This window comes from Excalfactoria chinensis, chromosome 8 (genome assembly GCF_039878825.1).
Source record: "Excalfactoria chinensis isolate bCotChi1 chromosome 8, bCotChi1.hap2, whole genome shotgun sequence".
In the NCBI taxonomy this organism is placed as follows: Eukaryota; Metazoa; Chordata; class Aves; order Galliformes; family Phasianidae; genus Excalfactoria; species Excalfactoria chinensis.
Window position 1 is genome coordinate 3,574,596 of NC_092832.1, and position 53,913 is coordinate 3,628,508.

The following is a 53,913-nucleotide window of genomic DNA, read 5'->3' on the forward strand; positions in this document are numbered from 1 at the left end:
CTGCCTGGGTGGGGAACCTGCTTGTAAAAGCACATCACAGAAGTGTCCGCATACCCACGAGTTACTCCACCGAAGGATATCAAAACAACTAGGGTTGAAATAGCTCAGGTTTATCAGCATTGGCAATGTAAGGGTGAATTATCTATGCCTTGGAAGGCACACGACACCTCATGCCTTCAGGGATGAGATACAACATAGATGGACCTGGGATAGAGGGGCAGACTTGACCACGGATGTTATTGCACAGGTTTTCCACGCGTGTGAAATGTGCTGCCTTCAGGCAAGACAAATGATTACAGCCTCTTTGGTATGGAGGACGATGGCTGACATGTAAATCCAGGGAGGCCTGGCAGGTGGATGATATTGCACCACGTCAAGCTCCACGTGCTTAAAATGGTGGAAGCAACCACTGGATGGCTGGAAACACGTCCTATGCCTTGTAACAGCCCTGAGAAGCAAGTCTTGTGGTGACACCCCTGAAAGCACTGAGCCACACAGAGGGTCTCGTTCCCCAAATCACCTCAAAGCAGCTGGGCCAAAGAGCGCGGCATTGAGTGGGTACGGCAGGCACAGCCGCTGGGAAAATGGAACGAGACAACGGTGCCTCAAGGGGATTTGATGCTGGGTGAGAACAAGCCAGCGCTTGGAATCAAGTGATGTTATCCACTAAAACGCTCCCCACGTCACCACGGCCAGCGCCGCCGTAGCACTGCTATTACAGATCCAGCTCCAGGCCCGAGGGGGCCGCACGGCGGGGCGGAGCCGCGGCTCGGGGCGGTTGTGGGCCGGGCCGGAAGGGGCTGTTCGGGCGGCGGTGGTTCGCGGGGCTGTCCGCTTCCTGCCGCGGAGGAGGGCCGGTGGCGGGCCGGGCTCGGAGCGACGGTGCGTCCCGCGGCAGTGAGTGAGCGCGGTGCGGGTGTCGGTGCCGGCCGTGCGGTGAGCCCCGCGCCGCTCGGCCCGAGCCATCCTTCGGTTCGCTTGTTATTCACGGGGTTTAATGCGAGGCCTAAGGATAGCTCGGCCGCGGTGGGCCGTGCCCCGGCAGCGTGCTGTGAGGCGGGGGAAGGCGGCGGGTCGGAGCGCGGAGCGCCCGGAGCTCGGCTTGGCGGGGAGGGGGTTGACTCACGTAGGCAGAAGCAGCTGGAGCCATTTTGCAACTTCAGCCCAAAGTTCTGCTCCAAACGTGTTGGATGCGTCGGTGCCTTTCTATGGTTTCACCGCTCCCCGCCGGGTGCCTGAATGCAGGAAGCCTGGGAACATCGCTTTGAACGCGGAATGCTCTCCTGTGACAGCATGCCGTAGAACCCGTAGAGTTGGGAGGGAGCCTTAAAGGCCATCTAGTCCAACTCCCCTGCAGTGCACAGGGACACCACGGCTCCATCGGGTTGCCCAGGGCCTGATCCATCCTGGCCTTGAAAGTCTCCAGGGATGGGGCACCAACCACATCTCTGGGCAGCCAGTGCCTCTCCACCTTCCCTGTAAAACACTTTTTCCTTATATCCAACCTAAATGTACCCTCTTTAAGCTTGCTGTGCTGTGCCTTAGTTGCCAGCCTGCCTTCAGTCTCTGCTACACAGCGATGGAGATCCCCACTCCTGTCACTTGAGGCATTTCATCCTTTGGTAGAACAATCCTAAGGGTTCTGATAGGCAGGCGAGCAGTTTCCTTTGATCCGTGTGTTCCGTTTGCTTAACGAGTCATTACACAGCTGTGCTGAAATGACTTTTAATGATGTGTACATTTCCATCTGCTTTAGCCTCTGCAGTCGAGACATGGTTAATCCAGGCTGCAAATTTTATAGCTGGATTAGAGCTTGAAGGCATATTAGGATGTGGATTTGATCAGCTCCGCTGTTGCAGAGTCAGGCTGAAGAGAGGAAGGCAGGCTCCTGTTTCACAGCATCACCGCTTTTCTTCTTTTTCTTCCTTTGGATCAGGTCTTGAAGCGTAAGGTAAAGGTTTCTCCTCGCGGTGCATGGACGGAAAGCCAATGCGCAGGTAAGATGAAAAACTATTGTCTCCTTTTAACTCCACGTAAGTAAATCCTGCTCTCAGTTGGTGTCAGAAGTGCTGAGGCCATAAAACCTCTTTTTCTTTAAAAGGAAAAGCCAAAGCTCTGGATAGGAGAGTTAGAGTGTAAGAGTTCATCTTGCTTCTGTGTGTTCAGTTCTCAGTATATACACGACCAGATGTCTGGCAGTGGATGTGCTGTTAGCAGAGGAGTTTGGAAGGCAATTTATCATAATACTACGTTCTCTTCTGCCCCTCCTTGCTTACTTTATCCTAAAACCTGGTATTTAATTCCTTCTGTGTTCTAATAATGTGAAATAAACAGTCTGGGAATAAAATAGAACTTGATTTCTGAGAGGCATTACTGTTTTCTTAACTAAAGGAGTTTAGCTCCTCCGATGGGGTAAAGTCTTGGATGAAAAGGAGATTTCCTCTTCTAATTATGGATGCCAGCTGCCTCAGTTCTAATGAGCTGAAGATGCAGCTGAAGTTTTAATTCAGAGAGTGCTTGATGTGCCTGTATCAGAAATGTTCTGTTACCGTCCCAGTAAATCAGCATGACGGCAGGTAGGCAAACGGGATTGCTTGCTCTGGTTGCTGTTCACTATTAAATGTGCCATAGCAAATCTTAGCAGCAGCTGTATTTCTGCATACAAGCTGTGTGGAAGCAGGGTTGCCTGAAGTTGTTGTTTTTCCCTTCAAACAAAGTAGAGAGAACGTGTGCAAATTGCCCGGTCTGTACTTTGGGGTGTTAAAAGGTGGGAAGCTTTGCTAGGGGTAGTTCTGTAAGCATCAGCATGATGCTTCGGTTAAGCTACTGAGTAAACCTTGGTCCATGATATGGACATCTCTGGGGTCATGTTATGTTAATCAGGTGTTTGTTGCTGTGACAAGAAATGTGGTTTTGGGACAAAAAAGGAGTTAACCTGTGGTGTTTACAGCATGTTCCTTTTTTCTGAGTGACATGTGAAGGAGCAGTCAGCTCCCTTCCATCTCAGAGGTAGAGAATGGAAGCAGGGGGATCGTTAGGTGTTCGATGGCTTTGTGGCCTTGGGTTTGCCATGGCAGGTGTTCTGTCTGTTACTGGGTCTGGGTTAGATCTAGCAGTGAGCAGCAGCACCAGGCTGAAGCAGCAGAGGTTTTCTGTTGTGGTGCTGACCCTGGATCTTCAGGCTTCTTTAACAACATTCAGAGACCAGACCTTCCAGTACCTTGTGTTTTCCTTCCCTCTGTGGCAAGCCAGTGCAGAGCATGGCTGGCTTACTTGAGATGCTAACTTGGTCATTACTTCTAAGCTAACCCAGATGCATTAGTAGACATGGTAGTTGATATGAAATATATGCAGCATTCAGAGAATGGGGAAGGTGATTTGAATGGGGAAACAACCTGCAGCTATTCTTGTCAAGACTGAACATCAGAGCATTCTCCCCGTCACAAGCAGGATTTGTCTTGCTTTAGCAATGAAGTGATAGTTGGGGCAGGCTGTTCTTGCTGTCAGGGAGCAGCAAGAGGAAACTGTTCTGCTGAAGGCATCAGTGAGGCAGAGGAGTCCTTACTGATGAAGGGTGTACTTCTGCAGCACCAGAGTAAGGAGGGCAGAGTGGACATGGTGGCTGGGATCAGCCAAGAGTCCTGTAGTCATCAGGCAAGTCTGTAGCTATGCAGAAGGGCTGGGGTCAAGCCAGAAAGCCAACGCAGCAAGTCGGTGGTCAGGCAGTGATGTGCTTGTACGTAGCCCAAGCAATGCATGAGGGCTGGAGCAGCTCTCAAGCATGGGCACAGCTCTTGCACGAGATAAACTACAAAAAGGTTGGGAGGAAGACTCCAGCAATGAGCTCCCTGTGCTTTGACATCCTCTTTCCTGGTGAAACTGAGAGTTCTCTGGGTTTGCTGAGTGAAAGCGTAACTAAGCAATGTAAACAGGGACTCGAGTACCAGATCACTGCTGCTCTCAATTTAAGCAATATAAAATAATAACGCGGTCAGGTTTGTGTGGTGGTTTGCAAAACTCTACGTCACTGGGAGTGTTTTGCTAAGCTTTGTAACCTCTGTAAGAAAAGGAGTCAGTGGCATTTTTTACTAATCATTAGATCTTTAATTCCTGGAGTTTTGGTTGCCGCAAGTAAGCATTTCTATCTACTTGGTTGGTGCTGTTGTGGTAGACCAAATGAAAGGGCTTTGTCCTACTAGTTCTGTATGGCTTTATGCATAAAATTCCAAGCTAGGCATTGACAGAAATCGCTGCTGGTTTGGTTCATCATCCCCATTTACTACTAAAATCCTTTGCTCCTGAAATCCATTAAAGCAACGAGTGATTTCAACTGATGCTTTCAGCCCATTTTGTGTTCTGTGATGGGCCGTAGGTCCCATCGGTTATTTTCTTCCGCATTACATTAAGGCTTTCTTGCGATCTCATCCTAAAACACACATAATCTGAAACCAAAAGACACAGGCCACCCTGACCTTAAAGTTAAGGAGCTCAGTGATGTTATCTGGAAGCGTTTTTGTTAGATATCTATTCTTGGCTGTATTTTGAACCTTTTCGCTTTGACTGTGTTGCTGTAAGGCTGGAAGTCTCATAGGTGCCCATGTTAACAGCTGAAGTTTTGGGAAGCGGCGTAGGTAAATAAAATGGAGGTAGTGCTGCCTGTTTATTTCGCTGACCTAGTGTGGCAGGCTGCCTGTGTTTCCATTTGTGCTTCTCAGCAGCGTGCTACGGAAACCCATCTTTTGTCAGCCCTTAATCGCATTGTGTTTGCTGCTTTCCTCGGCCCTGCGTTTTAATGGAGGCTAATCCCAGCATATCTGCGTAGCTGAGCACCCGTCTTTTATCCTCGCGCCCATATTTCCTCCTCAATCCTCACCTCTCCTTAATCACCCTGTGTATGTGGGAGCAGCTCTTAGCTGTGGATGCGCTGGGAGATGGCAGCTAGCCTAGCATGTGAGAATCAAATGCTGCTTTCTGTCTTTTGCACCTCTAAGCTACTGAGTCATCGTTTCATTCTCTATGCATATATATGCATAATGCACACATAATGCAGTGAAGTTATTATCCTTGTGGAGACACAGGCTGTCGGTGTCCTTTTAATTCACACTTCTGTGCCTGTGCACAGCAGCAGCCCACAGTGCTTAACGTCAAGCACCTGTCTTGATCCAGTATGGATATTCCCAAACCCATCAATCACTTGCTTCTGCATTACCTAGAGGTAAGTTATGGATGAATCAGGAATGGTAATTTGCTTATTATTCTTTCTTTTTTCCAGCCATTCAGTTCTCTTTAATCATTAACCACCCCCTTTTTTTTTTTCTTGGAGAAAGGAGACTGGATACAATAGGCACGCTCAGATAAATGGGGATGGGAACAGTGCAGGAACGCCCGAGGTTCTTAATAACCAGCTTCCTTTTCAGCTAAAGATCTGTTCAGCAGTCAGATTTGGGGAGAAAAGCCTATTCTAGCCTGGCAAGGAATGGGGAACTGCTGCCCAAATCTGGCCTTAGCGCAGTGAAATCCATGTGGCATGCTTAGTGTGAGCTGGCCTCTATACTGGGGGGCTTTGTTGCTGCCTTCCTCCGTCCCTTGATAGAGGGGTTAAGTTACTTACTGTCTGCCCTTAGCTGCTGGGGACTACCAGAGAAAGCCAATTAGGTAAATGAATCTTTAGCTAAGGTTTCTTGAGGTTTTGTGAGGGTACCATTGAACTCAGCTCACTCGATGCTGCGAGGAGTGTTTGCCTGCATTTTTTTGGGAGGAACTTTGCAGAGCTTTGGAATGCTGCAAAGTGAATTTGGGTTGCGAGGGACATGAGTGGGTGGAGGGGAGTGAGAGGCAGTGTAACAGCAGAAGGGTTTGTCAGAGGTGTCAAGAAAGGAGAACAGCAATGGATGTATTATATATATTTTATATATGTGTAACAAGTAAACAAGCGAGGCATTTCAAGTGCAGAGGCTGAACAGGAATAAAGCACAGAGGGAGACCCAGCAGGATCTGTGCAACAAAGATAGGAGGGAGAGGTAATGGTCTGAAGCAGCTGAATGCCGTGATCAAGGAGAGAGTGTGGGGGGAATGGGAAAACAGCCTGGGATGCCGGTAATTGGAACTGCTGCAAAGAGGCTGGTTTGCTTGTTGTTAGAAAGTGCACTTGACATAATAATGAGAGGAATGGATGCATGCTGCAAAACGCACTGAGCAATAGCGGAGCTGTCTCTTCTTTCACTCTTAGTATGAGCAAAGTGAGGTGGTGATAACTCCCAAATGCCAATGTACCAGAGCAGCTGGAAATGGATGTGTTGGCTCTCCAAGTCTCCTTCCAACAGCCAGTGTGCTCACTTGATTATTCGTAGCTGTCAGCTGATTCTTCACTTGGTGCGTTTCATTTGCTCCCAGTGAAGCTGTTTTTCTTTTCTTCTAAGTGGAAGAGGCGATAGTTTCCTCTGCTTGCTTTATTTGCAGAGCAGTTGGTAAGTCAGTGGTGCTGCCGCATCCTTTTCACTAATTGCACATATGGCACAGGGCAAAGATTCAGATAACGGGGATATCATTTTGTGTATTCAGACTGTTATTTTCTTCCCTTTTTGACAGGTCGGTGGTTGTGAATGCTTCGTTTTGATTTCCTTTCTGATTGGTCTCTTAATCCTGGTAGCCTGCAGGCCATCTAAAGCTACTGAAGTCCTCAGGATAGCTGTGTGTGTTCAGGTGTCAGTGTTGGACACCCCTATCCAATATGTAGGCAGAAGAATGGAGAAGTTTGGCTAAATTGTGTGAGTGCAGCAGCAATCTGTCTCCAGCGCTGACAAAACTCAAGTGACAGTGGACAAATTGAATAACTTTCTTTGCTTTGAGCCTGGGAAATGAGGATAACATTTCTCTACCGTGCAAGGCAGTCATGAGGTTCAGTTAATAAATATGTATATGTGGTTGGACGTCACTGAAAAGCATAGAAAAATAGGTATAAGCCTGTTGCAAGCTGGCGTTTCTTTATTTCTAATCAGACTTTGGTTTGAGACTGATTCTTTTTGCTCGTGGTCACGTTTACGTTCACACTCTCAGGTGGAGCTCTGGGCAGCATTGGTTTTGCCTGTGTGATTGGTGTGAAGCACTGAGCACTGACAGCTGGTGATGGATGAGCTGATGACCATCTTCTATTTGTCTTCTCCTGCTGCAGGTGTACCAGTACTCGACCAGGGGAGACCGGAATGGATGTGACCAGCCGATGCACACTGGGAGATCCTAACAAGCTGCCGGAAGGGGTGCCGCAGCCTGCTCGTATGCCTTACATCTCCGACAAGCACCCTCGACAGACTCTGGAAGTCATCAATCTTCTCCGGAAGCACCGGGAGTTGTGTGATGTGGTGCTGGTGGTAGGTGCGAAGAAGATCTACGCCCATAGGGTGATCCTGTCCGCCTGCAGCCCGTACTTTCGAGCCATGTTCACTGGGGAGCTGGCAGAGAGTCGGCAGACGGAAGTGGTGATCAGAGATATCGACGAAAGGGCCATGGAGCTGCTCATTGACTTTGCCTACACCTCTCAGATCACTGTGGAAGAGGGAAATGTCCAGACCTTGTTGCCAGCTGCTTGCCTTCTCCAGCTGGCTGAGATCCAGGAGGCCTGCTGCGAGTTCCTTAAGAGACAGTTGGACCCTTCCAATTGCCTGGGCATCCGAGCTTTTGCTGACACTCACTCGTGCCGCGAACTGCTGAGGATTGCTGACAAGTTCACCCAGCATAACTTCCAGGAGGTAAGAGGCCCCTCTGCTGAGGAGTTTAGAGAGCTGTGGTCAACTCCTACTTTGTGATTCTTCCCAAACCCTGCCCTCAGTTCTGCTGTGTTCTTCACTGTTGTTCTGTAGATCATAAATATGATCTGTGGCATTTCTTCTCTTGGAGTTCTGTGTTGAATACTGCATGGAAGGCAGGGCCACAGACACAGGTGACGGTTGACGCTGCTACTGATGCAGCTGCACTGTGGTGTACTGCAATATAGTGTTCGGGATTTACATGATCGGAGGGGAGAAAAGTCTTAAAGTGAGGGTTATATGTGAGAAATAAAAACGTGCTGAGTGTAGGGATTGGGAGTACGAGGGAACTGGGAGAGCATATGGCTGCATCAAGTGAATTCTTCAATTCCCTTGCTATACAGCAGCACGAGGGTTTTGCATTTGTTATTCAGCAGAAGCTGGACAGCTCGATGTGAAAGGAATTCACGTGGTATTTTGTGGCTGACCTTCATAAACTCAAGTCTCTTTTTGCTTTTCAAAGTCTCCATAGGAAAATGTTTTGGGGTGCCAGCTACCAGTTCAGGGAAGGATCAGCATAATAAAGGATTACCTAAGCAATACCCAGAGAAGAGTGAGTCTTTACTTCACTCTTACACCCAGATGCAGAAGAGAGCCCAACATTTTTAAGTGGTATCTTTCCTGAGTTCTGGTTGGAAGGGTAAGAATGTACGTGTGTTGGAAGCAGCTGCTCTCTAGGGGTGCTCTCAGCATGAAGATGTGTTCCCCTGGCAGGGGGATTTCTCTTGCCCTTTCCAGAAACTGCTCTTCTATCCACTGGGACAGGTAGCTTGGTGCAGAGAGACCTTTTCTTCCCACCTGAGAAGTCCTTTCCGAAGGCAGTGGTAACTCCAGGATGGAGTACTGATGCTAATTCAGTTTCCCCAGAGAAGTGGTGGTGTGTGATTGATTGCAGCTTGCAAGCTTGCACGCTCTTGTTTTCCCTGCAGGAAGCAGATTGGAATTGTATTAATTTCAGTCAGGTAGTGCTTAAGAAAATTATGAGGAGAAGCAAACACAATTGAACTTGACTGTTGGACACCGTGAAGACAATACTTGATATCTGATTGTAGACACACAACACCAGCTTACTCCAGAAGTTGCAATTAAATATGACTTTCCCTAGCCATGAAGGCAGAATTTGCTACTTAAAAGCTTGTGGTTTTCTTTTTTTCTCTAGAACTCGGTGGTTTCCCAAAAGCTCCACAATCAGAGCCCTACGTTTAGCTGTCCACGTGATGTGCTGTGTGCTTGCTCTGTATTTCTTTTCCTCTGCAGTTTTTCCTTGGGAGCAGAATGGTAACCAGATGGTTGTTTATTTTCAGTACTTGGTGGTTTTAAAGGTTAGAGCCGCATTCTTCTTATTATTACATGAGTAGGGCATGCTTACAAGCCTCTAAATAACTTCTTGACAGCGTAACACTTTGGTGTCTGAATGCTTTAGTGTTAATACTTGCAGCTGGCTGTCAAGAGCTGCCTGCTGAGGGGTTCTTTTCTTGCACAGTCCCTTAGAGATGGCTTTGTGTGTTAGTTCTCCCTGTGAAAACACACACAGGCAGGAGTTTTGGTCTCTGGAAAGCACTCTCCTCTTTAAAGATGATGCAAATTATAATTGAGTTAATGAAACCACTTAGATTAGGTCACTATTTGTTTGGCCTGGACAGGTTTTGCTGTCCTGCTGAGTATCCAAGAGTTCAGCTGTTCTTCATCCCTAATGATCTTTCCTTTCTGCTGTTTCTCTGCAGCCAGTGTTAATGGTGCTCATTGCTGGGCTCGTGTTCTGCACTGCCATTACTTTCCATCCAGAAGGTGGTGATCCCTTACCAAGGGGAGGGAGATAACTGATAGAAAACATGTACTCCTATGTACGGTCACCGTTCCTCCGAACTGACAAGGAGAAACATGAGATGGGAATTTCCTGAATGGCAGTGTCAAGTATTAAGCAGTAGGCATCAGGCCAGCCCATGCAGTTACTTCAAATGCAGGCTGAATTGCTTCATATCCTCTGCTGTGCTAACCTCCACTTCTACTGATTGTTTCATATATGTATATAAGTATGAATATATATATATATGAAGGGGAAAAAATCCACATAGGGATGAACAAGCTGTACTTTGTAGCAGTAGACTCAGGTGCTTTCTCTATTTGCAAATATAATCATTGTTAACATAGTAGAATTATTATGAGCGCAGAATCTTATTTATGCTGCAGACCACAGCATAAGTCATGAAGTTCTAATGTAAATTATACAGACAAGCTGATATTCAGTTGTTTCATGTCAGTGAACCACTCAGATGACTGGCTATGGGCTGTGAGTGCTTGTGGGGAAGCTGAACTGATGGGTTAAGCTAGCAAAACTCTTTGCTAGCAGCCTGCAGCCCCAGCGAGTGTTGTTCTCAGGGCTGTGTGCTGGGAGCGTAGCAGCAGCTGAGGCCTCCTGTGGAGCTGGTCACTATCTTGGGTGCTGAAGGAATTAATGTGCTGGCAGATTGGCAGCAGCTTGAGTTTCACAAGGGATGAGTCCTGAGGGCCTTCAGAAGCTCTGATTCCCTCTTAAGCGCCTTTGGACCCACACATGCTCTATGCACGTACTTAAAACAAGTCAGAGATGGTCAAATGAATCCTTGTCCAGAAATATTTTCTCTTCAGCCAGAAACAGGCATTCAGCTTTTGGTAGCTTGTCTCTGAGACTTCTTATTTGTTTTCTGCTTTGGATTGCTTGAGTACAGATCCTCTCTATTCTGATGCTGCTTTATAGGTTACACAGGACAAGCAGGAAGGCTGACTGTAAAGGCATGCCTTATTCTTCTTGAGTTTTGAAACCTGACCAGTGTGTTCTGTGACTTAACCCTTTAAAACTATCCTACGGAAACCTTTTTATGCATCTTTGGTGTGTTTTTAGGGTCTGTATTTCACAGCCAGCCTGTCATGTGTTGATGGCAAGGTAGTGATGGGTAGTTGACACTTTGCTGGATCAGCCCATTGGACTCTGCTTCAAGTGGGCCATTTTAGAAGTGCACTGAGAAACAGAAGTGGGAATGGTTCCGGTGCTTTGGCCACTGTCCTCATTTGTGTTTTCTATTTAACCAGGTAATGGAGAGTGAGGAGTTCATGCTGCTTCCTGCCAATCAGCTCATAGACATTATATCCAGCGATGAGTTAAATGTTCGCAGTGAAGAGCAGGTGTTCAACGCAGTGATGGCCTGGGTGAAGTACAGCATTCAGGAAAGAAGACCCCAGCTGCCACAGGTAATAATGAGCACGGTGACATTTAAGACCCCTTTTATCCAGAAGAAGAGTAATGAGGGCTGACAGGGCAACGCAACAGCAGTGTGATGGTTTTGAGCGCATGCAGCTCCATGATAGTTTTGTCTTCCTCCTGTGTTGAAGGTTGGCATTTTCCCTTCATCTAGGCTGAGAGATGCAGCCACTAGACCTTCTGATAGGGGCTTTATTGAATTGTTTCCAGGTAGGGCTTTCCAAACTCGATTGTTCCAGTGGTCTGTCCAGGCGTGGTGGCCTGGATTGCTTTGAGTGTCGTACAAAAAACAGTGGGTAAGGAAAAGCTCGTCTTCATTTGAGGTGCATCTTTAAGCTCTGCTGTTTGATTTATGCCTCAACCCTCAGGATCTTATACTGGAGCTTGTCAGAATGGTTTTGTTGAAATGCAGTGTTTCATCTAAGCCAAGTCATTTCACAGAGAAGCACCCATTCTGACAGAGCTGTCAGCTGCAAAGCCTCTGAAGTCTCAGGCTTTTTGATCAAAAGAAGCGAGTGCCTATCCTGGTGTTTCTTCTTTGGAAATACAGATATTAAATGCAACTATATTTAGTGGAAAGCTTCTGAAAATTGTTTAAAAGCAAACAAAAAAATGCTGCTGTTCTCAAGCAAGCTCTTTTTAATGGCTTTAAAACTGTATGTCTTTTCAGGTCCTTCTGTCTGTACCTGCTTGTGCCTATTATCATTATTAGCCAGTCTTTATATCTTTTTTTTTTCCTCCAATTTCTTTCTGTTTGGGGATTTACAGCTTATCTCCAGTGTTGTTCTGTTCTGTGTTACAGGTCCTCCAGCACGTTCGCCTGCCGCTGCTGAGTCCCAAGTTTCTTGTGGGTACAGTGGGCTCTGATCCTCTTATTAAGAGCGATGAGGAATGCCGGTAAATCTCTTTGCTGAACTACAGAATGGGATTTCATTCTATTAGGGAGCCTTACTGACATCTATTCGCAGAAACTGCTTGTTTGTTAGTAGTGAATGGGTAATCTCTCTCCCAACTTGTTCTTTTGCATTTCTTCTCCTCTACGTTATTTCTTTGCATAATATCGGTAGCATGCCCTAGAGGAATTCCATTCTTTTAACGGTGTTATTTTTCTGTGGAATAGCAGAACTGGAGTACACAGGTTGACTTTTGGTTTAAAAAAACACCATGCATTGTTTTCCATTTCACTTTGTTCTGTAGTCAGGGCCTTTCCTTCCAGCTTACCACTTATATGGCATTGATTCGTAATCTCAATATGACTTAAAGTAATGCAAAACATCTTGACTTTGATAGCTGGACAGATTCCAGATGTAGTCTTTTTCCTGCGTTGCTAGTGGAAGGAAGCTGCCACTTCCTTCCCTTGTGGTACAAGTCACACCTTTCTAATTCTTGTGGAGCTGTGCATTATCTGCAAAGCACACGTTTTTCCATGTTGTGCTTAGTGTTGGAAAGTTCAGGGGATAAGCTAAACAGTTTTTCTCCTGAGTAAGCAATCATAGTGACCGAGTTCCATGCTTGTAGAGGGGAGGGGGCCTTTTTTTCTGTTTTGTTTTATTCAAGGGTTTGGTATATTGGGATTAGACCAGATGATAAGTCGTTAATGGATGGACAGTGTGAGCTGGCCAGAGCTCAAGGAGAAAACATTCATCAGAAAGATACTATCTCCATCTGTTGGTCATGCGTGTATTAGATATTCGTGTGCTTTTCAGTTCCTGTTTTGTTCCAAGGCAAAACCGTTGATGCTTAAGTTTTAGCTTGAGGCAAACTGGGTTTTCTTTTTTAATACAATAAGCCCAAGAAATCTCGTCACCATTTATCAGTCATTACAGCTAGTAATATCTAATACTAACTGCAGACAAAAATCGATGCTGAGCTACCACTGTCTTGATTCATGCTTTTTTCTTTGACCAGTTTCAAGTGAACATTGGGAATTCATATTTTCCTGTCTCGTGCAGGGATTTAGTGGATGAAGCCAAAAACTATCTCCTGTTACCCCAAGAGCGACCGCTGATGCAAGGACCACGAACTAGACCACGCAAACCTATCCGCTGTGGAGAGGTGCTCTTTGCAGGTGTGTACAGCTCCTGCTGCCTTCAATCACGAGATTCAGATCTGTTTTGCTAGTGATAGCTGTTCTTTAAACGTAATCTTTTCAGCATCTTCCCGAATGATTTGTGTGTTGGTATTTGGAGATTTGAGTCAGCTTGCGCTTCCTCACTTGTGTGATCTCTTTGGTGGTATCAGGACTTCCAAGTGTAGGTTAATCCTCTTGAAAATCAAATTCTGCCTTTTAATTGTAATCCTCAGAACGATGAACTCTGAGAGATGAAGCGACTGGAACAAGGCTGCTGAAGCGCAGGGGGGTTATTATTTGTGCAGGCGCATGTGCAGTATGTGTGCTTGGTGTGTTATTGTGATGCTATTTCTTGCCCTTGGTCCCAACAGTGGGGGGCTGGTGCAGCGGGGATGCGATCTCCAGCGTGGAACGATATGACCCTCAAACCAATGAGTGGAGGATGGTGGCTTCCATGAGCAAAAGGCGCTGTGGTGTTGGTGTCAGTGTTCTGGATGACCTTCTGTATGCAGTGGGAGGCCATGATGGTTCCTCTTACCTGAACAGTGTAGAAAGGTAGGTCTTCATAAGACCAACATGCAGAATACTAACCCTGAATTCTTAAACTTGGGTGCCAGCTTTGTTTTGCCAGCTATTTGGGTTTTGTTTTCCTCCTGCTGAAGGCCTGAGATTTATATTACTTGTTATCTATTTCAATATATACTGGTTTACTGCTGAACTGGGTCTTCACACGTGCAGATTATGTCATTTACTCTTGGTTTAATGAAACGAGACATACTCTTTGGCGTAAGAGTTATGAAGAGGTAGGTCTGGTTGTAATCGGTAGGAGGAGTGTGATCCCGATTAACACTCTTTGTAGTTGCTGGTTTGTTTCTGGTGTTGTTAAGAAAAGTCTAGTTGCAGTATGTGTTACTTCAGCAGCGAGGGAAAGCATCCTGGAATTTCATTGCAGCTTGGTAACTACAAGATTAAGGAACCTTGTAAACACACAGAAGGAAGATAGGGTACTTCTAGGCCTGTGAAAGACAGAAGTCAAACAAGCTGTGTCAAACTTCATGTTTCTGGAAGCAGCATACTGCAGTCTGCCTGCCTACAAGCCACATGACTCATGCACTCCAAGTCTCTTCCCTCTAACCCAGTGAGCTATACAGATGTTCCTCCCCTTCTTTGCACTGTCTCTTTGCATACTGCCAGCTTCTCACGTCATAATCTCAAGTCTCCCACATCTTGCTGCACACTATTGTTCCTTGCCTCTGGGTTCTCACGTTGGTCTGGTTCCTTTGTATTTATTAATAGGAGCAGGTCCTGTGCTGGCTTGTGTGAACTGCAGAGTATATCCAGCAGAGTAACTCCAGCTGCTGCTCTTTGCACAGACACAAGTTAGCGCATGTCAGCCAGTCCCTGGTAATGTGCTTTCTTACAAACCTCAACCTTTGATCTTCAGTTTGAATCACCTGCGCTGCAGTTTGAACATCCCTGCAATTACATGTGCTGCATGCATTGCATGATTTTGGAATTATTTATTCAACCTATAAATAGCTGCGTTGCAGTTCAAACTCAAGATGGTTGAATTTTTCTGCTTCACTAGTTTCCAATCTTGGAAAAGTCTGAAGCATAGATAAGCAACTTATGTTGTTTTCCTAGGTACGATCCAAAGACCAATCAGTGGAGCAGTGATGTGGCCCCCACCAGCACCTGCAGGACCAGTGTTGGAGTAGCAGTTCTTGGGGGCTACCTTTATGCAGTGGGTGGCCAGGATGGTGTCTCTTGCCTCAACATTGTGGAAAGGTACCTAGGTTTTTAAGAACAAAATTAAAAGAGAAAGAAAAGGGAGCATGGGAGGAAGTAAATGTACAGATCCTATGGGGATCTTTCTTTGGGGAGAAGAAGATCAGCCTTTTTACCCCTTTTGTGAAGATATTGACATTTCAGTGAGCTTTGATGTTTATTCTTCTGTCAGGTACGATCCCAAAGAAAACAAATGGACTCGAGTGGCTTCCATGAGCACCAGACGTCTGGGAGTTGCAGTGGCTGTTTTAGGGGGCTTTCTCTATGCAGTGGGAGGCTCTGATGGAACTTCTCCTCTCAATACAGGTAAACCTTTTGCTGTCCCTCGTTGCTGTCAACATTTGTCATGATCCTGTTTGTTGTCTTCAATGTCTCCAGATGGTAGCTGAGTATCTTGATGACCAGTTAGCTGCATGTTTTCTCCTTCAGGTGGGATTTTACTATATGGTAATTCATATATGGCAAACATATGGGCCTGTGAACCACTGTTACCTGTGTCTGTGTGTGTTCGTGTATGGTTTTTCCCCTTTGGTGCTGCATTTGGCACAGTAATAGTGATCGTCTTGTAGCGCTGCCAACTCATTCTTGAGTGAAGATGCTTTATCTGATTGATTGACTCCGTAGGATTAGAGACAAGAAAAGCAAGCTCTCTATGGAAGGAAAGCATTAGAATGATAGAACAAATCAGTACATCCTGTTTTTGCTCTGTGGGCACTGCAGTGTCTTTACAGACTGAGCAATATTTCGGGTGCTGATACAAAAGTGCTGATCTCCACTGCTTGCCAACCTTGTCCCCAACAGTATATCATTTCCTCTGCAGTGGAACGATACAATCCTCAGGAGAACCGCTGGCATACGATTGCACCCATGGGGACGAGGAGGAAGCATCTGGGCTGTGCAGTGTACCAAGACATGATATATGCTGTGGGAGGCAGAGATGATACGACAGAGCTTAGTAGCGCTGAGAGATACAACCCTCGAACCAACCAGTGGTCTCCTGTTGTGGCCATGACATCCCGACGGAGCGGAGTGAGTTTGGCTTGTTTTGCTTGCTTACACTATCTGTCATCGCATGGGAACAGCAGGGGATAGAGCATTATCGTATGAGATTTCCCTCTTGCTTCATCTGTATCTTTCAGAATAGCAGCAGAGAGGTAGATGTTTCCAAAGGGGTTGTGCTCTATAGTAAGACTCAAGAATGGGGTGGTAGTTGTGTCATGGCATGGACATCCAGTTGTTTGAACTTTCCTTTAAAATAGTTTTGGTCCCTTATACTGAGGATTGGGGATGTCTTCGGCTTCTTCTGAAGTAGTCATACTTGGTATGTGATAGTATCAGGGAACAGCATTAAAATCAGCACTTTGTGTGAGTTAGGAGGTGAACAATCCTACCTGCACAGAAAAAAGAGCTGGAAAACGGAGTAATTGTATGTAGATACAAACTTGTAGCTAAGCCTTTTCACTGCCTTGATGTGTGTGGGAATGGGGGTTTTTGGGCTTTTCAATGGAACGTTGTCTCTCTTCCACAAATCCAATGGGTACGGAGAGTGACAGCATGTTTTCATCACCACCTGATCTTCATGCTTTCTGTAGACACGTGAAAAAAAGGTTAACGTAGCGTTTTAAGTAGTCATCGTGTTTAGGCAGATGCAAATGTTATGAATATTTATCATTGGATACTGAATCACATAGTAAAGCAAAGCATGGATTCATTCTGTCTGCATGTTAGTATTTCAGTGTCTGGTGAGGCAAGTGTGAATCATAACAAGTACTGGTTTGGGGAGCAGAAAAATATGTGTTTCCTTCCTCAAAGCATTTAGTACGCTGTTCAACACTGTCCTTTCCAGTTACCAATTAAGCATTGAGGAATTACGAGTTCCTCCTATGTAGAAATTCCTCAACAGATGCAGCTGCATGTGCGGCCCTCCTGAGTTTGTTCTAAGTACTTCAGAACCCAAATGAGGGCTGTATTGCCTTGTGTTCTTATCTTTGCTGCTGTACTGCTATGTTTTCACCGGAAGTGATCTGCCTAAACCGCACAAACGTTTGAGGTTTTTCTGATTCTTGTGCTTCTGCAGGAAGATAAAGGAGAAAGGCTGAAGGCCAAGCTATTCACAGATGTTCCAAGCCACAGCCTGGGAGGAGCAGGCTGTGTAGGCTTTATGTATGGTTCTCCTCCAGTTTAAGCAGTCATTGCAGGCTATAGGTTGGTAGATGTTCTGGAGTATGTGTTGTAATCTGTCAGGATGTCTCAACTAGGGTGTGATATGCATTGGCTGACAAAGACTTATGTTCTGATGTATCTATAACCACTGAAGCAGTTCCAGCTCTTGTAGTCACTAATAAGGGGAACCTTCTACTTTTACTGTCATACCTCTGCTTTCAGATATGTATTTAGCTTTTCATATCTTGTTATTTGAAACCCAGTACTGGGATTGTGTGGCATCTTGTACCAGTGTGTCCTAGTTAAATGCATTTTAGGCTGTTTTGTACCTTTTTCCGCCCCAGAAACCTCTACTGCAGCTTGCCTTTCTCCAAACGTGGTCCATGATTATTAATACTTATTTCACTCGTTATTTTCAGGGATTGCATTCATGTCTTTTCAGCAGGTAGCTAAGCAGCTGCTGTGATGGTTGTTTTACAGGTTGGCCTTGCGGTGGTGAATGGACAGCTAATGGCAGTGGGAGGGTTTGATGGCACGACGTACTTGAAGACCATTGAGGTGTTTGATCCAGATGCTAACACATGGAGGTAACAGATAAGTGTGTGAAGCTGTCAAATAGCAATCTCCAGATGTAGCTGCTGCCACCCAGCTGGAGCTGGCCCAGCAAATTAGAACTGTGTCATACAGCTTGGTGCAGCAGCCAGCATAAATTTCATGCTGTAAATTCCTGGTTAGCATGAAGCTGTACAAGGAGCATATTGTGAAAAATTGGGAAGGCACAGGAACTCTGTATGGCTGTCCTGCCTGTTGTACCTGAAACATAGTCCAGTACTGAGAAATAACTATACAAAGGGGTCACTTGCTGCTCACTAACCTTTGTGGCAGGCTTGTCTTGCCACAACGCTGCTGCCTGACTGCAAAAGCCTTCCATGACAAGATGACTTCTCTGTTTAAATATGAATGGAAGTTGAATGCTGGTAATATCCCATTGTTACTTACCTACTGCGTTCCCATGCCCACGACTAGTTGAGAAACATTTTCATGTAAGTTTCTGCTTGGAAAACAAAGCCTAGGTAGGATTTTGAGACCTAGAGAAAATAGGCAACGTAGCAAGCTTGCCAGATAGCAAGGAAAATGTTCTTCCATTTTAAGTGCCACTTTTGAATTTGGAGGTGTGAGCCATGCTGAAAGAGGTCTGTCCCTTGTGTTTATTTTGGGCCGAGTCTCTTCTGCTTCCTGATAAAGCAAGCTGGCCTGTAGAAAGAGTTCACAGTCACAGTGTAGAAACCATCCTACTCATTTTTGGCTTTCAAGCTGAGGCTCTGAGCTCCACATTTTTCTGGAGAGGCTGAAGCAGAACACTGAGCATATGATGTTCTTTCCCCTTTAAAATCTGTACGGCAGCAATCAGAAGATTTTCATCTAATTCACGAGATAAGAGAAGTCACCAAATTGATTGAAAATGTGTGCCGAGAAGTTGTATTTCTCACTTCTTTTCTAGTCTTAACTACACTTAAAAGCAATTATCTGTATATTTCTTCCCAAATCTAATTAACGTTTCAGTCTTGCTGCTTTAGTAATCTGGAGGGAGTAGAGGGGAATAGAGAGCAATTAATGTCCTTATTCCTTCTGGCTTAGTAATACCAGTAGATTACCACTGAATTCAGAATAGCTGATCATCATCTGGTCTTCCTTTTCTTTGCTGAACTTCTTGTTCTATTAAGGGCTTATTTTTGTGTAGCTCGACCTAAGAAATTCTTCTGATCTCATTTGTTAATCCCAGATTGCATTGGTGAGAGTTGTTTGAAGAACTTGCTTCTCTGTTTTCTGCCAGCAGACTTCAGTGGCACAGAAGAGAGTTATGCAGCTGAAGGGAGTAGGATCCTGGAGTCTGTAGGGATCAGATTTCCATATGAAACACAGGCACCGTTTCAGTAACATATCTTGGGGAAGCAGATGGTGCTTGGGATGTGTTACATCTTGGTGGATCAGCTGAATGTATAGGGTATTAGAAACGTAAGAGAAATCAGTTGGCTTGGAAATAGCAAATCTGTACTCGATCCGGCGCTATCCAAAATGTAGCCCAAGGTCAGCTACAGCCTGTGAAATGGTTTTTCATTTCTTATCTTGCCCACAGCCAGGCAGGGAGAAAGCAAGTGATTACTGAAACAACAGGAAGCAAGCAGCTTTGTTTAGAGGGAGAAAGGCATGAGCAAATATGAGTGTTTACCCTGGAAGTCCATAAAAAGGCGGCTGCTCTGACTTGTCACAGCCCACTTTAACCGGGTGTTAACAGCGGTGTAACTATGCTTACAGAGGCTGGTTTGATCATTCCCGTGGTGGTTTAATGAAAGAGCTGGAGCCGTGTCCCTACTGAAGTCCTTGTCTTTGCAGGTTGTACGGAGGGATGAACTACCGGCGGCTGGGAGGAGGAGTAGGTGTTATCAAAATGACACACTGTGAATCCCATATATGGTAAGCAGCAAGAGAGAGGGAGACCCCCTGGTTGTCATTCCTACAACAACTGAAGAGACTTGTTGACACTGGACTCTTTGCAGCTCTAGTATGAACGGTCTAGACCTGATGTAACTCTTTGCCAGTGACTCTTTCTATGGAACTATAAATAGGACTTCTGTGAGAGTGTGCCCAATGGGAGACCACATTGCCAGACTCCAGGGAACCACCGGACAAAAGTAGAAGTGTCGCTTACGTCCATTATTTTTTTCTAACTAGTCTACAATTCTGAATAAACCAAACTGTACAATTCACTGCAGCGTAAGTAATGCCAATGCACAGACTACAAGCTACACAATGGGAGTCTGGCAAGGAGAGTTTCCTGCCTTTCCCTCCCGCTGTGAGCATTGGATGTGGCAGCTGTGTTGGTGGGTGAAAGAGGAAGGTGATACAGAAACCATTGCTTTTGCCTTATTTACAGAGAGCTTCGACAAAAAACAAAAGTACTTGACCTGCAAGGTGCCACCTTTGCACAGAAGCTTTCCTGTGCACAGAGTATATTTATTTTTACATTTAATTTGTATCACGTCTTTTCTTTGTATCGCTCACGGCGATGATTCCAGCTTTTTATATACATATATATGTGTGCATCTATATGTATTTCATATATATGTATATGTGCGTGTGCAATTTGAGTTTTAATGAGTTGATGGTTAGGGCAGGGCTATGTCCTGCAAGCTATTGTGGTTCCAACCCTGGTGGTATGTAGTTGGGTCTCCGAGTACAGGAGAGCTGTGGGTACCCTGAGTATCTTTTCAGTCTTGCTGAAGGCAAGAGGTAGAACTGGAACTCTCATCTATCGACTGAATCAGTGAAAGGCCACAAAAGAAGGTGAGAGTGAAAAGGATTTCATATGATGCCTTTTTACTGTACAGTGTATGGTACAAAAGTCCAGCTTTTGTCTCTCACCTCCTCTGTATATGAACCTAGAAACAACTAGCTGTTGCTTATTTAAGAAGTCTTTCTCATACATTCAGCAGGCAAGCGCTTCTCTGAAGCTGGCAGGCAGGTATCATCTGTTAGTTCTGGCTAGCCTAGATCAACACTCACTTCTCAGGTTCTTGATAGAATGGCAGACCTGCAATCGAGTCAGCTCCTGCTGTGAAAAAATGCTTAGAGCAGCATCACCTTAGCTGCCCTCAGGCCTCTCAGCTGTGTCTCTAGAATTCCTGTTGTAAAACACTGACCATGATGAGATGGTGTGCTCTCTTTCAATGGCTGGTTTAAAATGCACTTCCTCTGTGCTTGCCTAGAACAGGGAAAGGTCTGAAATCACAGAAGAGTTTGGAAGGGAGGCACTGTTTGCTGGCACTGTGAATTACTGTCATGTTTTGGTGAGGGCAGAGGTACCCAGGGTAGGGAGAGAGAGAGGAAGGAGGAACTGTAGACTCAAAGGTTCTGATCTGTTTGTCTGTACTGTAAGTACTGTCTGTACTGAAAAGACCTGTTGCACCTGATGTAACTTTGGATCTTATTAAATCTGATTTTAAAAGGACTGTGAATTCTTGAGATGAAGGCAGTGCTGACATCTTGAGTTCTCATCTTCGTCGTCTGATTCATGTAACAGCATTTTAATGTGCTTGAATATAGTAGAAGTTACACTACCATAATAAATGGGTCATTAAAACTTTATAACAAAAGCTCCTTTTCCCCTAAAGGTTGGTATTCTTATGTTTACATACGAAGATCATTTGCACCTTTCCAAGGAAAACAAGTATTCTGTAAACAAATGTTTACATTTATCATTGATGCTTTTTTCTAGCATGAGTAACTTGTATAAATAGTGCTATCTTAATAAATTTCTTCTATGCTAGTCTTTGTTTGTTCCTTCGGTTGAGAGCAGTGGATTATGCTTTTGTACAGTTTGTATAGATAATAGTGGATAGGAATGCTACCTTTTTCAGGTAATGGTCAAAGTAAAAGGGGCTTACAAGCTACTGGCATTTGATGCTATACCTTCACTTAGCTAGAAGTATGTGCTTCAGAACCAGTGGGTTTTTTCCACCTGGAAGGAAGTAGCTGCATGATCTTGTCAAATCTAGCATGTAATAAGGAAGGGGTAGTTCTTCATTCCAGCACTACTCTACAGGCAGCCCATGGTAGAACATGGTTAGCAAAGCACTTAGCACACAGCTAAGCACTAATCTTAAAAGCAGAGCATGCTGCTGGGGCATTCTCACATGGGTTTTAGGTTCTGTTCTTAAGGCTATGTTGAATTTAGCAGCTACTTACACAGACTGTCAGAGCAGAACTTTTAATCTTGAAAATGACTAATGGGTTAATCTTAAATCAAATACAGGTCTGCTTACCAAGCCATTCCTCTCAGTCAACATAGCAAACTTTGATGTTTCTGAAAGAAAACTAAAGCAACAGAACTAACAGTTGCTGGGCTGTCAAGACCTTTGGCCATGCCTAACTCAGTAAGCATCATCACTTCACAGGCTGCAGCCTTCGCAAGCCAAAAGTAAGTCCAATTAATACAAACTGAAAGCAAGTTCATGTAGTAGGCTAGTTCCAGTAAGAGATAAGGAGCTAGGCATGTGATGGTGTCACATTAGGCAGGTAGTTGTGTGTACATGGCTGGTTCATCTCAGCCTTGCTGGGGTGATGGAGGAACAAGCCCACTCCTTTTAGGGGGATTTGATGTATGTGTCCTAACCTCGTGGTTTGGTAAACTCACACCTTGTTTTCCTGCTTACAGGTAGGTCACAATATATTTAACTGATTGGGTTTCAAAAACTCTGCACAAGTTATTACAAGTGAATTCCACAGGAAATTAGGCTTTACGCATTGGATAATACTGTGAGCAGCAAAGCTTAACAGTTTAGTCAGGTTAATAAAAAAAAATCTAAAATAAAATACAAGCATACATTGAGTCAAACGTGCTGTTCTTCTCTAGTCAATTGGGGGAAAAGAGCTAAAAATGTTTATGGGGTACTGTAATACAAGTCATAGCACTTCTACTCCCTTTCGGTTCACACAGTTCAGAGGTCAACGTCTGGACTGCTGCCTGCTATAGAATGAGATCAAATATAAAGTTCTAGCACCAAGAGCTCCAACTCAGAACTCCAGCCTACAGCATTCCACCCAAGGCAATAAACTACCAGGCAAAGCACATTAAATCTCTACTTCATGCTGATTTCAATTTCTAACACATTAACCTTGTGAGGACCAGAGCTGGAACCATGGGAACTGTCATACTTTTCACCTTGCTCAGCTAGGGAGTAGATGAACGTTTTATGACCATTAATAGCCAGCCTTAATTAGCTAAAAATGAAGTGACTGACATATAGCTCACAGCCCAAGAGTGCAGCTGTATAGCTGGTGCTGTCAGTTAAGTGATAACCAAAACTGCTAACACCAGCAATAATGGAAAAACCCATCAATAAGTCACATCCAGGAACTTGCAGCTTTATCTCCTAGTCCTCAGCAGAGAAATATATACAAACAGGAGTGACTATAACTGACAGGTGCTTAACAAGCTACTGTAGGGTTAAATGTCTTTTCTGCATATCACATTATGGCTACAGATTTAAATGCAGTAGTTACACACAGGAATTAGAGATCAGAAGAAAAAGTGCTGCAAGAATGAATTTGCAGTAGGCTTATCAGCTTCCATTGGTAAGACTCTCTGGGTGTAAAGATGAGCTGAGTCTCACTGTATCTGAGAGATCGCTAGTTCTGTCAGTAGCATCAGCACTCCGATCAGGTATTGGCTTTGTAGAAACTGTTAAGGAAAAGAAAACAAGAAAATGATGGGTCATTTGCATGCCCTTAGATAATTAGGGCAAATGAATGCAGTCAGATTTACAGTTGTCTGCAAAATAGTCTCTTTAAAAACAATTTTGATCCAGGATATGGAGCAGAAACACTCCTGACTCCATGCTGCTCCTATTGCAGCCCTCTGACTTCCAGTAGGAAGCTATTAGTACTGAAGGCTGCCAGTTTCTTTTTAAGAGGAAGGCATTTCTAGAAAGCAGAGCTATCCTACTTGTCTGGTATTAGGCTAGCATGCTGTGTTAGCATAAAACTCACTTTTATGATCCCATCACAGTGTGCTGAGGCAATTCCCGTCGAAACTTTCACCAGCTTTGTAGCCGACAAGTGGATCTTAAAGTGTCTGTGGAAGTGGGAATAAAGGCATTCCATAAAGACATCCACCTCTTCCTGAGTGATCTCTCCTGGAGTTTTTTGGATTGTGTCCCACAGAGCTTTTGCATCCTCGGGGTGAATGGCATACGAAATATCCAGAGGCTGAGGCAGGTGAGGGACAGAGAAAAGGAGTTCGATGGCAGCTGCGTTTTTGTCCACTTTGCATCCAGTCCACATCGCTGCCATCCAAGTGAGATTGAGAGGGCTGATGGCTAAACGACGGAAACAGCAGTCAAAAGTCTTCTGGAACCAACTTCCAACGATGGCTGTGTAACTCTCCGCCCCGTTAACAAGGAACAAAGGTAAACAAGTGAAGCTGGGCGGCAAATTCTCTAAAAGATCATCTCCAGCCACACAGCAGAACCATCCCGACCATATCAGCTTCTCTTCGGAGTTTTTTGGGGAACCTGATGACCTCAAGGAAAGCTGTGAAGGAGAAAAGAATCACAGAATCATTACGGTTGGAGAAGGCCACTATGGTCATCCAGTCCAGCCATCAGCCTGTCCCTGCCATGCCCACTGACCACGTCCTTCAGTGCCATATCCCTCCACCACCTCCACCAGCCTGTGCTGCCTCAACACTCCTAAGAAGAAATTGTTCCTAATGCCCAAACAGAACCTCCCCTGGCACAACCTGAGGCCATTCCCTCTCATCCTATGGCTGTTACCAGGAGCAGAGGTTGATCCCTCCTCACCACAGCCTCCTTTCAGGCTGCTGTACAAAGCGATGATCCCATTCCCTCAGCTGCTCCCCATCAGGGCCTTCTCTTTAAAGCTCATTCAGTTCACTTGTGGTCCTGCCCTGACCCCAGCTGTGCCCATAGCTATGGATCACACCCGCAGGGCCCCCACCTGCACGAGCACAGCGGCGGGGTCCTGCTCGCTGCCCCTCAGCTCGGGCAGGCTGGATATGGCCACCCTGACGCCCAGCTCGCCATCCACATCCACTGCCAGCCCCTTCTGCTTCTCGGCGGCAACGAAGACACTCAACATGCGGGCGTAGTCCTTCAGCTGGGCGTTGGAGAACTTGTACAGAGGGCTCACGCTGTACAGGGCCCACTGCTTGCGCAGGAGGAACGCCATCTTCTGCGGATCCGCGTTCTCCTAGAAACGAAGGACAAACATCCATAACACATCGCCTCCCCTCAGGGCTCAGCGGCCTCCGAGGGACGGCCCTACCTGGAAGCGCGGCGGCAGCAGGCGGCTGCCGGGACTCAGCCCGTAGTTCCGCCCTGACAGCGGCCCCCGGGACAGCCGCCCGGTGCCGGATGGTCTCCCGCTGCTGGGCAGCGTCCGCATCGCGCCCTCCATCTCTATAACGGAGCCCATCGGCCGCCCGCCCGCCATTTGAACACCCGTCCCGTCAGTCCCCGCGGCGCCCCGCCCCGCCCGCCATCTTGTGGGCGGTGCCTGGTGGCTGCCGGTCCTTATAGCCTCCTCAGTGGGGCCGGGGGGAGCGATGCCTGTCCTCGATGTCCTGCGGTTCGTACGTACGGTGTTACCTCGGCTGGGTGCCCAGTGGGCCCGGCTGAGCAGCGGCTGGGCGCCCCGGGCTCCAGGTGAGCGGGATACTCAGCTGGGTCTGTGGGGTGAGACGAGGGGAAGTGGCTTCAAGCTAAAAGAGAGGCTGGACTTGTAAGGAACTTACTCCCAGTAATAAAAGCAATGAGGCAGTGGCAGAGGCTGCCCCATCCCTACAGCCAGCCTAAGTTTCTTTGCTTTTTTTTTTGATTCTAGACGTTAATAGCTTTGTTGCTCGGACCAACACCTGTGGAGAGCTGCGTGCTGCTCATGTGGGACAGGAGGTCACGCTGTGTGGGTGGATTCAGTACCAAAGGTGAGCTCAGACCACTGTGAGAACAGAGCTGCTTCATGGGCAGAGCCAGCACACGCTCTAGGCCTGCATTCATACACTTCTGCATGCTTTCAGTTTCCTTTTGCATCTTGTGTCCCCTTCTCACGTGTGGCTGAGCAGCTGGGAGCCATGCCACAGCAATGTTTCACATTCTGGAGTTTGATGTGAATACTAATTGCCCACCCATAAGCAGCTAACTATAACCACTCTCTTTATATGTAGTAGTAAGACATTCAGACAGCTTTTAGTTCCTTTTCTATGGATTAGATTTTTTTCAATATAAACAGTGTATTGTTTTAATCTTGTAGCAGCTAATAATGCATCTTTCCTTGAAAAGGATATGCTAAGAGAAGCCAGTGAGCAGGCTATATCCATTCCAGCAACTTGCCATTGGTGGTGTGGCATAACCGCCCCTAATGTGCATTTTACCCATGGTTAATGAACCCTAAAGTGGTGCATTAGTCAAATGCAGACTGAAAAGCTTGTTTGTATTGCAGCTCTTACTTGTTGCGTGCCTGGATATGTGCTAGTAAAAAGGAGGCATGTCCTATAGCTTTGAGCAGAATAATTCCCACTGAAAAATGGCCTTTTGTGTTATATGCTGCAGAGGGACTGCCTTTTATCCAGCATTGCTTTGCAGTGATGGTCAACACTGGTTATGTGAGGCCAACATAAGCATCTCTGAGCAGCTGTGGGTGAGGTTTCAGGAGCAGCGTTGTGATTATTGAGATTGTTGGGCTTTTGCCTTTAAACACAGAATGTGTTTCATAGGACAGCTTCAAGCATAACAGCAGTTACCACTATTGCAGCTAAGATTGATATTTGTGATGCTTGGTCTAGGAGTGTGAGTTGCACATATAATGTTCAAGTTAAGATACTGTATCTTCTGGTTACTTGCATGTTGTTTGTGACTCAGTAGTCTGAATCAGATTGTTTGGATGTGCGTACTTGTGAAGTGCTTTAGGTTATTAGTAACAAGACATAGACAATAACTTTCTGCCACGTGCATTGATTCAAAGAGCAGAAGATGACTGGATTTTGGCAAAACTCTTTTCCCTTTTATGTTTTCTTTTTTGTGGATTCAGACAAGGCCTGTTCCTGGTTTTGAGGGATTTCCAGGGCCTCACCCAGATCATCATTCCACAGGATGAAGTAAGTGCTACCTAAGTATCATTTGTGTCCAGCAGATATTAAGGACAGAGCAAGGTACTTAAGCAGAGGGCCCTGCTGTGATGCTGCTGCAGGACTGCTGGTACTGTTTCCTCTGGTTTTGTGAGCACTGGTCCCAGATTCAAGTGGACCATTTAGAAACAAGGCATGGTGCTTTTTGAGTTTTCGAGATACATTGGCATCTCCTTGCAGGCACATTCTCATGTGAGGAAGCTGCTGTCCGATGCCCCAGTGGAATCTGTTGTGCGAGTGACTGGCATCGTGTCTCCTCGGCCCCCAGGGCAGGAGAATCTGGTGAGGATGCTGAGGTCTCTCAAGGTTTTTATTCCTTTGGGAGAGGAACACTGGGCAGTGGGGTTACGGTTTTTTATGTGTGTCATAGCTTTGCCACAGGCAGTTATGTTCTGTGCTTTGTGTCAGCCTTTCCTTAGAGATTGTGAGGCAGGAGTAACTGCTGTGACAAATAGCTTAGGAAGAGTCACAGCACATTACAGACACCCAGGAATTATATTCTGCTCTTTGAAAGGATAATGAGAACCAGGGAAAAGCAACTTTTCAGTCTTTCAAATTATGGTTGAGTTCACTTCTTTATTTTCTAACAATAAGTATAGTCACCATGTTCCTCAGTAAGTGATGGCCTCCTAATCTCTCAATAGATTCCTGTTTCTCATTGTATAGGAAACAAAGATTTAATACTGTTTTTCTTTTAAAAGTGCACTTCTCCGTTCTCATTGTAATGCAGGTAGCCTGTCTGGATTGTCTGCATCCTGCATCATTGGCAGACCTGGAAAGAAAACACTGGGTTTATAGCTGTGGGTGTTGCTTTGGTTTTTCTTATTTGCTATAACCCCTTATAGATGTCCATAAGAGATTCTGTCTTCAAACTATGACTTGTATTTCTTTTAATCACTTATTTTGTCAGAAGATTGTATATACTTTTCTCTGCTGCGTAAAGAGTTCCAGGGGATGAAATGAATCTCAGTGTGGCACAGTGCTGAGTAGGGAGAGGCTCTCTGCTTTCCCTCAGGATAAGAATGCTGGTTCTGAGAACTGGTGTTCAGAACTGGAAATTCTGGGAAGTTCCTCCCAAGTTGCATTTTGGACATTTATTGAAGTCTAACGTACTCTAACATTCACTCTGTGTGATTTCACTGAGGGAAATCGAGGAGAGATCTGTACTTGAGAGAAGTTCTGAGTTATACTGTGTGAACAGGTAGAGAGGCTAATGATATGGATTGGATTTGGTTTATTTCCACTGATGGTCTTTAAAATACCTTTGTCCAACTCTTAAGTTTTGAATCTGTTTTTTCCCTTGCCTTTTTCTGCAGAAAATGCCAACAGGGGACATTGAAGTCAAGGCAGAGACTGCAGAGGTTCTCAACTTTTGCAAGAAGCTGCCCTTTGAAATCAAAGATTTCATCAAGGTGCCTGCATTCGTCCCTTATACCAAGACAGTGGGTTTTCAGTAGGTCAGGAATTTGCCCAGGGCAATGGCAAAACATCTGGGAGAGCTTCATCTGAGCAGTGCTTTAGAAGAGGGGTGTGTGTATTGTTAGGGGTGAGGTGGCACTTCTAATTGGGCTTATACAGAAAACAAGGCTTGAACGTTTCCAGTGCAGAGAGTTTTAAAATACCACACTAAGAACAGATGGTAAAGGGAAAAGTGGAAGAAATTCAGGCTATGCTAGCTTTTGAGTGTGAAAGAGAACCTGCCAACATAATGCTGTTTTAAGGCAAGTGTGCTTAGTCTTATCTGGGTGAGTAGCTAGTTGGATTTTCGTCTGTAAATACACAGTCTGATAAAAGGTTATTCTTAATGTCTCTGTGGAATATGGGAGGCACTGCTGTTAAGTTCTTCTCTGTGCCACTGACTGTGTGACTGATACATAGGTGTAAGAACTGGGAGAACTACGTGCTGTCCCTTCCTTGTTACATCTCCCGGGCAATTCCCACCATCTGCAGTAGTTTAATTTTCCTGTCTGCGATAAGAATGTATCACCATTTGGTTGTTCCTTTAGATATTCCTTCAGATATCTAAAGATACCCTTCAGATATCTAAAGATACCCTTCAGATATCTAAAGATACCCTTCAGATATCTAAAGATACCCTTCAGATATCTAAAGATACCCTTCAGATATCTAAAGATACCCTTCAGATATCTAAAGATACCCTTCAGATATCTAAAGATACCCTTCAGATATCTAAAGATACCCTTCAGATATCTAAAGATACCCTTCAGATATCTAAAGATACCCTTCAGATATCTAAAGATACCCTTCAGATATCTAAAGATACCCTTCAGATATCTAAAGATACCCTTCAGATATCTAAAGATACCCTTCAGATATCTAAAGATACCCTTCAGATATCTAAAGATACCCTTCAGATATCTAAAGATACCCTTCAGATATCTAAAGATACCCTTCAGATATCTAAAGATACCCTTCAGATATCTAAAGATACCCTTCAGATATCTAAAGATACCCTTCAGATATCTAAAGATACCCTTCAGATATCTAAAGATACCCTTCAGATATCTAAAGATACCCTTCAGATATCTAAAGATACCCTTCAGATATCTAAAGATACCCTTCAGATATCTAAAGATACCCTTCAGATATCTAAAGATACCCTTCAGATATCTAAAGATACCCTTCAGATATCTAAAGATACCCTTCAGATATCTAAAGATACCCTTCAGATATCTAAAGATACCCTTCAGATATCTAAAGATACCCTTCAGATATCTAAAGATACCCTTCAGATATCTAAAGATACCCTTCAGATATCTAAAGATACCCTTCAGATATCTAAAGATACCCTTCAGATATCTAAAGATACCCTTCAGATATCTAAAGATACCCTTCAGATATCTAAAGATACCCTTCAGATATCTAAAGATACCCTTCAGATATCTAAAGATACCCTTCAGATATCTAAAGATACCCTTCAGATATCTAAAGATACCCTTCAGATATCTAAAGATACCCTTCAGATATCTAAAGATACCCTTCAGATATCTAAAGATACCCTTCAGATATCTAAAGATACCCTTCAGATATCTAAAGATACCCTTCAGATATCTAAAGATACCCTTCAGATATCTAAAGATACCCTTCAGATATCTAAAGATACCCTTCAGATATCTAAAGATACCCTTCAGATATCTAAAGATACCCTTCAGATATCTAAAGATACCCTTCAGATATCTAAAGATACCCTTCAGATATCTAAAGATACCCTTCAGATATCTAAAGATACCCTTCAGATATCTAAAGATACCCTTCAGATATCTAAAGATACCCTTCAGATATCTAAAGATACCCTTCAGATATCTAAAGATACCCTTCAGATATCTAAAGATACCCTTCAGATATCTAAAGATACCCTTCAGATATCTAAAGATACCCTTCAGATATCTAAAGATACCCTTCAGATATCTAAAGATACCCTTCAGATATCTAAAGATACCCTTCAGATATCTAAAGATACCCTTCAGATATCTAAAGATACCCTTCAGATATCTAAAGATACCCTTCAGATATCTAAAGATACCCTTCAGATATCTAAAGATACCCTTCAGATATCTAAAGATACCCTTCAGATATCTAAAGATACCCTTCAGATATCTAAAGATACCCTTCAGATATCTAAAGATACCCTTCAGATATCTAAAGATACCCTTCAGATATCTAAAGATACCCTTCAGATATCTAAAGATACCCTTCAGATATCTAAAGATACCCTTCAGATATCTAAAGATACCCTTCAGATATCTAAAGATACCCTTCAGATATCTAAAGATACCCTTCAGATATCTAAAGATACCCTTCAGATATCTAAAGATACCCTTCAGATATCTAAAGATACCCTTCAGATATCTAAAGATACCCTTCAGATATCTAAAGATACCCTTCAGATATCTAAAGATACCCTTCAGATATCTAAAGATACCCTTCAGATATCTAAAGATACCCTTCAGATATCTAAAGATACCCTTCAGATATCTAAAGATACCCTTCAGATATCTAAAGATACCCTTCAGATATCTAAAGATACCCTTCAGATATCTAAAGATACCCTTCAGATATCTAAAGATACCCTTCAGATATCTAAAGATACCCTTCAGATATCTAAAGATACCCTTCAGATATCTAAAGATACCCTTCAGATATCTAAAGATACCCTTCAGATATCTAAAGATACCCTTCAGATATCTAAAGATACCCTTCAGATATCTAAAGATACCCTTCAGATATCTAAAGATACCCTTCAGATATCTAAAGATACCCTTCAGATATCTAAAGATACCCTTCAGATATCTAAAGATACCCTTCAGATATCTAAAGATACCCTTCAGATATCTAAAGATACCCTTCAGATATCTAAAGATACCCTTCAGATATCTAAAGATACCCTTCAGATATCTAAAGATACCCTTCAGATATCTAAAGATACCCTTCAGATATCTAAAGATACCCTTCAGATATCTAAAGATACCCTTCAGATATCTAAAGATACCCTTCAGATATCTAAAGATACCCTTCAGATATCTAAAGATACCCTTCAGATATCTAAAGATACCCTTCAGATATCTAAAGATACCCTTCAGATATCTAAAGATACCCTTCAGATATCTAAAGATACCCTTCAGATATCTAAAGATACCCTTCAGATATCTAAAGATACCCTTCAGATATCTAAAGATACCCTTCAGATATCTAAAGATACCCTTCAGATATCTAAAGATACCCTTCAGATATCTAAAGATACCCTTCAGATATCTAAAGATACCCTTCAGATATCTAAAGATACCCTTCAGATATCTAAAGATACCCTTCAGATATCTAAAGATACCCTTCAGATATCTAAAGATACCCTTCAGATATCTAAAGATACCCTTCAGATATCTAAAGATACCCTTCAGATATCTAAAGATACCCTTCAGATATCTAAAGATACCCTTCAGATATCTAAAGATACCCTTCAGATATCTAAAGATACCCTTCAGATATCTAAAGATACCCTTCAGATATCTAAAGATACCCTTCAGATATCTAAAGATACCCTTCAGATATCTAAAGATACCCTTCAGATATCTAAAGATACCCTTCAGATATCTAAAGATACCCTTCAGATATCTAAAGATACCCTTCAGATATCTAAAGATACCCTTCAGATATCTAAAGATACCCTTCAGATATCTAAAGATACCCTTCAGATATCTAAAGATACCCTTCAGATATCTAAAGATACCCTTCAGATATCTAAAGATACCCTTCAGATATCTAAAGATACCCTTCAGATATCTAAAGATACCCTTCAGATATCTAAAGATACCCTTCAGATATCTAAAGATACCCTTCAGATATCTAAAGATACCCTTCAGATATCTAAAGATACCCTTCAGATATCTAAAGATACCCTTCAGATATCTAAAGATACCCTTCAGATATCTAAAGATACCCTTCAGATATCTAAAGATACCCTTCAGATATCTAAAGATACCCTTCAGATATCTAAAGATACCCTTCAGATATCTAAAGATACCCTTCAGATATCTAAAGATACCCTTCAGATATCTAAAGATACCCTTCAGATATCTAAAGATACCCTTCAGATATCTAAAGATACCCTTCAGATATCTAAAGATACCCTTCAGATATCTAAAGATACCCTTCAGATATCTAAAGATACCCTTCAGATATCTAAAGATACCCTTCAGATATCTAAAGATACCCTTCAGATATCTAAAGATACCCTTCAGATATCTAAAGATACCCTTCAGATATCTAAAGATACCCTTCAGATATCTAAAGATACCCTTCAGATATCTAAAGATACCCTTCAGATATCTAAAGATACCCTTCAGATATCTAAAGATACCCTTCAGATATCTAAAGATACCCTTCAGATATCTAAAGATACCCTTCAGATATCTAAAGATACCCTTCAGATATCTAAAGATACCCTTCAGATATCTAAAGATACCCTTCAGATATCTAAAGATACCCTTCAGATATCTAAAGATACCCTTCAGATATCTAAAGATACCCTTCAGATATCTAAAGATACCCTTCAGATATCTAAAGATACCCTTCAGATATCTAAAGATACCCTTCAGATATCTAAAGATACCCTTCAGATATCTAAAGATACCCTTCAGATATCTAAAGATACCCTTCAGATATCTAAAGATACCCTTCAGATATCTAAAGATACCCTTCAGATATCTAAAGATACCCTTCAGATATCTAAAGATACCCTTCAGATATCTAAAGATACCCTTCAGATATCTAAAGATACCCTTCAGATATCTAAAGATACCCTTCAGATATCTAAAGATACCCTTCAGATATCTAAAGATACCCTTCAGATATCTAAAGATACCCTTCAGATATCTAAAGATACCCTTCAGATATCTAAAGATACCCTTCAGATATCTAAAGATACCCTTCAGATATCTAAAGATACCCTTCAGATATCTAAAGATACCCTTCAGATATCTAAAGATACCCTTCAGATATCTAAAGATACCCTTCAGATATCTAAAGATACCCTTCAGATATCTAAAGATACCCTTCAGATATCTAAAGATACCCTTCAGATATCTAAAGATACCCTTCAGATATCTAAAGATACCCTTCAGATATCTAAAGATACCCTTCAGATATCTAAAGATACCCTTCAGATATCTAAAGATACCCTTCAGATATCTAAAGATACCCTTCAGATATCTAAAGATACCCTTCAGATATCTAAAGATACCCTTCAGATATCTAAAGATACCCTTCAGATATCTAAAGATACCCTTCAGATATCTAAAGATACCCTTCAGATATCTAAAGATACCCTTCAGATATCTAAAGATACCCTTCAGATATCTAAAGATACCCTTCAGATATCTAAAGATACCCTTCAGATATCTAAAGATACCCTTCAGATATCTAAAGATACCCTTCAGATATCTAAAGATACCCTTCAGATATCTAAAGATACCCTTCAGATATCTAAAGATACCCTTCAGATATCTAAAGATACCCTTCAGATATCTAAAGATACCCTTCAGATATCTAAAGATACCCTTCAGATATCTAAAGATACCCTTCAGATATCTAAAGATACCCTTCAGATATCTAAAGATACCCTTCAGATATCTAAAGATACCCTTCAGATATCTAAAGATACCCTTCAGATATCTAAAGATACCCTTCAGATATCTAAAGATACCCTTCAGATATCTAAAGATACCCTTCAGATATCTAAAGATACCCTTCAGATATCTAAAGATACCCTTCAGATATCTAAAGATACCCTTCAGATATCTAAAGATACCCTTCAGATATCTAAAGATACCCTTCAGATATCTAAAGATACCCTTCAGATATCTAAAGATACCCTTCAGATATCTAAAGATACCCTTCAGATATCTAAAGATACCCTTCAGATATCTAAAGATACCCTTCAGATATCTAAAGATACCCTTCAGATATCTAAAGATACCCTTCAGATATCTAAAGATACCCTTCAGATATCTAAAGATACCCTTCAGATATCTAAAGATACCCTTCAGATATCTAAAGATACCCTTCAGATATCTAAAGATACCCTTCAGATATCTAAAGATACCCTTCAGATATCTAAAGATACCCTTCAGATATCTAAAGATACCCTTCAGATATCTAAAGATACCCTTCAGATATCTAAAGATACCCTTCAGATATCTAAAGATACCCTTCAGATATCTAAAGATACCCTTCAGATATCTAAAGATACCCTTCAGATATCTAAAGATACCCTTCAGATATGTTTGTCAGCTTAAAAAGTTCTGGGGATCACTACAGTCTGTTACAGCGGAGCCATAATTTAGAGGGCTGAAATTGAGATTTACTGAGGCAACTCTTAGTGCAGAGTGGACATGTCTTTTTTCCTTCCAAAAAACCCCACAAAAACCAGTGTCCATGCATTGGAGACACTCTCAGTGACTACTGTTTCTCCATGCAGGCTGTGGGATATGCATGGGTCATGGCAACAGGGCAGTATCCTTTTTCAGCTTCCCCCCTTTTGTCCTCTGGCTTTATTGGACGTGCAGTTTGAGTTCTGTTTCTTTTTACCAGAAATCAGAGGCCTTGCGCATGCAGTATCGCTACTTGGATCTGCGCAGCTCCCAGTTACAGTACAACCTGAGGCTGAGATCCCAGGTGGTGATGAGGATGCGAGAGTACCTGTGTAACCACCATGGTAAGTTAAGTGCTTGAAGAACAGCCTGTAGCAAACAACGTTGTGGAGTTTTTCTGCTCTTTCCTATTGCTAGGAGAGAGTACCAAACAACTTTAAACTTCAGGCTGTTCTCACTTGGGAAGGATGCACTGCTTGTAGTGGGAGACTTAGAAGGATGTTGAAGTATCTTAGCTTGCCACAAAGCAGTTGTTTCAAATGAGCTATGTCCAGAACATAGCCGATCAGAGGCATTTTGCAAATAGTTTCCTTCTTTTGGTCGTCCAACTTGAGGGGTATTAAAGAGATGAATTTCTTGTGGGATTTATGTTGGTCTTAAAATCAGGAAGCCCTTAAAGTCAGGAAACCAAAGCCTAGTTTCCAAATGGATAGAGAATTAATGACTTCTCTGCCAATCTGGAGTTCTGTCTTCAACAGTTCTGACAGAGCTTTGGGGGATCTCAGCCTTTAAAACTTGTCAGTGTGTAAGGTATTCTTACAAACAACGAAGTCTGGAGATTTGGAGAGGCTGCATGGTGTGCTCGATTACCTCTTGAGCTGACTAATAAACCCTTCTCTAGCCTACTTTGTGTCATACTAGTTGTTGTCCCTGCTGTCAGCATATTCTGTGTTTGTTCCTCAGGGTTTGTGGATGTAGAAACTCCAACGCTCTTTAAGAGAACCCCAGGGGTATGTATTTCTATTAGTAATGCATTTTAGCCTCCTGCAATGGCATAGGCAGTTCATGGTTGAATTATAGTCACTTGCCACTCAACCGTCATTGCTTCCCCTCACTAACGGCTTGTATGTCAGTTTCTGATACAATGCATTGATCCTTATAATAGTAGAGGGACTGGAAGGGTAGAAGTGGCACCTTTATGTCTTGACTTTGAACATTCAATTACCACGAAAGAATAAAGCTTCTATCTGGTAGACTGCATTGAATGCAAGTCCTGTCCTGGGAAAGACTGGTTGTCAAAACAAGGATCTCCCTCTAAGCACAATTTCCCTAGCATTTATCTCTTAACTAGTAGTTTACTATAATGGCACTATTAAAGACATTTCGGTTTCTGGATTTATATTTCTTTCATTTCCTGCAGGCCAGGAATTGTTGGTGTAGCTACCATATGGAATTCTGGTATTTAAATCCCTGTTGTGAGTGGTTTATTATGTATTAGTCTTGCTGAGCAAGAGGTGGAGAATCTTCCTTATGGCTATTTCAGGCCAAGCTAGTTACCAGTCTGTTTAATGTAGAAACAGCAGTTTCTTCAGAAATAGAATGTTATGATAGGAAAATAGGTCCTTTCCTCTTGCACTTCACAGTTGTGCTTAAGTCCTGTATGTGTCCAACCTGCTGATGCTAGATCTGATTCGGTAGTTGAGCAGACCTCCGTGGTAGATGTATCCCTGTGGCTGGAGCAAAAGGTGGCAAATCAGGATGTTTTGTAAGAACACAAGTCTTCCTTAGTCTGTGTCACTTCTGTGCTTCCTAATGCTGTGAGAAGGAAGATCTCCACATTATACTGCGTGTGTCCTTCTCTCAGAGCTGAACAAATTGCTGCTTTATTTCTAGCTCTGAACATGGCCCTAACTGAGATTGAAACCCCAATTCTTGTGTGAGGCAATAGAGAGCAGGAAATGGTCAGGGAAGCAGAAGTGGACCCAGCTTTCAGGGGATGATTAAAGACTTACCAGATGTTACAAAAGGTCTCTCCACTTGCTCATTTCCAAGTACTATTTATAGGCTAGCCATACAACTCTGTGTGGGTCACTTGAGGAAGCACTGGAGTGACCTGTCTTCCATTTAGCTCTGCTGCTGGAGGCAGGAAGGCAGGAGCAAGAAAAAGATGGCTTTTCTGAGCTTATTAGCTTGCTGATGCTCAGAGAAGGAATATCCCCACTTTCAACACACATCTGCAAGGTGAAGTAGTAATACTGTACGTGTGCTTGGGTGGGATTTGTGTTACAGGTGTGCTGAGGCAGCAGTCAGTCCAGACTGTGGTAGATGAGCAGTCTGTGGACTTGAACAGACTGCAGTCTGTTAAGGTGGCAGGCTGATGTATCTCTTATTAGCTGCTGGTCCTCCTTCTACAGTCATCCTCCAGCCACCTACGGAATTGTGTAGCCTGCATGTCTCCTTCAGTTCTGTTTCTGCCTTGGTACAAGGTGGGTTTATTAGGCAGAAGCAGTGGGCAAGGTGACAGAAACAACTGTTCCATCACAGGATCTAGAATAAAGGCTTGACCCTGCCAGCCTAAACGCAGCCATGTAAGTGCTGATTTCAGCAATCCTAGTGCAAGCTCATGGCTCAGTTATCTACAGTTTTGAAGGTAGAAGTCCATAAGTACAACACCAGCCTCTGAATTTCAGTGCTTAGCTTGGCTGCCTGTGTAAACAAGGCACCTATTCCATGATCTTACTCCAAAGCTTTTGAGCCCCTTTATAATTTTCCTCATCTTTGGCTTGGCAAAGATACTGAAAATAAAAAGCTCCTAGAATGAAGTAAACATATAGTAGGGGGAAAGGCTGCAGTATGACCTCATGCTATCAAACAACAAAAAGGAAGCATGATGTGGAGTGCTTCATTGAAGCATTTCTGTTGATGACTGTGTGGACCAGTGGTAGAAAATGGCTTATCTCTCTAGGTCAGGTATTTAGATGAAAGGTTTGCTAACCTTTTCTTTCAAGTCTTGTTATCTTTGGTAAACTTGATGCTTTTACCATCCTGTGCTCACTATTCTCCTTTCTCTGCTTTTCTTGCTTAAAATGTTAAAGCTGAATTTTTGAAAGAAGAAATGGGGGTGGAAAGTGGCCTAAGGCCACTGGTGTGCTGGGTGCATTCAGCTTGGCTTTCTCTCAGCTGGGAACAGAGGCCACTTAATTGCTGAACTTCTTTCTCATACCAGGGGGCAAAAGAATTCCTTGTGCCTTCCAGGGAAGCGGGCAAGTTCTACTCTCTGCCTCAGAGTCCTCAGCAATTCAAGCAGCTCCTGATGATTGGAGGCTTGGACAGGTAAGAGTTACTTGGACTGCCATTCTCTGCATGCACTGTCCAGCATTTGCTTGCTTTGATGGGTGATGTTTTAGAGACTTCTCCAGGAACTTACTGCCAAGAGTTCTGTTTCAAAGAGACATCCTTAAATACTTGCAATTTTTTGCTAAGCCATTCTCATTAGCAGTAATACTTCCCAGTAAGGGCAAACTTAACCCTTTTTTGATAGTTAAGATCTTTGCTATTTGAAATGGAAACCTGATTTTAAGCACCAATATAGGAATAAGCTTTATATAGACAGTCTGCCCGAAGGACAGAAAATCTGTCAGCACAGCTCACCTGGTAATCTCCACATACCTCAGGAGGGTATGGCTGCAGATAGGAACAGCTGCTGGTATGGTATCAAGATTCCATGCATTTAAGGGAATGGCAGCAATCAGGACTGTGAGTATCCACTACATAGGGAGCAAAGCCATCTTTTTAATGCTTGGTTCTGTAGCCATAATTTAAGGTACCTTTAATTGTTATCTAAGTGTAAGTACTCTTGCAGATACTTCCAGGTTGCTCGCTGCTACCGTGATGAAGGCTCACGGCCTGACAGGCAGCCAGAATTCACTCAGGTAACCAATTTGCACTGCCTTTCACCCTGCCCTTCAGCCAAACAGCTTGTGGATGTTTTATCTTAAGAAGGCTTAGTATCTGTTGGTTTTCATACTGCCTTAGGGGTGTGGGATGTTGTTTTCTGTGTGTTTTGCAGCCACAGTCCCTTGCAGTCAGTGTGAGACATGAACAAAGTTGTAACTGTCCTTGGCTGTCTTCAGTTCCAGGTGCTGATGAGTAGATGTGGGAACTGTGTTGCAGCAGTGGTGGTACTTGATGATGCATTTCTGCTTTTGTCCTGCAGAGCTGGGTGTCACTTGCATCAGCCTTGACACCCAGGCAGAGAGCTGGGTCCATTCAAGGTTTCTCTGTTCGTCCTTGTCATCATTACCTCATTTAGTACTCTGAAGAGATCATTGCCTGAGTCATCATGCTGTAGGGAGATCATAAACACACCCTCAGTCTTATGTAGTCAAACTATGACTTAATGTCATATATTGTTTCCTTTTATGCTGACTTAATAGTCTGAGAGTTTCTGCAAGTAGCAGTGCAGAGGCAAAAACTGTAGCTAGTGTGGAATCTCCCTCTTGTTTTCTGTTTCCAGATTGATATAGAGATGTCATTTGTAGATCAAGCTGGGATCCAGAGGTTGATAGAGGGCCTCCTGCAATATTCCTGGCCTGCAGAAAGAGGCCCCATTACGACTCCTTTCCCTTCCATGACATATGAGGAGGCGCTGGCTGACTATGGGACTGATAAGCCGGACACTCGCTTTGGGATGAAGGTGTGGGTTTGCCTGCTAGAAACGTGCAGCTTTTCTTTTTCTTTCTGGTAGTGTTTTAAAAATAATCTTTGATTAAATTATTTGTACGTGGTGAGCTGGGATTCTTAATCCTGTAATATACCAAAGGAGTATTGGGTTTTCCACGCTCTCTTACTTGTTTGTCTCTATAGTCCTCAGTCTTCTGATGGTTATTCAAGCTTGGCCCCATTTATTTCTTTCTGTGAACCTTTTGATTTCTCTGAGCAAAGAAATGGTGTCCCAAAGTATGGCTTTTGAAGGCAGTGAGACACAGGAGTATGATTTATTTATTTACTTTTTGCTTCATACTTTTACCACAACAGCTTTTTCCTGTGCTCCCTCCTTGCTTAGATAGTGGATATCAGTGATACTTTACGAAGATTGGACGTTGGGTTTGTGCAGAATGTGCTCAGTTACCCCCGCGGCACTGCCAAGGCTATTTGTATCCCTCAGGGAGTGGTAAGTGATGCTTTTACATGCTGCGTACGCTTATGAAATAAAATACCAACTTGAATTCTTTTTGTTGGTGTGGAAATGTTCCCTGCTATGACTGGGGGAGCGGTGTCCTTCAGGGAGCTTGGGGTTGCTTGTGATTGACGTCAGGTTGGGCAGAGCGTTTTTACAGATGGGAAATGGAAACGATCAGGCGATGGGAAGAATATATTGTCCTCATGAAGGCCAGGAAGAGAACAGAGCTACAAGGTCCCCTGGGGATGGGGAAGCCTCTTGGGGCTTTGGCTTGTCAAGGATGGCATCTGAATAGTAAATTGTGCCCTCAGGGGAGAGATGAAAATAGAATCAGGTATAGTACAGCACTACTCTGCACTGATAGGAGAAAGGCCAGCTAGTTTGTATGCCCTCGTGATTGCTTTTGTTGTGTTTCTGGGTTCTGCTCATGTAAGGAGAATGCCACAAATCAAATCCACAACTGACAGTAGATGGAGAATTATTTTTGGCATATCAATGGGGAAGCAGATTTAACTCTGACTGTGGATGTCTTTGCAGCATAGGTGGTAAGGAGAAAGGAGCGTATTCTCTGAACAATTATATCTAGGGAATGGAATAACATGAATCTGCATGGTTTGTTTTTAAACTGGAACAGGCTTCCCAGGGCAGTGGTCATGGCACCAAGACTACCAGAGCACAAGAAGCGTTTAAACAATGCTGTCAAACACAGGGTTTGAATTTTGGGTGGTCCATTGTAGAGCTGGGAGTTGGACTCGGTAATCTTTGTGGGTCCTTTCTGATTCTATGAGTAGGGCTTCAGTTTAGGAGCTCGTCAATTTTGGCAGAAAATGCAAGTTACTGTCTTCCCACCAGAGGGCACTAAAGATGTGCATTTGCAAAACAAAAGGAGAGTCTCAAGCCTCTTCACCTTTTAAATATCTTTTAAAAGATCAGGAACACCTACTGCATTCCTTTGCATGTGAGGGTGAGCCTGGTTGGTTCTGTTATTCCTCCACACTGAGCTATGCTTTCACTGTCATCAGTGTAGCGTTTAAAACCTTGTTCCCGCTCTGTAATCTGTAGGCTAGAGGTAATTAATTGGCATGGTCTCCCACTGCTGACCCACTGTGAGCGAGGAGAAAAACTGCAGCTTACAGAAGCCCCTTTCTGAAAGCAGTCATTGGAGAAAACACTCAGCTGCAGTCCAGTGTCATGAGCCCAGTCTTGTTCCGCAGCTCTTGTTTTTAACACAAGTTCTTGAACTGTTAGAAACAAAGAACATGAGATGTTTAGAAACAGTAGATTTGAATTCTGGAACGGGCTGTCTGTAGATCTTGGAGCTCTGATGTCTTGTCTTGCTCTTTCCTCAGAGATACCTTAAAAATAAAGACTTGGAATCCTTAAAGGAGGCTGCGAAATCCCAGTTCAACCAGGTGAGATGGCAGCACTGCTAGAATGTTGGAAGCGGTGATTGATAAATTATATAAAGGCACTTGTAGACAGATGAAGGTAGGGGAGAATTTTTTAATAATAATAATAAGTCTTTACAAAGAGCCTCATTATAAAAAGAGTTGATGACAAGAGAGGGCAGCACTGACACAAACATATTCTTTTACTGATCTTGCAATAGGAAATCATGGATGTTATCTGCAGGCCCGATGGGAGCTTGAAGTCTCTGCTCACCAAGTTTCTTGGTGAAGAGCAGCAGTCGGAGTTCATCCGAGCGCTGAACATGCAGGTGGATGATGTGGTACTGCTGGCAGCTGGAGACCACAAGCGAGTGGTAGGAAGCATTTCTGGGTTTCTGTGAGTGGACTGTTGCTGTTGGCTTTGAAGTTACCTGTCCTTATTCTAATACCTTTGATCACAAAAATAGATCGTAGAGTGGCCTGGGTTGAAAAGGATCACAAAGATCATTCAGTTCCAACCCCCTGCTATGTGCAGGGACACCAGCCATCACACCAGGTTGCCCAGAGCCATATCCAAGCCTGGCCTTGAATGCCTGCAGGGATGGGGCATCCACAGCCTCCTTGGGCAACATGTTCCAGTGTGACAACACCCTCTGTGTGGAAACATCCTCCTAATAACTAACTTAAACCTCCCCTGTCTCAGTTTAAAACCATTCCCTCCTGTCCCTCATAAACAGTCATTCCCCCTCCTGTTTGTATGCTCCCTTCAAATATTGGAAGGCCACAACGAGGTCTCCCCAGAGCCTTCTCTTCTGATTTGTTTCTTTGCATCTGGAGCTACATCAGCAACAGGTAATTCATGAAGTGTACCTATTGCTTTTCTCTCCCAGTTATATTCTGGGAAGAGTTTGTAACCAAGATGAAGGCTGGAATATGAAGCAGGAGCAAGTTGGCACCACTTCTCACCTCAACTTCTTAAAGCACTAAACAGACTAGGAGACAAGGACCCCTAGGTAGCTGTCGTCTCCCTTAAGCAGATGGTAAGAGGGAAATGTGGCTGCTTATTAGCAGAAGGGTAGGAGATTCTGTCCTTGACTCTCTATATTCCTGCTAGTAGATATTGCCTTCCAGGCATTCATTTGCGTAAGGTGTCATGTTCTGCATGATCACTGAAACTGTCACTTCTTTCTGTGCCTTCATTTCTCTGTCTTCAAAGTGAGGATATTACATATGATTCCCTGTTAATCCATGCTTATGTAGAACTTGAGGTCAGTCTAGGGGTTCTGTGAGGATGGAACGTGGAAGAAAACAAACTTTTCTAGCTTCCTTACTCAGACTTTTTTTTTCCCTCCTCAAACCCTGGAGCTGCTGCCTTGGCAGAAAGGTGATATTTTTTAGGAGACAAGGCAAAAATGTTTTTACTGCAACAGCACAGTACAGCTAATACTGTATATGATGCTGCTGTTACAAAGAACTCTGTCCCTGGATGGTATACGAGCAACCTCCCTGGTAGTAAAATTGGCCCCTTCTCATTAACTCCTTTCTTTTCTGCAGTGCTCTGCATTAGGAAGCCTACGGCTGGAGAGTGCTGACCTCCTGGAGGCAACTGGAATGGTACTGCGGGATCCTGCAGCTCTTCACTTCCTCTGGGTGGTGGATTTCCCACTTTTCCTCCCCAAGGAAGAGAATCCCTCTGAACTGGAGTCTGCGCATCACCCCTTCACTGCTCCTCATCCTTTAGATACCGACCTCCTCTATTCCAACCCCGCAAAGGTAATTAACTCCATGCCTGCTGTGTTGGCCCTCTTTATGGCTGTGTGTTGTGGAAAACTAGGTACCTATCTGTTTGAAAAGTACAACTTTGAGATTACTCTGATTAACAACCAGCATCCAGGTGCCCCTCTGACAAAAGGGGCTTGTTGTTGCTTAAGGTGAGGGATCTTATATTTTGACCCATACCATGTTGCTTCGAGTTTTGATCAAGTTTGAAAAAGAACATGCACTGTTCCAGTTTCTGTTAAGCTGCATGCTACCCTGAGGTGACATCACCTCTGTCAGCAGCAGTCCATGCATCTGTGAGGACTGATATTTGAGCTGGAGCTTTTTCTATGCTTAGGCTTGGGATCAAGTCACAGCATGGAGCCTGAATTCTGGATGGATGCAGATAGCTGTTAAAATGGCAATGAGAAAGCCACAGAAGAGATGTGCCCGTGTGATTTCTTTTGTGTTTTTGCTGGAGCTGGAACCAGGGGAGGAATGTTGGCACGACTCGAAGTCTGCCTTGCTCTGTGTCTACTGATAGGACTTGATAAAAAATGAAAACTCTCAGTCATTTCCTTTCTCTTTGGTTATGTTGTGATCTAAATGTTTGTTATCCCGAAGTTTGGAATCTGTTACCCCCCCAGAGGAATCCAGTGGAAAACTTTATCCTCAGCATTTGGACCCTCTTCCTTTGTGAATTACAAGGATGCATTGAGAGAGCAGTGTTGTACTATGTCACATCTTCATTTGCAGCATCTTTGTATGTGTGCTTGGTTGGCATTAAATGCCATTAGGTCCCAGCTTTCCTAAGGTGGTTGTTGATTTCTTTTTCCAGGTCCGTAGCCAGCACTACGACCTTGTGCTGAATGGCAGTGAAATTGGAGGTGGCTCCATCAGAATTCATAATGCGGAACAACAGCGTTTTGTGCTGGAGAAAGTGCTGAAGGTAACACCTCCAGATGTCTCCTGACATCCTCTTAGAGTTTTCAATGACTACTCCATTTATATTCCTGCTCTAAATTCTGGAGAAACAGGAGCGTTCTTCTCAGATAAGCAGCTCCTAGAGATGGTTGACTTCATCGTACCTTCATATGCTGCTAATAGGAAGAGCATTGCTTGTTCAGTAACATTTCTTATGCAACTTTGCAGGAGGACTCAGAGGTGCTTTCCCATCTGCTTGAGGCTCTGGAATTTGGAGCTCCCCCTCATGGAGGAATTGCTTTAGGTGAGTGCTTTGCAGTTATCCAGAATGCTGGTGTCTTGTGGCTTTCTTTTGGTATATTAGATTTTGAGAATAAGCCTCATCTGTTATCAAAAGTTCCATCTCCTGCTGACAGAGATGGTTGTTTTGGTGGTGCTAAATTGCAGCAACCAACATACTTCCATCTCTGTGGCACTTTATGAAGGAAAACAGAGCTCCCACAACCAAGTGCAGAATGTTTTGGTGTCCCTCCCCAGCATCTCCATGTGTTTTAGTCTGCAAGCACCAGATCACCTGTTGGTGTCTGTAACCGTGGTCCTTATCTACTGTTCTACAAACTGCATGTTAACATTGGGTCATCTTAATTCTCCTTCCTGTGCAGCCAGTACAGTACTCTGTGCTGCAACCCCAGAGGCATGGGATGGTATGGTACTACTTCATGCCATGGGTTACTGCCACAATCTCGGCCTTTCCTTCAGTCTCACTTCCCTTCTGCCTTCTATTTCATTCACTCCTTCAGAGATTTAAACTGACAGTAAGTGAATACTGTCCTGATCTGTCTCAGCATGGGCACAATAGATACCTGTACATAACAGTGTACACAACAGGGATAAATTACATCTCGGGAGTCACAGGGAGTGAGGAAACAGCAGCACTGTCCTAGATTGGCTTAAGCTGTCGTAGAATAGAATCTTGAGAAGTCATTACAGCACTGTTTACAGCATTACAGGAATGTCAGTTTGTTTTCCTAGAATCTTTCAGGTTTCCATTTGTAAAATCAACAACAGCAGCCAAAGAGCAGCACTTTCACTTGCAGTCTTCAAATGTGATTTTTTTCCCCTCTATCCGATCACTCAGAGGCTATTACTCTTTCTGAATTCCTCCTGGTTGCTCTAGTCCTTCAGAACTGATTGACCAAGAGCTCTGAGCAGTCAAACAGAGCAATGACAATGTTCCTGTTGCTCAGTGGCCCTGCCATTGTTATGCTACTTGTGAAAAGGCACTTGTCTCTGTCTTGCAGTCTCTGATATGTCACAGAATCTTTGGTAACATTGGAAGGCTTTATTGTGCTAGGCTCATCTGCTGTCTAGGCATGTCTATTTCTCTTTTTACTGGTTGAGAGTAAGTTTTTTTTTTTTCCCCTTGTTTACTTTGGTTTTATTCTTTCAGTCTGGCAGTATTACCTACTCCCACCTTTCTGATCTTCTGAATCAGAGAAACTAACCCAAGAGCACAACACAAGGGTTTCAGCCTTTTGTTTTCTGCTTCTAGGACTTGACAGGCTCATCTCTCTCATCGTTGGCTCTCCAAGTATCCGAGATGTCATTGCTTTTCCTAAGTCGTTCAAGGGACGGGACCTGATGGGCAATGCTCCAGACTATGTCACTCCAGAAGAATTAGAGCCATATCACATCCACGTTTCTTGGCCTGCTGCAGAAACAGAAGCGAAGAAAAACTGACTTATAGCAAGTGATGTGAATTGAACTGTTAAAGCAGAGATGCTTCCAACTTCTAAATACTAAAATTCAGTTTGAAAAACATCAACTGTTATGGGAGGACCGGAGGAGTACGTACAACCCCACTGCAGTTTCAGAATAGAATGGGGAACAGATACGATAGTTCCCCTGATAGGAATTCACCTTTTGGTTGTCAATGGGAGGGAGAAAGAGAACAGAAAAATGCCTGTTATTTTAGCTTAGGATATTGAGACCGTTGCCTTTGGGGTGTTTTATTGAAGGTAAGGTTATTTATTAATATTCCACTTATCAGTCTGAACGTGTAAACTCCCATTTAAAGGACACAGTGTACCAGCTTCTCTGGAACAACAAGCCGGTATTCCTGATAATCACTGAATCTCTGAGAGCTGTTAGAGCAGGGTAGTGCCATGCTGGGCAAAGAACCTAACAAAGCTTCAGTGCAGCCAGCAGCTTGTGTCGTCTTGGAGGATATTTGATCATGTGGAATTTGCCATGGGGAGTTGTACTCAAGTGTTCCCTGTTACAAGCAGGGAGAAGAGGAGGCATGGTGTTTGCAGCAGTTGTCCTTGTAATATTCACCAGACAGGAGGTGATGTGTCTTTGGGGCCTGTGGTCCTGCCACTTTCAAAGCACCAGTTCTGAGGTTTGCATCCTTTGTAAATAAACTTCGTCACAACTTGCTTTTGTCTGAACTTGGCTTTGCTCTGAGCTTGGATCTGCACATCTTTGATTGGAAACAAGCTGGAAATATGAGTTAAAACAAAATGTTATGCACCACCTTGTGAGAGCTATTGCACTGATAAAATTCCCATAACATTTAAGCAGTGATCAGAGCAAGGCGACGTTATACTCAGATTGCTGCTTTAGAGGATGGTGGGTTTTGCTATCTACCTTTTTTTACTGGTAGTGAGGCTAAATGGAACTTAAAACTGAATTTGCTGAAGAATCATCTGTGTTTCTAAACACAGGGGCTAAAAAGGCTCTAAAAAGGGGCTCCTTTGAGGATGTGAAAGCATAAAAAAAAACCCAGTTTTTCAGAGTTCTTCACTCCCCCAGACCATTATTTATAGTAAGCATAAACGTGATGTGCTCAGCTTTAATTGTCAAGCAAGGGATATTGTATCTCTTGGTTAGAACTGCAAAGGCAAATGCTGTTTACATCTGAAGAGTCCCAGCTCTTTAAATTGGGATTATTATCAAGCATTCGAAGGATAACATGCTCTAAGAAGCTTAGGCAGAAATGTAACTCTGCCTGGAACGTTGAAAGGGCTTGTTAAAATGTGTGAGCAAGCTGTCTCCAAGGCATAACATCCATCTTTTACATGCAAGCTGTTTTGGTGTGGTGTTGTTTTTTGCCTGCTGCTATATTGAGGGCTTGCTGCAGTTTGGAGTGTGTGATATAGCTACGATTAGCTACAGTGGAAAAAAAATGTACTCAAATGTGTCATCTGAGCTGCTGCAATCCTACAATGAGGTTGGTGGAAAAGATGGACCCTGAATCTATGCAAACCATCTGTACTTGGGTTTGTGAATGAAGGTAGGTTACAACTGCAAATGTTACTACAGAGAAGTCATCCCTTGTTTTGGTTGTGTGCAGCTCTGGCTTCTGGCTGCTGTAATGCAGAGCTGCTGGCTTTGCTGGGAATAGGTTTATTCAAGGTGCTTGCTGCTATGGGCTGACCTGTGATGGTTGGGTGCCTGTGTTTGATTTCAGCCTGCGTCTTTGAGAGCTGAGGTCCCCAGGTTGAGACCTGATACAAGGATAACCGGTGCTGGGTGAGTGGCAGCTCATTACTCAGGAGTACAAAGCTATTCCTGGAGGTAGCTCTTTCATCAGCCTGCTGCTCCCGCACATGAGCAGGTGGTGCTCCATACATCCATGCAGCAAATTCCCAACAACCCCAACAGGGAGGCATGACCCCACTGCGGTGCATCCCACCGGGAGGGATCTGACTGGTCGGATGAAAGTGAAATGGCATGCAGCGAGTAAAGGCATCCCCAAAGAACATCTGTAATGGTAAGTGAAAGGACAAGGAGAGTTTATTCTCCCAAATGTGAGCTTTTCTATTTTCTCCTCTTGTTTTTTACCGTCGTTTGCTTGCACAATGGTGTCTTTTGACCACACGTGCTCACTGGTGCCACTGTGCATAGCCAGCACCCTCATGAGGATGCTCCGTGTGCTCTCTGTGCCTTTGGCCCATGTGCTGACAGCAGCAGCAGAGGCACAGCCAACTGCCAGGCGTATCAATGCTGCCAGATGGAAATCCCCCTGCGTAAACTTCACCTGACTTCACCTCTAAATATTTGGGCTCTTATTTTAGGCTTGTGCTCTAGTTTGTTGTTTCCCTCCGAGCATTGTTTTATGTAATTAACAAATGTTGCTTACGTGCGGTCACCAGCTGTGCCAGCCACAGTTTTGCAGCACAGAACTCTATGGCAGATATATTCAGCCTGCACTGGTTGGTCCCATTTTCCTCTAATAAGTTCCAGCTTTCTCTATAGGTGCACTCTGGTTTTGCTGCAGTGCTGAGTTGAAGGTTTCCTGTACTGTTGTCCTGCAAACTCTGTTATATTCTGATGTATTCCCTTTCTGCCCTATGCTGCAGCAATACATGAGGAGACTTTGGGGTGAGAAACAAGCTTCTTTGGTGATTATTCAAAACAAAACCAACCAAACCCAACTACCACACAAAGTACCCTAAAAAGCTATGGCCAGCCCTTCGCTCTTCCCCAAGCAGCAGATAGATGTATGAACAGCACTAAAACGTGTCAGGGAACAGTTGGTACAAGGGCACATATAGTTGAGTTGGCTGCAAAGCACTGAAGTGTAGTATACTATTGGGTTTCTTTCTTTAATGTTAGATACTATTTAGGGAGTGATGGATCTAAAACACTGTGAGCCCTGAGAATCTGGCTTGTTTGCTTGGCTGAGAGTTGCAGATGAGGCCTGCAGCTCTTTGTTGGTGTCCCTTCAAATGGAGACTCCTTGGTTGTCATCTGGCCTGTTGTCTTGTCAGATGTTTCTGTGTATAAAGAGGGCGTCCAGTAAAAGGACATCAATTTTTATATCCATGTGCCTATTCACAGTGCCATTTGAGTTTCAAAGGAAGCCTTCAAGGCCATCTGATCCCATTCCCTGCACTGAGCAGGGACACCCACAGCTCCATCAGTGCTCAGAGCCCATCCAGCCTGACCTGGGCTGTGTGCAGGGATGGCACCCACAGCCACTGCCTCACTGCCCTTATTGGTTAAGCCACCTTCTTTATATGCACTCTATATCTCCCCTCTTATAGTTCGAAACCATTTCCCCCTGTCCTACCTCCCAGACCATGCTAAAAAGCTGAAGAGAAAGAAGCACTGACTAGCTCTGGTGGTAATGATTGCCAGTGAGATCTCTGCTTAACATGCAGAAAAAACACGTTCATGGGTGTTGTTGGGGAAGGAGGTAGCCTCATGCTGTCTGGGTGTCAGAGAGCTTGTTAAAGAGCAAGCAGAAGTGATTTCAGAACAGTCTGTGGTGTTTCTTGACAAAAATGGGGCTCCTCGAGTGCTCTGGAGTTAAGTAGTACCTGTCTGTGGAAAGAATACAAAGAAGGCCTGGGTAATTACAGATCTGTTTAATTCTCATCTACAGAAGGAAAAAATACTATCTGAAACAAAAGCAGCCTGGAAAGGTGCTGAACAAAGTAAAGCGTGTGGGTTTTTAGGAGAAAGCCATCTCAAACCAAAGTAATCCCATGTGACAGGATAAAGAGGCTTTGGGGGGAGGCAGTAGCTGACAATACGCTGAGCCTTTTGGTATAGTTGTGTCTGGTGTGATTCTGGATGAAATGGGTACAGAGTGGTTGGGTGATCATGGTGAATAGAGAGTGTATGTATGAGTGAACCAGCCATTGGGTAGCTGGGAGAACCTGTAGCCTGTTGGGAAGGGGCACAGCTGGAATTCAAGCTTTGATGAAGTGGTCATGGGAAAAGGGTGCCGTGCAATACAGGTAAACGCATTTTCAGTGTTCATGTCTTTCCCCTTTTTCTGCTGCAGCCATCCCGTAACCTTGCTTTGTCTTCTGCTCTGTTTTTTCCTCCCAGTTTATCAGCCTTTTTCTTCTGATTATAGGGAACTGGGCTGCAACGAAGTTGGGCATTGGGTCCTTGGACATGGCATAACCCCGTGGAGAGGTGATGTAAAGGATCATGCTATCCCCAGTCTTGGAGGCTGAGCAGGGCCAATGAGAGGCAAATGATGGCAGGGAAGGGAGTAGGTAAGAGCCGACCTCAAGTATGAGAGCCAGCCCTACCTCCCTGCTGGTGTTGGGTCCTGGGGCTGTGTTGTCTGCCTTCCTAGCACTGTTGGCCATGGACCTTCCCAGCTCATGGCTACTGAGAACAGGCTTTCTGCTGCCTCACAGCGTGGACTAAATGATTTTAGCGCCCATTTCCAACCTTAATGACTCCGTAGCTCAGGGTTTGGCTGCACTGCAGTAATAGAATAGAACTTGAATTGTTTAGTCAGAGCTAGCATGTGGCTTTTCAGGCATGTAAGCCATTCTCAGGGTCAAGTTGGCTGTGTTGTATCTCAGCTTGTGTCATGAGAGCATCTAAATGCAAATCTGGGCACTGAATGAAGCGTCTCTTGTCCTTTGCCAAGTGGTATCTGCATCACCCCATCTTCCACGGAGGGCAAAGGCACGTGCTCCAAGAGCATCGCCTCAAGTGGAGGCTCAGCAGCTTTTCCAGATGTTAGCTCAGTAACGTGAGGGCGAAACAAACAGCAGCAGATGGGAAGTCCCCTGTTGTTGTGCACCACGAAGCCGGTCGATGACTCCAAAACGCATTTTGCAGAGTTGCTGCTCACAGTGGGTTGGTTTGAGTGAGAAATGAGCGACAGCCAAAGGAAATGAGAGAGCAGCAGGAACGCTGTTATGTCCTTCTCAGATGTGATTAGGAAAGGGTGTTGGAAGGTGATGGCTTTCCTCGAGGCTGTGTGTGCTGCTGCTGAAGTCAAGGGTAAATGTAGAATTAATGGGAGAGATGGTTGGCCTTTTTTTTTCCCCAAGACTTTCTCTGGAAACTCTTTTCCCCATTATATTGTTCCCAGGGGCGAGAGAGAAGAGAGGTTATTTCAAGAGTCCCTTCCCCAAAGAGTGCTCTATTATGTGACGTTTTAGTTTCTTTAGAAGCCGTGCTTTCCCTCAGGAGATTAATCTGTTTGGCAAAGCTTTTCCTTGTCTGTTTCAAAACCTCATTTCTGCCTCCATTTGTTTGAAAACAACACTTAAGGTTTGCTTTAGCCTCCAGCCTGTTGTGCTCCTGTGCTACGGTGTTCTGCCACCCCGGACCTTCCATCACACAGAATCACAATAGAACCCTTTGCAGTTGGTGCCTTCCTGCAGTGCTGCCTCTAGCTCAGGCTCTGCTTTAAAGGCAGTCACAACTTCATCTCACCAGTTTGTCTGGAAGTTGTTCCCTGCTGCTCTCAGGTAAACGTCCACAAAGATCAGATAAAGCCAGACTGGCAGTGGTGGGAGCTGGGAGGTGTTAGGGCTTATCTATGCACAAGGGACTGGTGTGTAGTGAGCACACCGTGGCTGATGTCTCTGTGGGCAGAGGCCCGGCACTAATGCCATCCTGCATGGCTGTGAATGAATTCACCCTTTATTCAGCATCCTCCACCCCTGCTGGGCCGGAGCTTGTGCTGCTCACAGCACACACGGATGCTGCCATTTGCACTGCTTGTTCAGCCAGGCTTCCACACCCCGTGCTTCTCATCCCAGACAGAACCTGGGCTGTGGCGTAGCACACACAATGAGACCTCTATTCTTGGGCTGCACGGCCTCTGAGCTGCTCCTTTGGGCTGTAAGGTGATGGGTATGTGCCCACTGGAGGTCCTGATAAAGCAGAGTGAGCAGCAGTGCTGTTAGTCCTTTCCATCTCCTCCTTTCTCATTGGATCTGCAGCCTTCACTGCAGCTTTTCACGGTTACATAAATACGGCCTATTTTCCCCAGGAATTAACATCTTGCTCGCTAAGTTTAGGTTTTCACAGGCACACAAAACAAACCATCTGATGCTTCACGTGCAGCTGGGAAGCTGGCACAGCCCCGAGGAGCAGCAGTCCCTGTATGGCCATGTAGAGCCTTTCCAGCAGTGTGCTGACTGTCCCCAGTGAATGACACGGCCCTGCCACGTCCTGATTGCACCTATTGACCTTATCAGCAGCACCCACACAGTGGGATCTCTGGAATTGCTGATGGGGAAGAGTAGGAAGCTGAGATCCAACAGTAAGAGGAATGGGGCTGGGTGATCCCCGTTTCAATGGGATTAGTGGTAGGCTTTGATGCCGGGAGGAAAGGCAGTGCTTGCAGCTCTGCTGTGCTCGCTGCACTTGGATTTCTCCTTCTCTATTGTTGTGATATGAAAATGGTGGATTGTGTTTGCTCTGAATATTTGTGCCCTGGCTATATGCGATGGTACAATGAACAGCAGGGCTGAGCTAGTTGGAAATAGGGCTAATTGGAGCAAGAGGAGGATGTGTCAGAGGCCAGAGAACCACATGCAGCAAAGGCTGCAGAGGAGGGTGTGCAGGTGGGGAGAAGTGGGGCAGATGTAGGTCTTGGAGATCTCCTGTGTGATGGGCAGGAGTGAGCTGGTGACTCAGTGCAGCCAAGGACCCATCGTGCTGCTGTTCCTGTAGCTGATGAGTCCTGGGCATCGGCAGCTGTTTCTCCAGCTGGAGACCCTGTGCATCAGCAGGGCTCTGCTTGGTGTTGCTTTAACACTTAGCAAAGCACGCAGAGGCATTGATGTACTTCTACATGTGCAGCAGCTCCCGGGACACTGATGTTTGATCTGAGAACGATGATGAAATTACAACAAAACACACAAAAGGTGGAATGGAATCTCACTTGGGGGTGGCAGCCATTCCTATGAGCTGCTCAGTTGAGGTGTTACATTCCAACATAGCCCAGAGAGGTGGAAGCCCAAGCTATGGGCTGCCAAATCCCCACCTGCACTGCCTGGTGACAGCCAGCCATCCCCCTGTGTTCGTGTTTGCTGAGAGCAGGTCACGGGGAGATTGCTTTAAAGCATTTACTCTTTAGGATATGGGATTCAAACGTCATATCAAAATGAGTTATTTGATGAAAAGGTTTTAAATAGGAGCTACGGGGTAGTCGGAAACATCAGGGCCATTTTAGAAGGAATTTGCTATAAACCTTTTCTCACAGAAGCTTTCTAAAATATTACCCCGCAAAGTACAATTCCCTTTATCTGCAATTTAATTACACTTCCTGCCGTGCCTGTGTCAACACAGCTCGCTTTGATCCCCATTAACTCCAACCCAGCCCAGGGACGTAGGAGAGAAATAGTGGTTGGCATTATGGTCTGTGGGTTGCTCCAGGAGGTGATGGATGCCTCATCTCTGCATACAGCCAAGGTCAGGCTGGATGGGCTGTGAGCGCTGCTGGAGCTGTGGGTGTCCCTGCTCAGTGCAGAGTGGGACCAGATGGCCTTGAAGGGTTCTATATGAGTAATGGGCCGGGAGGATCCAGAGTGAAGCTTTGTTGATGGAAGGTTTTGTTGGCAGCCCTCCCTGATGTCTGTATGTGTGAGTGAGATCTGAGGTACGTCCTGGATGCGTGTTACAAAACCAGTGTCACTCGTGACATCCTGCAGTCGCCCAGGGAGAACCTGGAAGAGTGGAAATGCATTAAAACCAAAACGATATGCTAAGAGTTTGAACCCTGAGTGATGCTGTGTTAAATTTGGCTTGGGTTCGGGGAAGGGCTGAAGCGGATTGTTATTTAACCGGAACAAACCAGAGGCATCAGATGAACCTCAACCTTTAACCTTGGCTGAGAGGAGGTTGTATCAACCACTGCATTTTTTTGTTAGGGTATTTTCAGCACTTGTTTCCTCATCACCGGAGATGTGATGAATCCAAGTCAGGATGACCTGGGCTTTGCAAGGGGGAGGATGACAGCGAGGGAGAGTATTTCCTTGCCAAGATGAGCTGTGAAGGAGGGAATCCAGGCTGGAGCAATGGGATCATGCCTGCGGTGCTGCTAATCCCTGTGTTTTCATAGTAAGTCCTATGGGACTCTCCCTCCCCAGGGGTGTTGCCTGGTGATGATGTGCTATCTCAAGGCATGTTTCTTGCTAGGAGCATGGGGATGTCAGCCCAGGGCTTTGTAAGCTGAGGAGAGGCGATGAGAGAAAAATAGCGACTGGTTTAACTGCTTGGGATTTGGCTTTTGT

At 44.2% G+C, this 53,913-nt stretch overlaps 3 protein-coding genes across 4 annotated transcripts; 2 read left to right on the forward strand and 1 right to left on the reverse strand.

The window, feature by feature from the left end:
* The first annotated feature begins 743 nt into the window (after positions 1-743).
* KLHL20 (kelch like family member 20) lies at positions 744-21,388 on the forward strand. Of its 2 annotated transcripts, none has more exons than XM_072342738.1 (12): positions 744-882; positions 1,937-1,997; positions 7,172-7,745; positions 10,872-11,030; positions 11,843-11,937; positions 12,993-13,108; positions 13,483-13,666; positions 14,756-14,899; positions 15,072-15,205; positions 15,720-15,928; positions 17,543-17,649; positions 19,457-21,388. In XM_072342738.1, exons 2-12 carry the CDS (start codon positions 1,975-1,977, stop codon positions 19,539-19,541), a joined length of 1,830 nt encoding a protein of 609 aa, XP_072198839.1. In that variant the 5' UTR covers positions 744-882; positions 1,937-1,974; the 3' UTR covers positions 19,542-21,388. The 2 variants fall into 2 exon arrangements, with proteins under 2 accessions (XP_072198839.1, XP_072198840.1); XM_072342739.1 differs by having other exon boundaries at positions 803-897.
* An 879-nt stretch (positions 21,389-22,267) lies between these two features.
* On the reverse strand, positions 22,268-25,109 carry CENPL (centromere protein L). The gene is made up of 4 exons (XM_072342740.1): positions 24,908-25,109; positions 24,581-24,832; positions 23,612-24,154; positions 22,268-23,303 (listed from the first exon to the last, which is right to left on the reverse strand). Exons 1-4 carry the CDS (start codon positions 25,073-25,075, stop codon positions 23,232-23,234), a joined length of 1,035 nt encoding a protein of 344 aa, XP_072198841.1. The 5' UTR covers positions 25,076-25,109; the 3' UTR covers positions 22,268-23,231.
* Positions 25,110-25,125: 16 nt separating this feature from the next.
* Positions 25,126-46,437, forward strand: DARS2 (aspartyl-tRNA synthetase 2, mitochondrial). The gene is made up of 17 exons (XM_072342741.1): positions 25,126-25,287; positions 25,466-25,565; positions 26,669-26,735; positions 26,946-27,047; positions 28,082-28,177; positions 34,872-34,995; positions 35,615-35,661; positions 37,878-37,984; positions 38,514-38,583; positions 39,168-39,347; positions 39,717-39,824; positions 41,183-41,245; positions 41,443-41,595; positions 42,776-42,994; positions 43,818-43,928; positions 44,132-44,207; positions 45,456-46,437. Exons 1-17 carry the CDS (start codon positions 25,188-25,190, stop codon positions 45,641-45,643), a joined length of 1,911 nt encoding a protein of 636 aa, XP_072198842.1. The 5' UTR covers positions 25,126-25,187; the 3' UTR covers positions 45,644-46,437.
* Positions 46,438-53,913: the final 7,476 nt, after the last annotated feature.

Excerpts from the sequence above, each read along its gene's own strand:
- KLHL20 (XM_072342738.1), top strand. The coding sequence starts at position 1,975 with ATGGACGGAAAGCCAATGCGCAG. Across the intron at positions 1,998-7,171 it reads GACGGAAAGCCAATGCGCAG|GTGTACCAGTACTCGACCAG; the intron begins GTAAGATGAAAA and ends CTCCTGCTGCAG. Across the intron at positions 14,900-15,071 it reads TGCCTCAACATTGTGGAAAG|GTACGATCCCAAAGAAAACA; the intron begins GTACCTAGGTTT and ends TTCTTCTGTCAG.
- CENPL (XM_072342740.1), bottom strand. The coding sequence starts at position 25,075 with ATGGCGGGCGGGCGGCCGATGGGCTCCGTTATAGAGATGGAGGGCGCG. Across the intron at positions 24,155-24,580 it reads CCGCCGCTGTGCTCGTGCAG|CTTTCCTTGAGGTCATCAGG; the intron begins GTGGGGGCCCTG and ends TCTCCTTCACAG. Across the intron at positions 23,304-23,611 it reads ACTGTGATGGGATCATAAAA|TTTCTACAAAGCCAATACCT; the intron begins GTGAGTTTTATG and ends TTTCCTTAACAG.
- DARS2 (XM_072342741.1), top strand. The coding sequence starts at position 25,188 with ATGCCTGTCCTCGATGTCCTGCGGTTCGTACGTACGGTGTTACCTCGG. Across the intron at positions 27,048-28,081 it reads CCCCAGGGCAGGAGAATCTG|AAAATGCCAACAGGGGACAT; the intron begins GTGAGGATGCTG and ends CTTTTTCTGCAG. Across the intron at positions 35,662-37,877 it reads TCTTTAAGAGAACCCCAGGG|GGGGCAAAAGAATTCCTTGT; the intron begins GTATGTATTTCT and ends TTCTCATACCAG.